This window comes from Dromiciops gliroides, chromosome 1 (genome assembly GCF_019393635.1).
Source record: "Dromiciops gliroides isolate mDroGli1 chromosome 1, mDroGli1.pri, whole genome shotgun sequence".
NCBI lineage: Eukaryota > Metazoa > Chordata > Mammalia > Microbiotheria > Microbiotheriidae > Dromiciops > Dromiciops gliroides.
In genome coordinates, this window is record NC_057861.1 from 556,338,793 (window position 1) to 556,410,881 (window position 72,089).

General features: G+C 36.2%; 1 pseudogene; it reads right to left on the reverse strand.

The window, feature by feature from the left end:
- Nucleotides 1-29,589: 29,589 nt before the first annotated feature.
- Nucleotides 29,590-30,536, reverse strand: LOC122735785 (annotated as a pseudogene).
- Between the last annotated feature and the right edge of the window lie 41,553 nt (nucleotides 30,537-72,089).

Below are 72,089 nucleotides of genomic sequence, written 5' to 3' on the forward strand. Positions count from 1 at the left end.
ACTTACAATTGAATTTCCCCATTATTTTTGTAGTAATTCAACCTAAATTATTTCGATGCTTGTTCTCTTAAATCTTCTTTAATACCTAGTAACCTTATTAAATTATATCATCTTATTTTTTGAGTTTTAATATGTTCAATCTCTATAATGATCATGAAATAATTTAAATTTAAAAAATCTTTATCTATATCTCCTCTTATGCATAAAAATACCTCTCTTACACTATTGGCTGATTTCTCTCTGCCCAGAAAATTGTTTAAGTCTCATCAGCATAAAACAAAAAAAAACAACAAAACAAAGAACAAAAACAACCTTTCATCAATTCATTTTCTCCGCCCTTTTACTGCCAAACTTTTAGAAAGAACAATATAAATTTTCTGTGCTTTCATTCTATCCACTCTTCATTCCTCTTATCCTCCTAGACTGCTAGGTACCACTTGACACTTGAAAGGTATTTATTGTCTTTAGTATTAATCTTATTAGTTAATATTATACAGCTTATTTTGGATTTTATTGTTTCCTGAAACTATTCCCATAGCCTTTAGTAAAGACATTTAATAACATGGAGATCCAAAATACTCCCTCTATAAACCTGAAGTATAATCTCCCACTAATACTCATTGGTTTTTTTTCTTTTTGTGTTTTTTTTTTGAGCTGAATGGGGACAGAATACACAGCCATAAGGAACACCAATGGCTAATGCAACTCACAGCTCCAGAAATATAGGTCCTCAAAGTCCTTTCTCTCCTATGGAGACCTCAAAAAACTCCCACCTGGTTATCATATTTCTCCTAAGTAAGTTGCTCCCCTAGGTTTCCAAGGGTCTGCTCCTCTCTGGAGCTCAGTTCTTCATTGCCAAAGCTAATTCTTTCTTGAATCCATATTTAGCCTCTTCTTTCATGCCGTAGACTATGCTTCCTGAAGCTAATTCTGGTCTTATGTGACTGACTCACTATCTACACATCTGGGGTATTTGTCTCTCTTCTTTGTACTATACCATGAATTCTCTTAAACTGACTCCTTAGCACTGTTGCTAGAAGTCATAGCCAGTGGAGGAGGTATTTTACCTCACAACTTCATGGTGTCTGGAATATCTCCAAGGATTAGACTATGTTCAAGCTGGATTCATTCCAGGATTAGCAATTTAAATGTCTCAAGGGAATATTGTCAATTTTTAGGGCCAGGAATAACTGTTTCCTTTCTAATTCACTCAAAGGACGTGTTTCTGCCTATAAAGAGATAACTTTGCTCATCGCTGCTTCTTTACAGTTAGTTTAACACCTTTTTGTTGAACTGCTTTCTTTAATTAGGTCCTGAGTTTTCACGTACTAATTCTCTGAGGCACAGAACACATGCAACCTGGGGCTCAAGTCTTGGCAATTAGGTAATATTCTCCTCATGGATGGAGAGAATGATTACTTGGTTCTTTGTATCTGTGTAAGAGTCACAGTTGGTGACTGTGGTGAGAGCTTGGGGAAGGAGAACTTTTTTTCTCCTAGTTTCTGGCTTTGAAAAAGGATACTTGTGATTCTGGAACTCTTCAAGGAAAGGCCCTCAAAGGGAGAGAAATACCTAGGAAAGAAGCTGATATATACAGGATCTGGAGTCTTGAGTATGTTCCTCTTTCTTGCACTAGAGTCTTTGGGATTTCTTCCTTGGGTAACAGATATGGAATATTCTCTCTCCCTCTCTCTCTCTCTCTCTCTCTCTCTCTCTCTCTCTCTCTCTCTCTCTCTCTCTCTCTCTCTCTCTCTCTCTCATCTTACTCCCTATGGGAAAGCTCATTTGCTCTAGGAATTGTCTGGTATATTATATACCATGTTACTTCTAAAATGTCTTTTTGATACAAGATTGGATAAATGGATTAATTTGTTATTCAGTATTGGTGATGGTATTTGTTTAACTAGCATTTTATGGGAAGGGAATTAAACCTGAAGATTTGCTTTGAGAACTCTTTCTGTTGAGGAATAGCAAGTATGGAAAGTGGCTTAAATGTAAAAATTATTTTGGTGATACTAACAATACTTAAGGGGACATATAGATAGAATTCTTGTTTGAACCCTCTCTAAAGAGAACAGAATAGCCAATTTCAGGTCCTAAATTTTCTGACCCCCTTTAGGGAGAGATGAAAGTCTCTCTTGCAGAGGGAAGGAGGAAACTTAAGAAATATCTATTCATGTCTCCCTAAGAGTTATATTTAGATAAATTCACATGGACATACATAACCTTCTTGGATAATACAACACACACATAATACATACTTGAATAACACTACACACACACACACACACACACACACACATTATATATACTCAACACAGTAGTTTAGAGGGTATGTTTTTATTTTCTTTTTGAAACATTTTAATTTATTATGTATTTATTCTTTTCTTTTTAAATGTTGAGTTCCATATTATTTTCCTCCCTTCTAAATGTTTTCCTACCCACTGAGAAGGCAAGCAATATGATATCAATTGTACAGGTGAAATCATGCAAAATACATTTCCATATTAGCAATATTCCCAAAATAAAACAAGAAAAATAAAGTGAGAAAATTATACTTTGATATAAACTCAGAGTTTGTCAGTTCTCTTTTTGGAGATGGATAGAATTATTTTTCAATATAAGTTCTTTACAATTGTCTCAGATCATTGAATTGATCACCACAGTAGCATTCCATCAAAATCATAAGCCACAACTTGTTTAGTTATTCTCTAATTGATGACGATTCCCTCAATCTCCAATTCTTTTCTACCACAAAAAGTTGCTATAAATAGTTATGTACATATAGGACTTTTCCTTTTTCATTGATCTTTTGGGTGTATAGGTCTAGTAGTAGTAGTATTGCTGCGTCAAAGGACATGTACCAATTTGTAGTCATTTGTGCCTAGTTCCAAATTCTTCTCCAGAATGGTTGTACCAATTCATAACTACATCAGCAGTTTATTAGTATACTTATTTTCCCACATTCCCTTCAGTATTTATCATTTCTGATACATGTTAGGACATACCTCAGAGTGGTTTTAATTTGTCTTTCTCTAATTGATAATGATTTAGAGCATTTTTTTTGCAGAGAAATGAGGGTTAAGTGACTTACCCAGTGTCACACAGCTAGTTAAGTGTCAAGTGTCTGAGTCTGGATTTGAACTCAGGTCCTCCTGAATCCATGGCCAGTGCCACTGCACCACTTAGCTGCCCCAGTATTTTTTCATATTACTATAGATAATTTTAATTTCTTTTGAAAACTACCTGTTTTCATCCTTTGACCATTTATCAGTTAGAAAATGGCTCTTATTTCAATGTTTGACTTGGGCTTTAAATTCTCTATATTTAAGAAATGAATGCTTTATCAGAGAAACTTGCTGTAATTTTTTTATATTACTTCATCCTTTATGGTACCTTTTAGCAAAATGGAGTTTCCCTAATTATCTCTTTTAAATAGGTCTATTTTGTTTTTGCTTTATCTGAAATCACAATTCCTATCCCTCTCTTTTTAATTTCAGATGAAGCATATTATATCCCTCCAGTCCTTTATTTTTATTTTGAAATTTTTAAAATTTATTTTCAATTTTTTTAAGTGAGGCAATTGGGGTTAAGTAACTTGCCCAGGGTCACACAGCTCGTAAGTGTTAAGTGTCTAAGGCTGGATTTGAACTCATGTACTCCTGACTCCAGGGCTGGTGCTCTATCCACTGTGCCACCTAGCTGCCCCTTTGAATTTTTATTTTACCAAATTTCATGTAAAAACAAATTTTGACATGATTAAAAAAAAAACCCAAACAACTTTGTGTTCTAAATTCTCTTTTTTCCTCCCTCCCCCCAAGAACTGAAGCAATTCAATATAAGGTATACATGAGTAGTCATCCAAAACATTTCCACATTAGCCAAGTTGTGAAAGAAAACAAAAACAAAACTTTAGATAAATGAACTGACACAAAATTATGCTTCAATCTGTATTCAGATACCATCAGTTCTCTTTCTGTATATGGATTGCATTTTTCATAAGTTGTTCAGAGTTGTCTTGGATCATTGCATTGCTGAAAATAGCCAAGTCATTCACAACAGATCATCTTATGATATAGCTGTTATTTTGTATACAGTACCCTTCACTTTGCATCAGTTCATGCAGGTCTTTCCAGGTTTTAGTGAAAGCATCATCTTCATCATTTTTATAGTAAACTACATTTATATGGTACTTTAAAGAGAAATGTCCTTACAATAAACCCATGAGGTTAATTATTGCAACAACAGTAATAGATAACATTTATATTGTAACTTATATCTGACAATTTTCTACACAATAGCCCAGCAAAGTAAGTACCATACATTTTATCTTCATCAATCAACCATCATCAATCAACCCTCCTCCTCAATCAATCCTCATCTTCATCCAATCATCATCAGTCAATCCATCAATCCATCCATCAATCAATTCATCAACCAATCAATCATCATCTTATATTGCTCTTGACTCAGTTTCAAAATTTTTCGCAATTACTATTGCTGTGTATCCCTCCAACCTATTCCCTAACCATGATATTCACTCTATTTTCTATCTTCTTTTGCCATATCCCTCCTCAAAAGTTTTTTGCTTCTGACTGCCCCTCCCCCAATCTGCCTTCTCTTCTTTCACTGCTCCCCCCTTATTCCCTTCCCTTCCTACTTTCCTGCAGGGTTAGATAGATTATTCTATTAAGTGCATATGTTATTACCTCTTTGAGCCAATTCTGATGAGCACAAGGCTCACTCAATCCCCCCCACTTCACCCATCTTCCCCTCCACTCCTTAGCTGTTTCTTGCTTCTTTTATGTGAGATACTTTACCCCATTCCACCCCTCCCTTTTCCTTTCTCCCAGTGCATTCCATTCTCACTCCTTAATTTTATTCTTTGTAAAGATATCATTCCTTCATATCCAACTCTCACCTGTGCCCTCTATCTAAATATACTCTATCCACCTGCCCTAATAATGAGAAAATTCTTATGAGTTACAAGTATACTCTTTCCATGTAGAAATGTAAACAGTCCAACTTTTTAATATCCCTTATGATTTCTTTTTCCTGTTTACCTTTTTATGCTTTTCTAGGGTCTTGTATTTGAAAGTTGTTATTTATTTATTTATTCGTTTATTAAGCTCAGGTCTTCTCTACATCTCTTACCTTTGAATTCCCATTTTTCCCCTGAAAGATTATACTGAGTTTTGCTGGGTAGGTGATTCTTGGTTATAATTCCAATTCTTTTGCCCTCTAGAATATTATATTCAAAGCCCTCCAATCCTTTCATGTAGAAACTGCTAGATTTTCTGTTATCCTGACTGTGGTTGCACCATACTTGAATTAGTTCTTTCTGGCTACTTGCAATATTTTATCTTTAACCTGGGAGTCCTGGAATTTGGCTATAGTACTCCTGGAGGTTTGCTTTCTGAGATCTTTTTCAGGAGGTGATTGGTGGTGTGTTAAGATAATGGAGTTTGGTAGACACCCAGGGGTCTGACTTGATTGACTTAGTGGTGTTTTAATTGGGTGTGAATGAGGAACCACTAAGTACCCACTTAAAGGAGTGTTCTCAAGAGGTTATGGACTGCTGTATCAGCAGAAGACTGCTCTCAGCCAATCAACTTGAAGAGCCTCCCATTTCTGGGAGGAAGACATGAAGTAGGAAGGGGACACTGGTTGAGGGTTTACTTCCTCTTCGGTTCCGGACATTGGTTTGGTGGCAGGACTTCAAGTGGTTGATTAGGGAGGCTAGGATTTCCATGCTATAAGGAATCTGATCTCAATCTTTCTCTCTCTTTACTATCTTATCCTTTAATGAACACTTAAAGCCTGGTGAATTTATCAGTGATTTTAGCCAGTTTCCCCCCAAAACTGGGGGGACAGATTAAAACTCACATTTAGAATTTTAAAATACACAGAGGATTCTTTCAATTTCTATTTTACCCTCCACTTCTAGAAGATCAGGGTAATTTTCCATGATGATTTCTTGGAAGATGATGTATAAACGCTTTTTAGATCATGCTTTTCAGGTAGTCTAATAATTTTCAAATTATCTATCCTGGATCTATTTTCCAGGTCAGCTGTTTACCAATAAAATATTTCACATTACCCTCTATTTTTTCATTCTTTTGGTTTTGCTTTATCGTGTCCTGATTTCTCATAGTCATTATCTTCCATTTGCTCAGTCCTAATTCTTAAGCAATTATTTTCTTCAGAGAGCTTTTGTATCTCCTTTTCCATTTGGCTTTTCAAGCTGCTGACTCTTTTTTTCATGACCATCCTGCATCAGTCTCATTTCTATTTCCATTTCTTTTTCTACCTCCCTTACCTTATCTTCAAAGTCCTTTTTGAGCACTTCTTTGGTTTGAGGCCAATTCATATTTTTCTTGGAAGCTTTAGATGTAGGATATTTGACTTTGTTAACTTCTTCAGAGGGTATATTTTGATCTTTGTCAGCAAAGAAACTTTCTAGTGTCCACATATTTTTTTTCTGACTGCTCATTTTGCCAGTCTATTTCTTGAATTTTAACTTCTTCTTAAAGTGGGGAACTGCTTCCAGGGCACATTGTCCTAAACTTCATGGGGTCCCAGGTGGTAGATTTAAGGAGAAGCATGTTCTACACTCCCCTAACCTGTGCTCTGTTCTGTAAGTAGTCACAGGCCTGCTTACTCTTTAACCTGGGAATAGAATTTTTTTCACTGTAAATGCAAGCTTGGGTGTGCCTGTGACTCTCCCCAAATTGGTCCCCCCACTCAAGACTGTTTCCTGCTACTGAGCACAGGCAACACAACAGAGTTCCACCTCAGCCCCAGCAGAGACCCCTGCAGTCTCTGCCTGACCCACCTCTCAACCTGCTCAATGATCAATAAGAGGAGTTTCAGAAGTAGCTGCTGCTTCAGCTAATTCCAAGACTCAGAAGCCTGAATCTCTGTGGCTGGGGCTAGATCTATGCAGGCAGGGTCTGGATCTGCACTGCACTCTTACCCCAATGCAACAGATCCTTCCTGATGACCTTCTAAGTTGTTTTTGTCTGGAAAATTATCTCACCCCATCCTTTTGTGGGTTGTGCTGCTCCAAGAATTATCTTATGGAATTATTTGAAGAAATTTGGAGAGATTTGGGGGAGAGCTCTGAGGAGTCACTGCCTGTCCTCCACCATCTTAGCTCTACCCAGGTTGTTCCTAGCCCTTTATTTTAATTCTGTCTCCATCTTTCTGTTTCCAGTGTATCCCTTATTGACAACATATTGTTGGATTCTGTTTTCCAATCCATTCTGCTATCTGCTTCCATTTTATGGGTGAGCTCATTGCCTTCACATTCACAATTATGATTACTGTATTTTTTCCTCCAAACCATTTTCTACTCTTTCTACTTCTCTTTCTTTTTATCTTGTCACTTCTCAAAAGTGTTTTTGTTTCTAACTACTGATTTACTTAATCTGCCCACTTGTTTGTAATCCTCGCCCCTTCTCTTTATTATTTTCTCCTTCTATTTACTCATTGGGTAATTTATATAACTGAATGTGTTTGTGCATATATATTCTTTTCTTTTTTGAAACATGATGAGAGTGAGGTACAAGAATTACCATCTAATTTTCCCATTCACTATAAAAGCTCTTTCTTGTGAACCTCACTTATGTGAGAAAAATTCCCCTCTTCTATCTCTACCCCTTCCTTTCAGTACATCCCACTTTGTCATCTCATCATTTTTTTGGGGGGGGGAGATCATTCTAACATCATTGACTCATACCTATGCCTTCTGTTTATGTGCACTCCTTCTAACTGATGTAATAACGATAAAATTCATAGGAATTACATGTATCTTCTTCCCATATAAGAATACAAACTAGTTCTTTATTGAGTCCTATGTTGATATTTTTATGCTTCTCTTGAGTATTAGCCTTGGGTCTTTTCATTATAAATGCACGAGTGTCCTATATTTAATTAAATATCCATTTCATCCTGTAGGTTTTTTTTCTTGTTTGTTTACTTTATTTTGTTTTGTTTTTTGAGGCAATTAGAGTTAAATTACTTCCCCAGTGTCACACAGCTAGCAAGTGTCAAGTGTCTGAGGCCAGATTTGAATTCCAGGGCTGATGCTCTGTCTACTGCACCACCTAGCTGCTCCTTGTGCAAACTAGCTGCCCCCTGTAGTTTTACACTAAGTTTTGCTGGGTAGGTAATTTTAGGTTGTAATCCTAGCTTCTTTGCCTTCTGGAATATTATATTCCAAGCCCTTTGCTCCTTTAAGTGGAAGCTACCAAATCTTGGATGAACCAGACTGTGGGTCCAGGATATTTGAATTATTTTTTTCTGTGCAATTTGGCTATTATATAACTGAGAATTTTCATTTGGGGATCTCTTTCAGAAGGTGATGGACGAGTCCTTTAATTTCTATTTTATCCACTGCATCTAAGATATTAGGACAGTTTTTCTTGATAAGTTCTTGAATTATTATATCTATTCCCTTTCTTTCATCATGGCTTTTAGGTATTCCAATAATTCTTAATTTCTCTTTCCTCAAATTATTTTCATGGCAGTTCTTTCATTGAAATATTTTACATTTTCCTCTTTTTTTCATTATTTTGACTTTGATTGTTCCTTGATGTCTCACAGAGTAATTAGTTTCAATTTTTTAAATTCTAATTTTCAAGAAATTATTTTATTTAATGAGATTTTGTATTTCTTTCCCCATTTTTCCAATGTTGCTTTTTAAGGAGTTCTATTTTTCAGCAAATTTTTGTACTTCCTTTTTCCTTTGGCCTATTCTGCTTGTTAAGGAGTACACATCTTCAACGATTTTTTTTTTTACCTTTTTTACCAGTAAGCCAATTTTTTTTTTTGCTTTCAATTTTTTACGTTCATTTTTATTAATCTCTCTTTTGAGTTTCAGAATATCCATTTTTGCTAATTGGGATTTTTTTTTAGAATTTTATTTTTCCCCAATTACATGTAAAAACAATTTTAACATCAATTTTTAAACTTTGTGTTCCAAATTTTCTTCTCCCCATGCCCCCATTTAAGAAGCAAGCAAATCCACATAAGTTATGCATTTATACCCTTTAACCTAGTAATGCCACTACTAAGTCTATATCCCAAAGAGATCATAGAAAAAAGAAAAGGAACCATATGTACAAAAATATTTATAGCAGCTCCTTTGTGGTGGCAAAATATTAGAAATTGAGGGGATGCTCATTAATTGGGGAATGGCTGAACATGCTGTGGTATATGAATATAATGGAATACTATTTTGCAGTAAGAAATGATGAGCAGGTAGATTGCAGAAAAAAAACAAACCCTGGAAAGACTTAAGGGGTCTAATGCTGAGTGAAGTGAGCAAAACCAGGAGAACATTGTACATTGTAACAACTACTGTGAAAGACTTGGCTCTCTTCAGCAGTGAAATGACCCAAGACAATTCCAAACAACTCATGATGGAAAATGTTCTATACATCCAGAAAACAGAACGGTGGATTTTGAATGCAGTTTGAACCATACTTTTTCTACCTTTTGGTTGTTTTATTTTCTTTTTTGAGGTCTTTCCTTGTGTTCTGATTGTTCTTGAACAACATGACTAATGCAGAAATATGTATAATATGATTGTACATATATAACCTTTATCAGATTGCTTTATGTCTTGGGGAGGGGGGAAGGAAGGGAGAGAGGGAGAAAAGTTTGGAACTCAAAAAGTTATGAAAACAAATGGTGAAGGCTATTTTTACATGTAACTGGAAAATAATAAAATACATTTATGATTAAAAAAATAAGGGACAGCTAGATGGTGCAGTGGATAAAGCACCGGCCCTGGAGTCAGGAGTACCTGAGTTCAAATCCGGCCTCAGACACTAAACACTTACTGGCTGTGTGACCCTGGGCAAGTCACTTAACCTCAATTGCCTCACAACCCCCCCCCCAAAATAAGTTATGCATATGTAGTCGTGCCAAACATTTCCATATTATTCAGGTTGTGAAAGAAAACAGATTAAAACCCTCAAGAAAAAAAAATAAAAAAAATGCTTCAATTTTCATTGAGACAACATCAATTCTTCTTCTGGAGGTGGATCACACTTTTCATCATAAGTCCTTCAGTGTTGGTCTTGGAACATTGTATTCCTGAGAATAGCCATGTCCTTCACAACTGAATATCTTATAATACTGCTATTACTTTGTAAACAGTACATTTCACTTTGCATCAGCTTATGTAAGTCTTTTCAGGTTTTTCTGAAAGCATCCTGCTCATCATTTCTTATAGCACAATTGTATTCCATCATAATCACTTAGCATAATTAGTCCAGCCATTCCCCAATTGATGGGCATTCCCTCAATTTCAAATTCTTTGCCACCAGAAAAGAATAAATGCCATAAATGCCTTTGTACATATATATCCTTTAACTTTTTGTTTTTTTATCTCTTTTTGGATACTGACCTAGTATTGTTATTACTAGATGAAAAAATGTGCAAGATTTTATAGCCCATTGGTCACAGTTCAAGATTGCTCTACAGAATATTTGAATCAGTTCACAACTCCATCAACAGTACATTAATGTCTCATTTTTTTCCCATGTGCTACAACACTTGTCATTTCCCTCTTTTGTCCTATTATAAATATAAAACAGGTATAAGGTAGTACCCCAAAAGTGTTTTGACTTGCATTTTTCTAACCAAATTTGATTTGAGGGATTTTTTTTTATTATGGTTTTAGATAGCTTAGATTATTTCTTAAAACTGTTCATATATTTTGATCATTTATCAACTGGGGAATGGCTGTTATTTTAGTAAATTTGATTCAGTTTGACAAATGAAGCCTTTATCAGTAAAACAAAAAAATTCACATTTAATATTGCTAACTGTATTTCCCTCCAACATATTCCCTAACCACACTGTTTGCTTTATTCATTATCTCCTTTCACCCTGTCCCTTCTCAAAAGTGTTTTGCTTCTGACTGACCCCTCCCCCAATTTATCCTCCCTTCTATCATCCCCCTTTATCCCTTTCCTGTCCTACTTTTCTGCAGGGTAAGATAGATTACTATACTCAATTGAGTGTGTATGTTATTCCCTTTTTTAGCCAATTCTGATGAGAGTAAGGTTCATTCACTCCCCAGAATGCTCCCCATCATACCCTCTGCTGTATAAGCTTTTTATTACTTCTTTTATGTGAGATACTTTACCCCATTCTACCTCTCCCTTTTCTTTACTCCAAGTGCATTCCTCTCTCACTCCTTAATTTTATTCTTCTAAAAGATATCATACCTTCATATTCAACTCTCACTTGTGTCTAAATATACTCTATACAGCTACCTTAAAAATGAGTAATTTCTTAGGAATTATAAAATACCATCTTCCCATATAGGAATGTAAACAGTTTAACTTTTTAATATTCCTTATGATGTCTTTTTCCTTTTTTCCTTTTTATGCTTTTTCTTGAGTCTTGTATTTGAAAGTTAAATTTTATATTCAGCTCAGGGATTTTCATTAAGACTGCCTGAAAATACTGACTTTCATTGAATTCCCATTTTCTTTTCCTTGAAGGATTATACTCAGTTTTGCTGGGTTTGTGATTGTTGATTATAATCCCAGTTCCTTTGCCCTACAGAATATCATATTCCAAGCCCCTTATGATACTTAAATGTAGAAACTGCTAAATCTTGTGTTATCCTGATTGTAGCTCCACAATACTTGAATTGTTTCTCTCTGGCTGCTTGCAGCATTTTCTTCTTGACCTGGGAGCTCTGGAATTTGTATGTAATATTGCTGGAAGATTTCATTTGGTGATCTTATTCATGTGGTGATTATTGGATTCTTTCAATTTATATTTTACCTTCTGGTTCTAGAATATCATGGCAATTTTCCCTGAAAACTTCTTGGAAAATGATTTCTAGGTTACTTTTTTTCTGATCAGGTAGTCCAATAATTTTCAAATTCTTTCTCTTTGATCTGTTTTCCAAATCAGGTGTTTTTCGAATGAAATTTTTCACATTGTTTTCTATTTTTTTCATTCTTTTGATTTTGCTTTATTGTTTCTTGATTTCTCATAAGGACATTGGTTTCTATTTGCTCAATCCTAATTTAAAAAAACAAAAAACAAACCAAGTTTCTTCAGATAGCTTTTGTACCTCTTTTTCCATCTAGTCAATTTGGCTTTTTAAGGTATTGTTTTCCTCACTAGCTTTTTGTACCCCTTTTGACATTTGGCCTAGTCTGTTTTTAAGGGGTTATTTTCTTCTGTATTTCTCCTTTACCAAGCTATTGACTTTTTTCATGATTTTCTTGCATCACTCTCATTTCTCTTTCTAATATTTCCTCTATGTGTCTTACTTTATTTTCAAAATCCTTTTTGAGATCTTCTATGGTCTGAGACCAATTCATATCTTTGTTTGAAACTTTGGATGTAGGAACTTTGGCTTTGTTATCTTCTTCTGAGGGTATATTTTGATCTTCCTTTTCACCAAAGAAATGATCTATGGTCAGCATTTTTTTCTGTTGCTCATTTTCCCAGCCTATTTCTTGACTTTTAAGTCTTTGTTAAAGTGAGGCACTTCTTCCAGAGTGGAGGGTGCACTGTTCCAAGCTTCAGGGGGGTTGTGTAACTGTTTTCAGAGATACTTCTAGAGATTTGCAAGTTTTTATTTCTTCCAAGGTGGTATGATGTAAGGAGAGTTAAGTTTACTACTCTCCTGGCCTATGCTCTGGTCTGCAAGCAAGCACACACCTGTTTTGTCTGCCCTGGAACTATGAATAGAGTCCTATTCCCCTGTGGCTGCAAGCTCTGGTGAGCCCAAGCTTCTTTGTTGGAGCCCCTAGACATGAGTAAAAATTTAAGTTTCATTTACCTCTTCCTGAAGTGCTGACATGAGAGCATAATGAGAGCATAATGAACAAAAGAGTAGAACAAAAAAATTTGATCCTCTTCGAAGTCAAAAGGATCATCCAGGAATGAACAGAAAGTGGTTGTAGTGCTATAGAACCCTCTTCTCTTTACAAAATCCCTATTTTTGGGGGGTGAGGCAATTGGGGTTAAGTGACTTGCCCAGGGTCACACAGCTAGTAAGTGTTAAGTGTTTGAGACCGGACTTGAACTCAGGTCCTCCTGACTCCAGGGCCGGTGCTCTATCCACTGTGCCACCTAGCTGCCCCAATGTCCCTATTTTTGGAAAACACACAGAGAGATATATGCATATACACATGTGATCTTCCTTTCTTTAGAAATAGAATGATCAAAACTATGTATTCAGTTTCCTAAAACTAAAAATCTGAAAATGTTATCATCATATTTTAGTTCATTTTAAATTGCCAGGCTTTTTTTACAGCTAAAGTTTTCAGAGAGATAAAATGTAGTATTAAATTGCTCTTTGCCTAGGATGGAGTTGTGGTTAGGGAGGTTCTAGGGCACAGGTTGAAAAAAGCAAGCGCTATTCAATTATGAATACAAGACTCAAAAAGCAAAGTCAGTGAGAAAAGTTCCCTAACCAGGAGACAGAATAGGAGTAGGATTTGAACTTTTGATGTAGGGTAAAAAATACTTATTTAATAGAGCAGTGTAGAAGCTTGATTGAAAGTGAAATGTTACATTTAGCCAAAGTGTGTTAGAAAAACCAAGGAAGAGCAAATCAAAACAACAGCAAGAGTATCATTGATCAACAACTTCTTGCATTTCTCTACAGCAGATATATTGGTAGTCATATCCCTTTCATGAATACATTATAGGACATTTATTTAGTATTATAAAGTTTGGAAAATAATCTGCATATGTTTTCATATTTGCTTTTTAATAATAATCTGGTTAGGTAGATAGGAAAATTTTGGCTTAGGGAGATTGAATGACTTGCCCACTAGCACCCAGGCAATATTGTGTGTCAGAGGTAGAGATACAAATGTATATCTTCCTGTATCCAAGTCCAGCACTCTGTCCATAATATCATGCTGGCTCCAATGGATAAATGCTGTCAGATGCCAAGATGTTTAGAGTTAAAATTTTTCTACAAAGACAAAAATAAACCAATATATCAAATTGTATATGTTTATGTGTGTTTTTTGGGTTCTTGTGAGATTAATCTTAGTTCACTGATCTTAGATAATCTTAAAGTGAGTAAAATCTTTATTGTTGCACCAGTTGGTTATCAAAAGTTTTATGAATTTGTAGTTGCAGTTTTACATAATATGTTAGTCTTATGGATGGAAATCTATACATTTAATGCTTGACTAATGGTGCATTGCCATGGAAACATGTCTTCAGAGCAAAAGGGAAAGTGAAAAACTCATAGTACCTGCCCCTTTCATTGAAGCCTTCATTATTAATTGAAAACATTCTACTCTCTATTTCAGAATCCCATCTATTCTATGCTGTTCCATCATAGGCCCAGGTGCCCAGTAGTGGTAAACAATCTTAGGTTGAATATCCTAAATAATATGGAGCTTAGATAGCAATGCTTCATAACAGCTACCAACATGGAAAAGAGCCATGGAACATAGGGAGATATTTGAATTTCTATTTTAATTTCAGGGCACAATTAAAATATCTGGCAAATATCTCAATATCAAGATTGTTTGGAGAAACAACATGCAGACCTTTATGTTCAATGTTTCTCTCTTGCCAACTTCTATTGTCTTCCCACGTGACCTATTTTAACATTTTGGCTAGATAAAACATTGCCAAGACATTTTGCTGTAGGTGTCTTTGGCCAATATACCCAGTAATGTTCAAAATTTGATAAGAATCTATTGTGATTTTCTAGTTTCACATTGCTAACAGCACTCATTTCTCATTTGGCTTTGACAGGTTAGCAAGTGTGAATCTGGACGTGGGAGAATAAAACAAAATCAACTTGCAGAGGCTAGCATCAGCTGTTATGATTCCACAGAAAAGTACACCCTTTTCCAGTGGGGAAGAAGGGCAAGACAATATTTTTAAAAGGCTAAGGAAAGGTAAAATGCAATAATACTAAGGTACAGTAATACTTATTAAGGTGCACTTTACTTACTTGCGGGTCATTTTTTTTCAGGTAAATAGCAGCCTTTATTTTACTTCACACACACAAAATGCAGAAGATATAAAGAACTTGTGAGAGCCTATAAACAAATATAGACAATATAAAAATGTATTCATAGTTGCTTATAAACAGTTTTCATAGCTTTTCTCCCTTTGTGAGTCCTACTTTCCCCAGGATCCCCAAGTCTAGAACTTGGGATTGACAGAGGGACCAATACCTTGACATTCTAAGTGAGTCATGGAAATCAATTCTGAAGCAACATCTTCTATCTAGAATAAAGGAAAGGGATAAAGAAAGAGTGAGAGGGGGAATAGGGAAAGAAAAGGAGAAAGACAGAAAGAAAGTGTGTGAAAGGGGAAGGAAAGAAGGAAGGAAGAAAGGAAGGAAGGAAGGAAGGAAGGAAGGAAGGAAGGAAGGAAGGAAGGAAGGAAGGAAGGAAGGAAGGAAGGGAGGAAGGGAGGAAGGGAGGGAGGGAGGAAGGAGAAGATAAAGGAGAGTAAAGGGAAAGAAGGAGGAGGAAAAATAATGAAAGAAATAATTTGATCTTTTTTTTCTCTTTTAAGGAACATAAAAGGAAGTTTCAGTTATCTGAAAATTTTATTTACGTGGTATAAACACCTAGTTTCCAGACAATGCCACATATATGAGGTATTACTATATATGATTAGAAGAGAATGCTAAAGGAGCTCTTTCCCCTGTTCATTCTTCTCTTAGGCAAACATAATCAAATTGAAACATGACCATTTAACAAGTTTTTTTTCCCTGAAATAAAACTTGTACTTTAATTTAGAAGTCAGAAAAATGTAGGTATTGTTCTGAGGTAAAGCTAAATTTTAATGATAGACTTTATTATTTGTATGACTCAAGTAAACATTCCTGAGATATATTTCATGCATATTGTCAAGGCTTCTTACCTTTTCCTTGCCTATTCCCTGCCAGACCCTTTTTCTTTTCCTTTCTTTCTGAGATTAAAAAAAAAGTCTCCTGCTTCACAGTTTTTCCTTGGGCTTACTTTGGGTTTAATAACTTTTATGCTCCTACCTTTATATCCTTAAGTATGTGCTAATACTCCTATACGCACTTAAAACAATTTTGAGGATAGAAAGATGGATTGCACTGCAAACTCTTCATGTCACCAATGCAGCCCTATTTCCTTCCTTCATTATTGCCAAATACTCTCCCACTCTACCCTTTGTTGCAGATGGTGACTAGGATCAGAGATATTTGTAAAACATTTTGCAAACTTTAAAATGCTTTGTAAATGATAGCTATTATTTTAGAACATGTGTATTATTTATAAATATGTAAAGGCAGATGTATTAGGGGTTTAAATGTGTTAAAATATTACAATAAATATTTTGAATGATTAAAAAAGTTGGAAGTCATGACCTTATAATACATACATACATTTGATTACCTTCACCCGATAAATACATTTGATTACCATCAACCCCAGACCTTGCCTATAGCCAGCCCCCTCGAACCTGACTGCACTTCTGATTTTGGCCATTTCTATCTCTTGAGATATTTTTACTAATGCTAGCTCTTTTAGCTAGGTGACTAGTAGCCACAGCTATAAGCCTTGCCTTCTGACATTGCTATGCTTACTAAACCTCCTCATCCAAGATCAATATCCCACATACCTTTGCTTACAGTAGTAGGTTCTAATCCCATCCTTTGTCTCATGTCCTCTGCTATAATAGTCTAGATGAAATCTTCAGAGTACAAAAGAGTCACCAGAAGCTGCAGGCTTGTTCTGAAGCTGAGCTGTGAACCATGGTGGGTAACTTAGTCAAGAGGAATTCACTGAACTATATCATCATGTAGTGTCTTTGATTCATAATCTCATTGAATACCCCTCTCCTGCTCTAAGTAAATATTTTATTAATTTTTAATGACCTACCCATGTCTCATTTTGTTCCAACATAAAAAATAAAATAACAGAAAATTGGCCCGAGTAAGACATAGCCTCAGAACATAAAATAACCTGAAAGAGGATGTCACAAGAGGCTGGGGAGAACTGGAAAAAGCATCCTGCAAAAAGTAGAATGTGAACTGAGTCCTGAAGGAAATTATGAGATGTGGTAAAGAAAGAGTATGATTTAGGCATGAAGAAAAGCCAGTGAAATGACAAGAGACGAAGTTCCCTGTGTGAGGAACAGCAAATAAGGCCAGTATGGCTGTACTGTAAGTGTGTGAAGGAAAGTAATATATAATAAGGTTGGAAAATGAGTCTTGGACCAAGGAGGATGAGATCAGGTTGTGGAGAAATTTAAATGATAAAGAGTTTATAATTAATCATAGACAAGATAGGGAGTCACTAAAATTTATTGAGTAGGGGATTGACATGATCATACTTGTAAGTGAGGAGAATTGCTTTGGCAGAATTACTTTAGTAGTTGCTGAATTGTAGCAGGCAGAGACTTGAGACAAGGAGACAAGTTAGGGGCTATTATAAAAGCCTAACTGATAGATAAAGAAAGTGGTGGCTAGGTGAATAGAGGGGAGAGGGAAGATTCAAGAGATGTTGTAGACATAGAACCATTTTTTGGCAAACAATTATGATGGGTGAATGAAAATCATTCGAGGATAACATTGAGGTGGGGGACTTGGGTGATTGAAAAGATGATTGGTTCCTAGAGTGAAAAACACAGCTTCAATTGGAGGAGGCAAGTATGGGGAAAATAAAATTAGCTACATTTTGGTTGTTTTGAGTTTTAAATGCCTAATGGATATCCAGTGGGAAAAGAAAAAAAGGCAGATGTTAATGTGGGACTAGAACTCAGGAGAAAGACTAGAGCTGTAGATATAGATCTGAGAATCATAAACATGGAGACGACAGTGAAACCTAAGGGAGTTGATATAAGAGAGTATAGGGGGCAGCTAGGTGGCACAGTGGATAGAGCACCGGCCCTGGAGTCAGGAGTACCTGGGTTCAAATCCGGCCTCAGACACTTAGCACTTACTAGCTGTGTGACCCTGGGCAAGTCACTTAACCCCAATTGCCTCACTAAAAAAAAAAAAGAGAGTATAGAGAAAAAAGGACCCTAGACAGAGCTTTGATAAGTATGTTCATTTGGTAAGGATGAAATGGATGTTGTTCTATCAAAGAAAAGGAATTGAAAAGGAATAGGCAGACAGGTAGGCAGAGAAACAAGAGGAGTAAATCTTAAGAAAAACTAAAGAAGAGAGTGAAGGGTGGTCAACATTGTCAAATGCTGCAGAGAGATTAAAAAATAAGACAGTTTCTTTCTGTCTTGGTAAGGGCAGAGGGAAGGAAGGGAGAGAGAAACATTTGGAACTCATCTTATAAAAACAAATATTGAAAACTATCTTTACATGTAACTGGAAAAAATAAAATACTATTAAGAGAAAAAAGATAAGAATTGAATTTTCAAAAGGTAATTAAATTTGTCAATTAAGAGATATTGGGGGAAGCTAGGTGGTACAGTGGATAGAGCACCAGCCCTGGAGTCAGGAGTATCTGAGTTCAAATCCTGCCTCAGACACTTAACACTTACTAGCTGTGTGACCCTGGGCAAGTCACTTAACCCCAATTGCCTCACTAAAAAAATATAATAAAATAAAAAAGAGATATCGGTAACCTTGGAGAAAGTAGTTTTTATTTGAGTAATGTGATAAGAATTCCAATTGTCAAAGGTTTAGAAGACTGAAATGAAACGAAATTGTGGCAATGAATGTAGAGAGACTTTTTTAAAAGAATTTTGCAAAGAAAGGGAGGAGATATCTATGACAATAGCTAGCAGGATTAGAAGGCCAAGTGAGAATTTTTTAAAGAGGGAAACTAGGACATGCTTATAGGTGACACAGAAGGAACCAATGCATAGGTTGCTATTTTAGATTTTCTGGGGGATTTAAAAATAAGGGTGAAAAATTAACCTAAGGCCAGAAAGTTGGAGGATTTCCCTCAGAGGGGATGCTACACCAAGATATGTTTCTAATCAATATTTAAGAAAAGTCAAAAAAGAGAATAACTAAACAGAATTTCCCACAAAACTTGATTCAATAATATCCTTGCCACCAAGCTGAATTTATAATTGTTAACTTGGTTTGCGAAAACTCTCAATCTTCCTCTTCACTTATGAAATTGTTCTCAGGATTTAGGCAACTAGTTCACAAATTTTTGATGTGCCAGCCTCTTTAATGAGCATGAGAGAATGTACTTAACCAAATCACTGAAACCTAAAACGAACAACATGCCATGCATGGCAATCTATCTCATTTTCTTTTTTTCTTTGTTCCATTTGTTTAGAATTTTATTTTTCCCCAATTACATGTAAAAACCATGTAAAAACTTTGCACTACAAATTCTCTTTCTCCCTCCCTCCCCACCCCTACTTAAGAATGCAAGCAAGTCAATATAAATTATATATATGTAGTCATGCAAAACATTTCCACATTAGGTTGTGAAAAAAACAGAAAAAAAACTTAAGAAAATGAAACTTAAAAAAAAATTCTTCAATCTGTATTCAGACACCATCAGTTCTTTCTCTGGGGATGGATCACATTTTTCATAAGTCCTTCAGAGTTGGATCAGTGCATGACTGAAAATAGTCAAGTCATACACAGCTGATCATCTTAAAATATTGCTTTTACTTTGTATGCAGTACATCTCTCTTTGCATCAGCTTATGTAAATCTTTCCAGGCTTTTTGGAGAGCATCCTGTTCATCATTTCATAGTTACTATTGGTAATGTAATTTCCCTCCATCCTACTCCCTCCCCATGTCATTTATTCTATTCTCTTTCTCCTCTCAACCTTTCCCTGCACAAAGGTATTTTGCTTCTGACTGACCCCTTCCCCATTCTGCCCTCCCCTATCCCCTTCCCCTTCTACTTTCGTGCAGGGTAAGATAGATTGCTATACCAAATTGAGTGTGTTATTCCCTCTTTGAGCCCATTCTGATGAGAGTTAAGTTCACTCATTCCCAAGCATCTTCCCCATCTGCCCCTCCACTGTATAAGTGTTTTCTTGCTTATATGAAATACTTTACCTCATCCCACCTCTCCCTTTCCTTTCTCCCAATGCATTCCTCTATCACCCCTTAATTTTATTTTTTTAAGGATATCATCCTCTAGCTAGAGAGTACAGTAAATAGAGTACCTGGTTAGGAGACAGGGAAATCTAAGTTCAAATCTCCTCCAGTTAAGTATCTTGCAACATAACTTCTTGGATTCTGACATAAACTTGGAATTTTAAAAATCTAAGAAAAAATGTTGAATTTTTTCCCCTCCCTGTAATGTAACTTAAGACATCACATGTTAATAATGAACTGGAGGCAAAGTTGTAACAAGGTGACATACAAATTTTAAAAAATGGAATAAGTGTAACACACTGATTGGTAGTTGGTAGAGTTAATAAAACAATCAAGAGTGTGGTATATACTTCTAAAAGCAATAATAAATGGCATATAAAAATTACCACGCACCCAGTTAATCTGCTTATATTTAATATTTTAGAGGGGTAGAGCACTCTTGGAAAATAAGTTCTTTCCAGATGTATCAATAGGAAGAAATATAGGATTATATGACATATACCTAAACTAATTTTGATAGGAGCTAGCCTGAAGTTTATTAAATATTTACAAAGACAATTAACTATCAAAAAATTTCTGGGAAAATGTTCAAAACTACAATAGGGAAAATACTTGTCATTCATATTCAATTTCTTCAGTAGCTAGAATATGAAGCTGAAATGTTAGAAATCCTTATTGTTGTCTTTCCATTAAAGCAGGTACTATTAGGAATCCCTGCTAATTAATACTCTGCTTTACCAAATTAACATTACTTTTTTCATTTTAAATAATTTTATTGATATCCTTTAAAAAAAACTTCCTTAATTTCAAAATCCACAATGTTAACAAAATGTGATATATTTTATGGGCACATGTATAAATTATGCTTCCACTAATTTAGAACTAAGTAATGACTATATAAAAATTAAATATTTAAATAGCCTTAATTATTTCTGAACTTTGTTGCTTTGATCATTTCTAAAGTTGAATGAGTTTGAGGAAAAATAAAGGCCTTCATTTGTAATTTTGTACCACACTGTAATTTTCCACAATATTTCTTTTCTTCCCCTGCCAGAGAGACATTCCAAATATCACATAATACTTAATGAAAAGGAAAAGAATAATTATAAGAGAAAAAATATCAGTATAACTAATCATGTATTTAATTTGTATATTGACCTTTCTGAAAAACAATGTGTAGATCTCAGCCTTTGCAGTGGCATAGGCATGTCATCTCATACCTTTTTTTTTTAACTATGCTTATTGTCTATAATTTTGCAGAATTGACTTGATTTTTTGGAAGGTTTTCTTTCTATTGATATTTTTGCAGGAATTAGATTTTTTTGGCTGTACTTATTTCATTCTGCATCAGTTCACATAGACCTTTTATGTTTCTCTCATCACATTCATCATGTCTTGTAGCACAATAAAAGTCCATTAAATACAAGTCCCACAGTTTGTTTAGTCATTCTCTAATTACTGGACATCTACTTTATTTCCAATTATTGGCTATTACAAAACATGCTACTTTAGATTTATATATATATATATATATATTTATATATATATATATATATATGGAATTTCTTCAATCATCGGGCTCCTTTGGATATAAGCTTAGTACTAGAATATCTGGATCAAAGTATTTGGCATTTTAGATATATTCTTTTCATAATTCTGAATCACTTTCTTTTTTGCCATAGAGTTAGTTTGCAACATTGGTTATTATAAGATTTCTAGTTTCAATTTTTTCTCCTTCCCTTCCCTCCCCCCCAAGCAATTCAATGAAGGTTATAAATGTACAATCACATTAAACATATTTCTACATTAGTCATGCTGTGCAAGAAGAATCAGAGCAAAAAGGTAAAGCAAAAAAAAAAGAAAAACAAAATAAAATAGAGATAGTATGGTTCAATCAGCTTCTAGATTCCATAGTTCTTTTTTTCTGTATTTGGAGAACATTTTCCATCATGAGTCCTGTGGACCTATCTTGGACCATTGCATGGCTGACTCTATAACAGCTGATCAATACACAATGTTGTTGATAGTGTGTACAATGTTCTCCTGGTTCTGCTCATCTGACTCAGCATGAGTTCATGTAAGTCCTTCCAGGTTTCTCTGAAATCTGCCTACTCATCGATTCTTACAGCACAATAGTATTTCATTACATTCATATACCACAACTTGTTTAGCCATTCCCCAGTTGATGGGCATCTCCTCAGTTTCTAATTCCGTGCAACCACAGAAAGAACACCTATAAATATTTTTGTACATGTGGGTCCTTTCCCCTTTTTTATGATCTCTTTTGGAAAAAGACCTAATAGTGGTATTTCTGGGTCAAAGGGTATGCACAGCTTTATAGCCCTTTAGGCATAGTTCCAAACTGCTCTACAGAATGGTGGGATCAGTTCACAACTCCACCAACAATACATTAGTTTACCAATTTTTCCACAGCTTCTCCAACATTTATTATTTTCCTTTTTTGTCATATTAGACAATCTGATAGATGTCAGGTGGTACCTCAGAGTTGTTTTAATTTGTATTTCTCTAATCAATAGTGATTTAGAGAATTTTTTCATATGACAATAGATAGCTTTGATTTTTTTATCAGAAAACTGCCTATTCATATCCTTTGCCCATTTCTCAATTGGGTAATGACTTGGATTCTTATAAATTTGATTTAGTTCCCAATACATTTTAGAAATGATGTCTTTGTAAGAAATAATGGCTATAAAAATTATTTTGAGCTTTCTGCCTCCCTTCTAATTTTGGATGCATTGATTCTGTTTGTACAAAACCTTTTTAATTTAAGGTAATCAAAATCATCCATTTTTGCATTTCATAATATTCTCTATCTCTTGTTTAGTCATAAACTGTTCTCCTTTCCAAAGATCTGAGAGGTAAACCATTCCTTCCTCTCCTAATTTACCGATGATATCACCTGTTATGTCTAAATCATGTACCCATTTTGACCTTATTTTAGTATAAGGTGTAAAATGTTGGTCTATGCTGAGTTTCTGTCATACCATCCTCAAGTTTTCCCAGCAGTTTCTGTCCAATATTGAAGTCCTATCCCAGAAGCTGGAGTCTTTGGATTTATCAAACAGTAGATTACTAAAGTCATTTACTACTGTGTGTCCTTTGGCTAACTTATTCCATGGATCCACCACTCTATTTCTTAGCCAGTACCAAATAGTTTTGATGACTCTTGCTTTATATTATAGCTTCAGATTTGGTACAGCTAGCCCACCTTCCTGTGCATTTTTTTCATTAGTTCCCTTGATATTCTTGACTTTTTGAATTTTGTTATTATTTTTTCTAACTCCATAAAATAATTTTAGGTAGTCTGGTATGGCACTGAATAAGTAAATTAATTTAGGTAGAATTGTCATTTTTACTATATTAGCTAAGCCTATCCATAAGCAATTGATATTTTTTCCAATTATTTAGATCTTATTTGATTTGTCTGCAAAGTGTTTTGTAATTCTGTTCATAGAGTTCCTGGGTTTGTTTTGGCAAGTCTACCTTTACTTTAAGTGGAATTTCTCTTTCTATCTCTTGCTGCTGAACTTTGTTGGTCATATACAGAAATGCTGATGATTTATGTGGACTTCTTTTATATTCTGAGACATTGCTAAAGTTGTTCATTTTTTTCAAGTAATTTTGAAGTTGATTCTCTAGGATTCTCTAAGTATACCATCATATCATCTGCAAAGAATGATAGTTTTGTTTCTTCCTTGCTTATTCTAATTCCTTTAATTCCTTTTTCTTCTCTTAATGCTTTAGCTAACATTTCTAGTACAATATTAAATAATAGAAGTCATAATGGACATCCCTGTTTCAGCCATGATGTATTGGAAGGCCTCTAACTTTTCTCCATTACATATAATGCTTACGGATGGGTTTAGGTAGATACTGCTTATTATTTTAAGGAAAGCTCCACCTATTCCTAAGCTCTCTAGTGTTTTTATTAGGAATGGGTGCAGTATTTTGTCAAAAGCTTTCTCTGCATCTATTGAGATAATCATATGATTTTAGTTAGTTTTCTTATTGATGTGGTTGATTTTGTTAATAGTTTTCTTAATGTTGAACCAGCCTTGCATTCCTGGTATAAATCTCACCTGGTCATAGTGTATTATCCTGGTGATCACTTGCTGTAATCTCCTTGCTAATATCTTATTTAAAATTTTAGCATCAATATTCATTAGGGAAATTGGTCTATAATTTTCTTTCTCTGTTTTTGCTTTGCCTGGTTTTGGTATCACCACCATATTTTTGTCACAAAACGAATTTGGTAGAACTCCTTCTTCACCTATTTTTCCAAATAATTTGTATAATATTGGAATTAATTGTTCTTTAAATGTTTGGTAAAATTCACCTGTAAACCCATCTGGCCCTGGGGATTTTTTCTTAGGGAGTTCATTAATGGCTTGTTCAATTTCTTTTTCTAATATGGGTTTATTTAAGGATTTTATTTCCTCTTCAGTTAACCTGGGCAGTTTGTATTTTTGTAAATATTCATCCATTTCATTTAGACTGTCAAATTTATTGGCATACAGTTGGGCAAAATAATTCCTAATTATTGATTTCATTTCCACTTCATTGTTAGTAACATCAGCCTTTTCATTTTTGATACTAGTAATTTGGTTTTCTTCTTTCTTTTGTTTAATCAAATTAACCAATATTTTATTGGTTTTTTCATAAAACCAGCTCTTAGTTTTATTGATTAATTCTATAGTTTCCTTGCTTTCAATCTTATTAATTTCTCCTTTAATTTTCAGGACCTCTAGTTTAGTATCTAATTGGGGATTTCTAATTTGTTCTTTTTCTAGCTTTTTAAGTTGCATGCCCAATTCGTTAATCTCCTCTTTCTCTTTTTTATTCATGTAAGCATTTAGAGCTTTTAATTAGATCTATTTTTGCCTTTGCTTTGTCTGAGATAAGGATTGCTACCCCTGCTTTTTTTACTTCAGCTGAAGCACAATATATTCTGCTCCAACGTTTTACCTTTACTCTGTGTGTATCTCTCTGCTTCAAATGTGTTTCTTATAAACAACACATTGTAGGATTCTGGTTTTTAATCCACTGTGCTATTCAATTCCATTTTATGGCAGAGTTCATTCCATTCACATTCAGTTATTATTACTAACTGTTTATTTCCCTCCATCCTATGTACCCCCTTTGTACTTTTCCCCCCTTTTCACCCTATTCTTCCTCACCAATGTTTTGCTTCTTACCCCTGCCTCTTCCAATTTGCTCTCCCTTTTATTAACCCCTCTCCCTTTTCTTTACCCTTTTCTCCCCTGCTTCTGCCCTCCATTTTATCAGTCCCCCCTTTTCTCCTTACAGTTTTACTCCCCCTAAAGAATAAGTTAAATTTCTTCATCCAAATGAATGTATATGTTATTCCTTCTTTGAATGAAATCTTGTGAGAGTAAGGTTGAAACAATGTTGACCCCTCCTTTATTTCCCTCTATTGTAATAGTTTTTTTGCACCCCATTCCATCTCTCCTTTCCTCTTCTACCCATAAGCTACTTTTTACCCCCTCAATTTCATTTATATTATCACATCAAAGACAATTTATATTTATACCCTCTGTCTATAATCCTTCTGTCTGCATATATATATATATATATACATATGTGTGTATGTATATATATATGTATATATATGTATATATGTGTGTGTGTGTGTGTGTGTATATATATATATATATATATATATATATATATATATATATATATATATATATATATATATTTCAAGCCTTGAATTCCTTTAATGTTGAAGCTGCCGGGTCTAAGAAATCCTGACTGTGGCTCCATGATATCTAAATTGCTTCTTTCTGGCTGCTTGGAGTATTTTCTCCTTCACTTGGTAATTCTGGAATTTGGCTACAATATTCCTTAGGGTTTCCCTTTTGGGGTCTCTTTCATGAGGTGATTGGTGGATTCTTTCAATGATGATTTTATCCTCTGATTCTATAATATCAGGAAAGTTCTCCTTAATGATTTCCTGGAGGGGACAGCTAGGTGGCACAGTGGATAGAGCACCGGCCCTGGAGTCAGGAGTACCTGAGTTCAAATCCAGCCTCAGACACTTAACACTTACTAGCTGTGTGACCCTGGGCAAGTCACTTAACCCCAATTGCCTCACTACAATTAAATAAATAAATAAATAGATTTCCTGGAATATGGTGTCTAGACTCTTTTTTCTGATCATGGCTTCCAGACAGTTGAATAATTCTCATATTGTCTCTCCTGGATCTATTTTCCAAGTCAGTTGCCTTTCCAATGAGGTATTTCACATTTTCTTCTATTTTTTTCTTCTTTTGATTCTGTTTGACTGATTCCTGGTGTCTCATGGAATCATTAGCTTCCAACTATCCAATTTAAATTTTTAGGCATTCTTTTCTTCAGTGAGATTATGTACATTCTTTTCCATTTGGCCAAATGAATTTTTTAAGGAATTGTTTTCTTCAGTCAATCTTTGTGCTTCCTTTTCCAAGCTGCTGATTCTGTTTTCATAATTTCCTTGTGTTGCTTTCATTTCTCTCCCCATTTTTCTTCTACCTTTCTCAATTGATTTTAAAAATCCTTTGTGAGCTCTTCCAAAAAGGCTTTTTGTTCTTGAGACCAATTCATCTTTCCTCTTGAGGCTTCACATGTAGGCAGTTTGAAAGGATTGTTTTTATCTGAGTTTTTTCTTTAGTCCTTCCCTGTCACCACAGAAGATCTCAGTGGTAAGAGCTCTTTTTTTGTTTCTTATGCATATTGCAGCTTTTTTTTTTTAAAGTTGAGGTCTGCTCCTGGGGCACCAGGGTTACTGTTTCAAGGTTGTTATGCTGGGGTATAAGGGCTGTATCACTGGCTTTCTCCTCTGAGGCCTCTATGGCTTGTGGATTTGTCACCATCCTGAGCTTGCTCCCTGTAATTGCCCCTAGTGTGCTGGGATGGCCAGGCCTGGTCACACTTGTCCGGTGGGTGGCCTTCTATCTGGCAGACTCCCCTCTCAACTGGTCCTGGTGGATCTCCCTACTGTCCTGTTGCACCACCAGCTTGCTGAGCCAGGGTCAAGAGGCTTCAGTTGCTCAGGTGTGGCCTAGAGCTTCCTGCTAACTTACCCAGATCTTCTCCATGTTGCACTGCACTGAGGTGCACTGAGCTCCTCTTTTGCCTGAGTAAGACTGACCTTTCCTGAACTTTCCTAAATTATCTCAGGTTGGAAGATTGTGTCTCTGTCTTTTTGTTGGTTCTGTAGTTTCAGAATCCATTTAGAGGCTTGATTTTTGAGGGAACTAAAGGAGAGTTCAGGCAACTTGCTGGCTTCTCTCCATCAACTTGGCTCTGCCTACCCCGAATCACTTTCCAAAAATACTTAATCTGATTCATAGGCCCCTAAACAATGAAATAATGTGCCTATCTTGGCACAATCCTGCCAATATTGACCTCCCATTTTTGTCATATTTGCATATTTGCAATGCATGAGGGGAAACCTCAGGGTTATTTTAATTTGCATTTTTTATTATTAGTGATTTAGAGCATTCTTTCATTTAATGATTAACAGGTTTTCAATTCTTATTTTGAGAATTGCTCATATCCTTTAAAGCATTAGTCCATTGGGAAACAGCTTTTGGCAACCTCTATATAACTATATATGTTAATTGTGTATTTATCTCGGACAACAAATAGCTTTTGGTTATATATGTATTAACACATACATAATACATCTCTGTATAATGTATATATGTATGTATATGTGTATGGGTGTGTATATATACAAACATACACCCATGTATATATTAATTATTTATCTTAGATGCCAAATCCTTATGAGAGAAATTTGATATGAAGTTTTTCCCCCTTATTTGACCTTTTCCCTTCTTATGCTAGGTTCATCTTTTATTTTGTGTGTGTGCATGTGCACAGAGAAGCTTTTCAGTTTCATTTAGTCAGTTTATTTATTTTTTATAATTAATTGCTTTACTCCTTTAAGAAAACATCTCCTACAGTTTATGACCAAACAAGAGATAAAGAGTATTATAAAATGCAAAATGGATGGTTTTGATTACATTAAATTAAAAAGGTTTTGTACAAACAGCAATGCATCCAAAATTAGAAGGGAGGCAGAAAGGTAGGAAACATTTTTATAGCCAGTGTTTCTGACAAAGTTTTCATTTCTAAGATATATCAAGAACTAAATCAAATTTATAAGAATCCAAGTCATTCCCCAAATGAGAAATGGGCAAAGGATATGAACAGGCAGTTTTCTGATGAAGAAATCAAAGCTATCTATTGTCACATGAAAAAATGCTCTAAATCACTGTTGAATAGAGAAATGCAAATTAAAACAACTCTGAGGTACCACCTGACACCTATCAGATTGTCTAATATGACAAAAGAGGAAAATAATAAATGTTGGAGAAGCTATGGAAAAATTGGTAAACTAATGCATTGTTTGTGGAGCTGTGGACTGATCCAACAATTCTGGAGAGCAGTTTGGAACTATGCCCAAAGGGCTATAAAGCTGTGCATACCCCTTGACCCAGAAGTACCACTATTGGGACTTTTCCCCAAAGAGATCATAAAAAGGGAAAAGGACCCACATGTACAAAAATATTTATAGCTCTTTTTGTGGTGGCAAGAAATTGGAAGTTGAGGCGCTGACCATCAACTGGGGAATGGCTGAACAATTTTGGTATATGAATGTAATGGAATTCTATTGTTCTGTAAGAAATGATGAGCAGGCAGATTTCAGGGAAACCAGGAAGGACTTGCATGAATTGATGATAAGTGAGATGAGCAGAACCAGGAGAACATTGTACACAGTATCAACAACATTTTGTGTTGATCAACTGTGATAGACTTGATTATTCTCAGCAATACAATGATACAAGATAGTTCCAAAGGGCTCATGATGGAAAAGACTCTCCAAATCTAGAAGAAAAAAAAAAGAACTGTGGAATATGGATGCAGATTGAACCATACTAATTCTTTTGTTTTTGGTGCTGTTGTGTTTCTTTTATGAAGTTTTTCCTTATTGCTCTGATTCTTCTCTTATAATATGACTAATCCAGAAATATGTTTAAAATGTTATTGTAGGAGCAGCTAGGTGGCACAGTGGATAGAGCACCGGTCCTGGAGTCAGGAGTACCTGAGTTTAAATCTGGCTTCAGACACTTAACACTTACTAGTTGTGTGACCCTAGGCAAGTCACTTAACCCCAGTTGCCTCAATAAAAAAAAAAGAAAAGAAAATGTTATTGTACATATGTAAACTATATCAGATTACTTGTTGTTTTGGGGAGTGGGAGAGGGAGAAAAATTTGAATCTAGAAATCTTATAAAAACAAATGTTGAAAGCTATCTCTCCATGTAACTGGAAAATAATAAAATACTTTTATAATTAAAAAATTAAAATGTGTCAATAAAATTTAAAAAAGAAAACATCTCCTTCCTATAGCTGTGTGAGGCATATGACCTGCTTCTTTTATATTTTCATAACACACTATTTATTTTTTTCAAAAGGCAGAAATTAAGGTCTTTATTTCAAAATTTTATTATACTTGATCCTTTTATTGAGTGCCAATGGTCACTTGCCCCACCTGCAGCAAGTTTTCTGTGTATCCAGCAAATAGAATCTGACCATCAGCAGACCAGGCTAACGAAGTACACTGGGGAGGCTCAGCCTTGCTGCTGCTGCTGCTGATCACTTCTTGCTTAAGCTCATCCACAATGATTTTACCCTCTAGGTCCCAGATCTTGATGCAGGGCCCAGTGGCAGCACAGAGCCAGTAGTGATTGGGGCTGAAGCAAAGGGCATTGATTATATTACCACCATCCAAAGTATAGAGGTGTTTACCCTCATTGAGGTCCCACAGCATGGCCTGACCATCCTTGCTTCTAGAGGTACAGAGAGAGCCATCAGGAGAAACTGTAACTGTGTTTAGGTAGCCTGTGTGGCCAATGTGGTTTGTCTTCAGTTTGCAGTTGGCCAAGTTCCAGACCTTGATCAGTTTGCCCCAGCCACAGGAGAAAATGATAGGGTTGCTGCTATTGGGTGAAAAATGAACACAGGACACCCACTCTGAGTGGCTCTCATCCTGCACAGTGTATTTACAGACACCCAGGGTGTTCCAAAACTTGATAGTCTTATCCTGGTAACCAGAGACAATCTGGCAGGTTGTCTGAAGAGAAGGCTACACTCAGCACATCCTTGGTGTGACCAACAAAGCGCCTGGTGGTAGTGCCAGTTGTAAGATCCCACAGTCTTAGTGTGCCATCCCAGGAGCCCAAGAGTGCAAACTGGCCATCAGAGGAAATAACACATCACTAACAAAATGTGAGTGACCCCTGAGGGCATGCTAGGGGATCCCATAGTTTGTTTCATCTCTGGTAAGCTTCCACATAATAATGGTCTTATCTTGGAGGCTGACAGGATCATGTCTGGGAACTGGGGAGTTGTAGCGATCTGGGTCACCCAGCCATTGTGGCCTTTAAGGGTATCCCAAAGGGTCATAGGTTCAGTCTTGATGATGAGACTTTGGAGGAACACTCCAGGAGGAAGGATGGATCCAGATTGCATAGAGAGAGCCCAGATAGTGCTCCGACATGTTAGGAGCCTAGCAAGAAAAGCACACACTCTTTAATACTAATGCAATTTAGGTCTTTAGAATGAATTGTGGAATATGATATATAGTGTTAGTGTGAGCTTAATATTTGCAAAAATACTTTCATTTCTCCAATAACTTATTTTAACCAAATAGGGAATTATTTCCTAAGTAATTTGTTAATAACAATGAATTATTGAATTACATTGTTTCTAATTCTTCCTTGTCTAATCTGTTCCATTGATCAGCATTTCTATTTTTATTGAGTACCATATGAGTTTGATTGCTGCTGCTTTACAATACTGTTAAAAGGCTATAAAAACTGTCCCCTTTTACCTCTACAACTTTTCATTATTTCCCTTATTATATATCCTATGTTAAATGAATTCTATTATTTTATTAAGTTATTTAAAGTATTTCTTTTATGGTATAATTGATATAACATTAAAACTATAAATTTACTTTGTCAATATTGTAAATTTTATGATATTGGAATAATCCAGCCATGAGCACTGGAATATTCTTCTATTTATTTAAGTTGTTCTTTATTTCTTTAAGGAACACTTATTAATTGAATCTATCTAAATATTTTGTGTACTTGGTCAATTAATTTCTGAATAGTTTATGGATTTTATAGCTATATTCATTAGAAAACTAGTGCATCTACATGGTATATGATATTTGCTTTCACTTTTAGACATTTTTTCTGGTATTAAAAATGTCCCTTTAACTCTACCTTTATAGAGCTTTTAGCACAAGTTTAGCAGAGATGGTTGTAGTTTTTTCAAAGACTTATAGTATTTCTTAAAATAATCACAATGTTTGGGATGTTTTTGCTTTTAACATGACTATATTTGTTTCCCTACTGAAAACTATCCATGCGTACCTGTTATCAGCCAGGATGAAGTATTCCTCCCAGGAATTAATATAACATTTTAAAATCAATATTTATTAATTATATTGGTTTATAGTTTTCCTTCTATGTTTTGTTATTCCCTGATTTAGATTTTAGACTTATGTTTGACTCATAAAAGGAATTTAGTATCGTACTTTCTCAATTTTTAAGAAAAAATGTGTAATATTGATATTAATTGTTTTTTTGAAAGTTTATTTTTTGGTATTTTCTTTATAAATAGTTCTAGTTCTTTTTCTGACACTGGAGTCTTTTTTAAATTATGAAAGTATTTTATTATTTTCCAGGTACATGTAGAGATAGTTTTCAACATTTGGTTTTATAAGATTGCTAGTTTCAATTTTTTTTTCACTCTCTTCCCTAGAGTATTTTTTAAATCTCTATTTTGGTTTCTAGTAGTTATTTATTTTATGTTTTTGAAAGTATTACTCATAAGGACAGTCACATTGTGGTGGAGTAGAAACAGGAACTTACCTGAACTCTCCAAAATATCTCTCCAAACAACTTTAAAATGATAATCTACATTAAATGCCCTTTCAGGTACTACCTCACACCTATGAAATTGACTAATAGAGGGGCAGCTAGGTGGCACAGTGGATAGAGCACCAACCCTGGATTCAGGAGGACCTGAGTTCAAATCTGGCCTTAGACACTTAATACTAGCTGTGTGTCCCTGGCTAGTGACTTAACCCCAATTGCCTCACCAAAAAAAAGAAAGAAAGAAAAAAAGAAAGAAAGAAAGAAAGAAAGAAAGAAAGAAAGAGAGAGAGAGAGAGAGAGAGAGAAAGAAAGAAAGAAAGGAAGAAAGAAAGAAAGAAAGAAAGAAAGAAAGAAAGAAAGAAAGAAAGAAAGAAAGAAAGAAAGAAATTGAATAATAGAACAGAAAAGGAAAATGAAAAATTTTGGAGGGGATGTGAAAAAATTCGGACACTAGTGTTCTGTTAATGGAATTGTGAACTGATCCTACCTTTCTGGAGAGGAATAATTTGGAACTATGCCTAAAAGGCATTCTTTCTCTCTCTCTCTCCTCTCTCTCTCTCCATCCATCCATCCATCCATAATACACACATATGTGTATATATATATATGCATTCACTGTATGCTAATAATACCACTATTAACTCTGTATCCCAATAATAAAAAAGGAAAGGAATATAAAAACCAACAACCTATATATACATTTTTTTTTTTTGCAGGGCAATGGGGGTTAAGTGACTTGTCCAGGGTCACACAGCTAGTAAGTGTCAAGTGTCTGAGGCCGGATTTGAACTCAAGTCCTCCTGAATCCAGGGCCGGTGCTTTATGCACTGTGCCACTTAGCCGCCCCCTACATTTTGACAAAAAAAAAAAAATGAAGTTGAAGGGATGTCCATAAATCGAGGAATGTCTAAACAGGTTTTGGTATATTATTTGATGGAATAATATTGTTTTATAAGAAATAGTGATTAGATTGTTTAAAAAACAAAAACCTGGAAAGACTTAGATGAACTGATGCAGCAAAGGAAGCAGAACCAGGTTAGTAATAGTAATATTGTAGGATGATCAACTGTGAATGACTTAGCTATTTTCAGCAATTCAATCCTGAAGGACTTATGATGAAAAATACTATCAACTGCCAGAGAAAGAACTGATAAAGTCTGCAGATTGAAACATACCTTATAAAACTTTACTTTTCTTTATTTTTGTTCTGTTTTGTTCTTTTGCAATAAAGCTAATATAGAAATATATTTTGCATGACTACACATGCAAAATCCGTATTAATTAGATTTTCTTCTCAAGGAGGAAGGATGTAAGAGATGAAAGGAGAGTATTTGGAACTCAAATTTCTAAAAATGAATATTAATAATTTTATATGTATTTGAGAAAAATAAAAATACAAAAGAAATAAAACATTTCTATTCTCATGTTTTCATGCATAGGAGGATTTAATAATTTTTCCCTTCTAATTTCATTTACTTTTCATCTTATTAATGTTATCCTTTATTTAGCTACCCTCTTTTTTATATCCTATCATCTATAGTTTGTTTATATTAGCTTTTAAAGAACCAGCGTTAAGTGTTATTTACTATCATTCTTCATTGATCCCTTATGATTTCTCTTTCCTGTTTACCTTTTTATGCTTCTCTTGAGTATTGTATTTGAAAGTCAAATTTTGTATTCAGCTCTGGTATTTTAATCAGGAATGCTTTAAAGTCCTCTATTCCATTGAATATCCATTTTTTACCCTGAAGGATTATACTCAGATTTTCTGGGTAGTTAATTCTTTGTTGTAACCTTAGCTCCTTCACTGCCCTGAATATCGTATTCCAAGTTATCATATCCTTTGAAATAGACACTCCTAAAATTTGTGTTATCCTCCTGGCTCCATGATATTTGAATTGTTTCTCTCTAGCCACATTGCAATATTTTGTCTTTGCCCTCAGAATTTTGGAATGTGGCTATAATATTTCTTAGAGTTTTCATTTTGGAATGTCAGAGGTTTGTATTGTATTTTTTTCTTTCTATTTTTACCCTATGGTTCTAAAATTTTAGGGCAGTGACTTTTGCTCTGTGTGTGTGTGTGTGTGTGTGTGTGTATGTGAGAAAATTATTTCTAGATACTATTTTTATCATGGCTTTCAGGTAGTCCAATAATTCATAAAATATCTCTCCTCAATCTATTTTCCAGTTCAGTTCTTTTTCCAATGAGATATTTCACTTTTTCTTTTGTTTTTAATTTTAAAAAATCATAGCTTATTGTTGTCTCATGGAGTCATTAGCTTTCACTTTCCTAATTTTAATTTTTAAGGAATTGTTTTCTTTATTTAGCTTTTGTACATCATTTTCCATTTTGCCAATTATTTTTTTTAGGGATTTCTCCAGTGAATTTTTGTACCACTTCAAAAAACATTTCGCCTGTTATGTTTTTAAGGTGTTGTTTTCTTTAGTATTTTTTGTGTCTACTTTACCTTTATTGACTCCTTTCATGATTTTCTTGCATCACTCTCATTTCTTTCCCCTTTTTTTCCCTTTACTTATATTATTTGTTTTTAAAATCCTTTTTGAGCTCTTTCAGCAATTCTTTTTGGTTCTAAGATAGCAATTTTCACTTTGTTGTCTTCTGAGTTTGTGTTTCGATCTCTGTCATGTAGCAATTTTCTCTGGTCATCATTCTTTTTGTTTTTTGTTTTTTGTTATTGGCTCATTTCCTAATCTATTTCCCAACTTTTAACTTTATATTAAAGTCAGTTATTTCAGTTCCTGGGCTACAGGTGACACAGTCTCAACATTAAGGGATTTTTTTTGTTTGTTTTTTGTTCAGCTGTTTTACAGCAAGTTCTGGTGGTCTATACATTTTCTGCTAGTCTAAGGTGAAATGATTTAAGGAAAGGAGTGATTACTATTCTGCTTACTGTGCTGTGTTCTGATCTGTGAGCAACCACAAGCCCTCTTTTCTGCCTTGCAACTATGACAAGATCCCTGTTTTCTTAAGGCTGCAAACTCTGGCATCATGGGACTACTACCCAGGACTGCAACCCAGATCTACATATGGACAATGCAACAGAGTCCTGAACACATTGCTAGCAATGGGAGCCCTCTAATCTTTTTCTTACCAGTTACCTCACCCTCTTACTCTCTGTGGTTTGAGAGCTCCAGAAGCACCCAGTGCTACCACTGATTCAATTACTCCCAAAGCCTGCTGCTCATCTGTTTGGGGGTGGGCTGCACTAGCACAACCTGTGTTGGATAGTGGTCAACACCTACCCTGGTGTGATAGACTTTCCTGACAGCCTTCTAAGTTGTCTTGAGCTGGAAAAATAATTCTACTCTATCTGTGGGTTCTACCACTACAGAATTGTTTTAAAGCATTATTTAAATTTTTTGAAGGGGAATTTGGAAGAACTCAGCCATGTTCTGACCTTTCTCAACCATCTTAACTCTAGCCTAGAATTTGTCACTTTGTCTCATTTTTGTGTTGTACTTCACTTTTATAAATACAAGTTTCTGCAAGTGAGAGAGAAGAGTATTAGCCCATGGTATGCATTATCATATGTCCTTGATTGAGCAGTTTATTACTACCACGTGTCCTTCCCTTTCATCATTATTTCCTATTTGTGATAAAATGGCATCTCTGTGTCCATGCCATTCTGGCTCTTCTACATGTCATTTACATGCAAGAAACCTGATTCCCCTTCTACTGAAATAAAATGAGTGGTCTGATAACTAGCTAGATGTCAGACTCCTTCCTTCAGACTTAATGCTTTACATGCTGGCACTTTTATGCAATTCCCTTTGTTTTTCATTTCTTTGACCGAGTTGCTGAAAATAGGGCTGCCATGTTACATTCCAAAGTGGAGCAAGCCTCTGACCTTTTCTTTTCCTGAAATTCAGGGAGGCAGGTGAAGGGCACACATAGTTTTATTCTGTTGCATAACCTTGATGCCTGGTGGAGGTGTAGTGCTGAGTAATAGATAATATTATGAATTATGAAATTATTTCTCCTGTTGTTAATTTATTGGGCTGTTACCTAGTTAGTGTTCTTGGTGTCTGACTTTGGAGATAGCTGAAATTTACCATTTCTTACCCGCAATACCTATTTTGAAAAAGTTTGAGAAGTTGTAATGATCAAAGAAAGTATCTAGTCATCTAGCTTGTTGGTCATGTGACTTTTAATTAACATTCTTATCCATACCCAAATGTAATAAAATTGTGTTAAAACATTCTAAGGGTTTTTAGAAATAATTCAAACTTATTTTCCAATTAATTCAAATATTGTGGTTTTGCTATAGTTTCTATGAAATGAAGACAGATCAGTGAAAGATGAACAAAGAAATTATAGATATGGCAGTCTCAAGGAAGCATGGTCAGAAGATATTGTTTGCAATATGAAGGTTTAATATAATTTAGTCATTTTTTTCCACATCTACTAAAAATGAATGAATTTAAAATAAGTATTGGAGGGATTCCAGGTCAAAATCAACAAATTCAACTGAATGTAATTAATGTATTTTATCTGTGAATATTTAAATTATTATGAAGCTCCTAAAGCTAAGTTATGCTAATTCAAGGTCTTCTACAGTGATTCAAGTTTCAGGTGATGAAATTTTACATTTCACTACTGTCCAGTTTTATTGCACAATGAGAAATCACATTAAATCTGTTTTTTTTTTTTGTTTATTTGTTTGTTTGGTTTTTTTTTAGTGAGGCAATTGGGGTTAAGTGACTTGCCCAGGGTCACACAGCTAGTAAGTGTTAAGTGTCTAAGGCCGGATTTGAACTCAGGTACTCCTGACTCCAGGGCTGGTGCTCTATCCACGGCGCCACCTAGCTGCCCCTAAATCTGTTTTTAAAGTAATATTGTTCTGGGGTGGTCACCAAGGTGATCTGTTCCCCAGCCATATATCACTCTCTCCTAATAAATCTCTTTTTATTTAGGTGAGCTAGCCCTCCCCCCCATCCAGGTCACAAGTCCCCACATACATTTTTGCTGCTAAAACCCAGGAAAAGTCATCAGACAGGTAAAAAAGGGGCTGCTCATTTGGCTCTTGGATTCCCCAGGTGAGGTATGCACTGTGTTTCTCTATTTATGATAGTTTATAGAAATAGAATCCTAGTCAAACGTTCTCTTTACTTAGATGTGTCAGTGCTGCTTTCCATTTGCAAATAGTTTTTATAATAGCGCTCTGAATTCAGTGCCCAAATTAATAGATATTTGTTAAATTTGCAATTTGTTGCTTATTTGAACTAAATACCTTCCAATGTAATAATTCTGGACCTTTTAATGTTCTTTTTAATATGCAAATGTTCTTGGGTCTTGGAAAAAAATCCAGTCTCTCATAGTGGCAAACTGTCCTGTGCTAACACATTCCAAAATGCTGAATAAGTACTTTTGATTGCTAATTAGGACAGATTAATGTGATCTGATTACTCTACCCTTGGGCACTTAACAATTCTGCTTAAAGGAGGAAAAGTTCATAGAAAAGGGATATAGAATCACTAAAAATTGAGCTTCCTTATTTTTCAGTTTTGCCTAAGGTTGGCCTTGCTATAAAGTCTGTCTTATCCCACTAAGACAAGCTTAGAGAGAGTCTTATGAATACTAATTATTTTCCTGGGAAGGAGCTGACTAAATTTAGAGTTCAGAATGGCTGTTATTCAATTATAATATGACTATAGATCACAAAGCAAGGGATTCAAAATTATCTGGAATTCATAGAATCCTAGATGTAGAGCTAAATGGGACTTTAAAAGCCATCTAGTTTGACTTCTTTACTACGTTTAAGGTGTACAATTATAGTCCCTGCTACTGATTATATTAGGGCTGGTAGCTTATGTGAATTCAAGAGTACTGAGTTGCAGCAAGATCAGATGTCTTCTGTGCTAAGTCAGTCACCCTGGGAACAGGGGGCCATCAGGTTGCCATGCACCAGTCTGAGTTGGATTGGATCAGGTCAAGGCTTTTGTGTGGATCAATAATGAGATTAACCCATGAGAATTTTTATAATAGTCCCTTTCAAACTTCATCAATATAATGCTAATTGGGCTTCTTGCTGGAGCTATATGTCCCACTTCTCCCACCCATGAGAAAGCACACATGCTTCCTGCCTGAGACTTGCTCAGACTATTGCCACCAACATGAGTCCCAGCTCACCTTGTTTAGTGTCTCTGACAAGACAGAAGTGTTGGACTTTGCCAAAAATCTGAATTTGCTTGGTTTGACCCTGATTGTTTCTGGATGGACAGTAAAAGCTCTGAGAGATCCTAGGCTCAGTGTCAGAGATGGTTCTGGGGACAGCTATTTGGTGCAGTGGATAGAGCACTGGCCCTGGAGTCAGGAAGGCCTGGGTTCAAATCCGACCTCAGGCACTTAACACTTACTAGCTGTGTGACCCTGGGCAAGTCACTTAACTCCAATTGCCTCATCAAAACAAAAACAAACAAAAACAAAACAAAAACAGAGATGTTTCTGAACTGACAGGATTCCCTGAAATGTTAGGAGGACATGTGAAAATGCTGCATTCTGTAGTACATTCTGCAATCTTGGCTTGTAACTAGCTCTCTAGAAGATCAAGCTGACACGGCCAGACTTGTTTCAATGGTGCCAGTCATATATTCATCAATAGCATTAGAGATTTCTGCTCACTTTACTCCAGCTTTAAATTTCATTGAAAGCACTTGGAGGTGATGTCTAAGTCACCAATTGTTTGCACCATTAGTAAGGGGGATGATTTTGTCAAATGGGAAGCATTGTTTGAAGAAGTTCCTAAACTTTTAACTGAGGCAGAAAAGAAGGAATGGATTGATTCATTGAAACAAATGTATGTCAGTTCTGATGCCTTTTTCTCTTTTAGGGATAATGTAGAAAGAGATGAGAGGAGTGTTGTAGAGTTCATTGTGGCCCCTTCAGGTTCAGCTGCTGACCAGATTGTAATTGAGGCTTGTGATGAGCTTGGAATAACACTCCTTCACACATATCTACAACTGTTTTATCATTGATTCTGATGCATACCTTTGTGGATTATTTGCAAAAATATATCATAAATAATTCTGAACAATGATGATTAAAATATATGAAAAATTTTAATGGATACCTTTTAAAAAACTTTAATGTTTAAAAATATTATGCTAATTGATGTTCATAACAATGGCTGTGAGATTTTGTAAGACAGTTAATAAGCATTTGTTAAATATTCACTATTTTCTAGGCATGGCATTAAGTACCAGGGGACAAAGGAAAGGCAGCCCTGAAGGCACATAGGTTCTCATGGAGGAGAAAATATGTAAACAAGTATGTATTATAAAATATAGAGGGGGTAGAAGGAATCTCAGAGGGGAAGGCACTAGCAAAAGAGAGAACTGGGGCAGCTCTCTTATGAAAGGTATAATTTATATCAAGTTTTAATGAAAGTCAGGAAAATCTTAGGATCTTCAAGACATATAGGACAGCCAGTTCAAAGGCACAGAAATGGGAGATGAAGGATTGTGTTCAAGGAACTGCAAGTTATAGCTGGCTTGTTGAGTACATTGATGGGAACAGAATGTAAAAAGACTGTGGCACAACAGGAAGGATCTAGGTTGTGAAAAACTTTAAATCTTAAACAAACAACTTAATATTTGATTTCAGATTTAATAGAGAGCAACTAGATCTCATTGACCTGGAGCATATGACATTGCCAGATCTCTACTTCGGAAAAATCTTCTTGGAAACTGATATATGGAGTGAGTTCAAGTAAGGAATCCAGAATGCCACTGAGGTTTAGGGTTTAGTTAACAGAGAGTATAGTAGCAACTTTAGTAGTAATAGAGAAGGTAGGGAAAGTAAGATGAAGATAGTGAATTTTGCTTGGAAAATATAGAGTTGGAGATGTCAAGAGGATATACAATTTAAGATGTTCAAAGGTAGGTGGTGGTGCATTACTGTAGCTTAGAGAAATACCTAGTGCTGGATTTAGTGCTGGGGATATCTGCATAGAGATGAAAATGGATCCCTTCCTAGGAAGAAGAGACCCAGGACAATGCCTTCTGAATCATTTTTTAAAATCATCTTCAGTAAGTTTGAGTGTGAAGAATTTGTTAAATTCAAAATCATAATTGGCAAAAACAAGTGTTTTAAAAAATATTTTTCATTTAAAACATTGCATGCAACTACATCCAACTATTGTCTATTACTTGGCAGATAAATCCTAGGGAGTTGCATGAGGCACCCAAAGATTAGTCACTTACCTAAGACTAAAGAATTATTTGAGTGCCAGAGGCTGAGTTTTAAGAGATGCCTTCCTTATTTCTCCTCCCTTTGTATTCCACAAACCTGGCCCTGATTCTTTCATTATTTATCAGAAAATCTTACTCCTCAACCATATAGAATAGCAGTTTACAATTCTTAAATTTTGGAAAAATAACATTTGATTGACAAGAAGCAAAAGTTTTTATCAATATACTGCCTTAATATGGATATGTTTATTTTATTTTAATTTTTATAAATTTAAATTTATTTATTTTGAATTTTCCCCATTATATGTATAAAGAAATTTTCACATTGATTTTTAAAACCTTGTTTTCCAAACTCTCTTACTCCCTCCCAACACCCCTTAAGAACTCATGCAATTCAATATAAGTTATACCTGTGCCATCATGCAAAACATTTCCACATTAGTTGAGTTGTGAAAGAAAACAGACAATAAAACTTAGAAAGAGCAACTAACAGAAAAAATTTCTTCAATCTGTATTCAGCTACCATCAGTTTGTTCTCTGTACATGGATTGCATTTTTCATAAATCCTTCTGATAGCATCCTGCTTCTCATTTCTTACAACACAATCATGTTCCATCCTAATATAATCCCACAATTTGTTCAGGCTTTCATCAAGTAATGGGCATCATCCCAATTTTGAATACAACTTAAAAAAAAAATCTCTTTTAGGATACCAACCGAGTAGTGTTATTGATAGGTCAAAGAGTTTGAATGGTTTTATAGCCCCTAGGCCATAGTTCCAAATTGCTCAAGAATATTGGAATCAGTTTTCAACTTTACCAAGAGTGTATTAATATATCATTTTCCCCATATCCCCTACAATATTTGTTATTTTACTCTGCTGTCCTATTATCCAATCCAATAGGTATGAGGTAGTACCCAGAATTGTTTTGACCTGACTCTCTCCAATCAATAGTGAGTTAGAGCATTTTTTATATGGTTATAGGTGGCTTTGATTATTTCATCTGAAGACTTCATGTCTTTTGACCATCTATCAATTGGAGAATGGCTCTCAGTTTAACAAATTTGACTATATGTTTAAGAGCTGAGGTTTTTCAGACAAACTTGCTTCAAGTTTTATTTTCCACAATTACTATTGCTTACCTTCCATCCTGTTCCCTCCCTTTGATTTTTACTATATTTTCTATCTTTTTTCACCATATCCCTCCTCAAAAATGTTTTGTTTCTGACTGCTCCCTCCTCTGATCTGACCTCCCTTCCTTCACCCCTCCCCCTTTATCTCCTCCTTACCTTATGTTTCTGGAATATCAGAGCAATTTTTACTGACAATTTCTTGGAAAATGATGTGTAAGCTCTTTTTTTGATCATGGCTTTCAGGTAGTCTAATATTTTTCAAATTATCTCTCCTGGATCTATTTTCCAGGACAACTGTTTTTCAAAGGAGATATTTCACCTTGCCCTCTATTTTTTCATTCATTTGGATTTGCTTTATTATGTTTTGATTTCTCATAAAGTCATTGTCTTCCAATTGCTTAATCCTAATTCTTAAGCAATTATTTTCTTCAGAGAACTTTTGTATCTCCATTTCCATTTGGCTTTTCAAGCTGTTGACTTTTTTTTCAAGATTTTCCTGCATCACTCTCATTTCTCTTTCCAATTTTCTTCTACCTCTCTTATCTTATCTTCTATGTCCTTTTTGAGCTCTTCTATGGCCTGAGACCAATTCATATTTTTCTTGGAAACTTAGGATGTAGGAGCTTTGACTTTGTTATCTTCTTCTGAGGGTATATTTTGGTCTTTCTTGTCACCATAGAAACTTTCTAGGGTCAGCATCTTTTTCTGTCTGCTCATTTTGCCAGCCTATTTCTTGACTTTTAACTCCCTATTAAATTGAGGCACTGCTTTTAGGGCACACTGTCCCATGTTTCAGGGGTTCCCATGTCGTACGATTTAAGGAGAGGCTTGTTCTACACTCCCTTGGCCTGTGCTCTGGTCTGTAAGTCACCACAGGTCTGCTTGCTCTTTATTGTTTTTTTTTTTTGGTGATTTTTTTTAAGTGAGGCAATTGGGGTTAAGTGACTTGCCCAGGGTCACACAGCTAGTAAGTGTTAAGTGTCTGAGACCGTATTTGAACTCAGGTCCTCCTGACTCCAGGGCCGGTGCTCTATCCACTGCACCACCTAGCTGCCCCCTCTGCTTGCTCTTTAACTGGGGAACAGAATTCTGTTTTACAGTGGTTGCAAGCTCCATTGTTCCTGTGCCCCTACCCAACCTGGGCCACCACTCAACACTGCTTCTTGGTTCTGAGCATGGGCAACACAACAGAGTTCTGCCTCAGTACTAGCACACAGACCTGCAATCACCCCTTGGCCAACCACTCAAACCCCTCACCAGACCATGAGCTGAGTTCTAGAAGTAACCACTACTGCAGCCAATTCAGAGACTCCCTCTGGCATGGCCTGTCTGGGCCAAATCTCCACAGTGTGGGCTAGGGCTGGATGTTTGTGGGTGTGTCTCAGGTCTGGGCTCAACTCTCACCCTGGTACAACAGACCTTCCCTGGTGACCTTCTAAGCTATCTTTGGCTGGGAAATGATCTAACCCCATCCTTTTGTGTGTTCTGCTGCTCCAGGAATTGTCTTATGGAATTATTTGGAAATATTTGGAGGTATGATGAAGGGAGATATGTAAAATTACTGCATTTCCTCCTCTATCTTGGCTCCTGGATATGTTTATTTTAAATGTGTGCATTGCTACTATCTGAACTTATTAGTTTATTTACAAAATGTTTGTTTTCTGTATTCTGTAGTCACAGTCAATCTAACTTTTTATGGGCATAATCCTAATAATTGACTTTCTCATCTGTATTCTCATTAGTACAATGTTTTTAAAATAATGATTTATTTCCAAATAATTTTTTAAAATCTTATCATAAAGTATTTGCTTAAAAATGGAATTGGGGGGCAGCTAGGTGGCATAGTGGATAAAGCACCGGCCCTGGAGTCAGGAGTACCTGAATTCAAATCTGGCCTCAGACACTTAACACTTACTAGCTGTGTGACTCTGGGCAAGTCACTTAACCCCAATTGCCTCACTAAAAAAAAAAAAATGGAAATGGGAGTTCTCAAGGTGAAACCAAGATGGGTGTAGTAAAGGAAGTACTCAACTGAAGTCTTCCAACATTTCCATCCAGACAACTCTAAAATAACCCTGCCAAATCAAAATCTGGAAAGGCAGTTAACAAAAGTTCAGGTTGACATTTTTCTAGAACAAAACAAATTAGGAGGTTAGAAGGAGAGATGTGTGAACTTGGGGTTGGGGCTGGCCTGGAACCCACAGGGATACAACACTAGCAGTGGAATTTGATGGTAGTGATAGCAGCAGCAGCAGTTTTTGAAGTTTTCAAGCCCCAAATGGCAAGGGGATATGGAAGCTTGTTGGAAAGAGATGCAAAGCACCTATGTGTTAGCACTGATCACAGGAATGGATGCTGTTTGGCAACTATATTGCCCATAACCAGTTCTGGGAAGAGTGTAAGGGGGGAGGGCTTTTTTGGACATAAGGAAGGAGGGATTGTTGTTGTGATCCCAAGTGAGCAGAGCCATGAGGAACACAATCTCTTGTGGTCCCATAACATCAGGGTCCCTATAAAGCAATATCCTACTCCCAAGGGAACAAGAGCTATGGAGTATCAATTGCATTCTCAAGGCAACAGGGGCCTGAGGAGCAATATAAATTATAGTCCCAAGGGATCAGTGACCCTTCTTGGATAAGGGCCAAAGCAAAGACTAGGAGAGGAATGATACCTTACCTTTCTTTAGATAACATCACCATGTGTACCAGAAACTACATTAGCCCTGACAACAATAGTGGGGATAACACCACCATCACCACTAACAACAACAACACCTGAATTATGGTACAAGACCTCCCTCCATTCTCAACCAAAGCATAGGCCTCAACTTTAATATAATGTTAAAAGTGAAGAAATCAGCTGGAAAAAGGAGCAAACAATAATATCAACAAAAGAGCTTCACCATCAAAAGTTACCATGACAAAAGGGAAGAACAAGAAACAAACTAAAAAAAAAGACAATGTCAAAATAGTTAAATCTCAAAGAAAAGAAATTTAAACAAAAGACCACTTAGAATTCATGGAAGGGCAAAATAAGAGTACTAGAGGAAAAACTGAGATAAGAAATGAAAGTGAAATAAGAAAATTATGAAAAGATATTTAACAATTTTGTAAAAGAAGAACAAAAAAATAAAGAAAATAATACCTTAAAAACCAAAATTAGATCAAAAGGTAAAAAAGCTCACTAAAGAAAATAATTCCTTAAAAATTAGAATTGGGAAAGTAAAAGCTAATGAATACATGAGATATCAAAAGCAACAAAACAAAATCAAAACAATGAAAAATTAGAAGAAAATGTGAAATATTTCATTGGAACAAAACCAAACTAACCTGAAAAATAGATTCAGGAGAGATAATTTAAGAATTATTGGACTTCCTAAAATCCATAATAGAAAAGGACATAGATGTCATATTTTAAGAAATTATTAAAAGAAGGAAGCTGTCTGAGGTCTCACAAATTTCCCTCAGAAACATTATCAAATTAAGCCTCTCAGCAGATTCTGGAGCTGCAAAATCCACAAAAAAACTGAAGTGAAGCTATCTTCCACTTAATATAACCTAGAACATCTTCAGGAAAGTTCTCTTTCACCTGTGTAAAAGGGGAGCATAGCTCACAGCAGAGGATGTCTGGGCAAGCCAGCAAAAAACTCTTAGTCACAGCACAGATCACCAGCTGAGGACCCAAGATTCTAACTCAGGAAGCTAGTGGAATAGTAGGTCAGTTGTGAGGCCTACAGCCCTGATACAGAAGGCAACCTGCCAGCTGGGATAGTGGCTACACAACAGACCAAACTAGGCTAGGAAACTTCAGCTGCAAACTGCTGAGGCCTCAAAGCAGAAAGCTGGTGACTTGGCTCCTGGCTCCTGGCTCCTGGCTCCTGGCTCCTGGCTCCTGGCTCCCAGCAAAAGGAGTTTGGGACAGTGCACACTGTACCTCAGGAGGAGAACTCAACCTTAAAAGACAAAAAAGAGGCTAAAATATGAACAAGAAACCAAAAAATCCTCAGCATTGATAATTACTATGGTGACAGGGAACATCAAAACATAAATTCAGAGGAGAAAAACAATGATTAAAAATTCACATGTGAAGCCTTGGTCTTGAGACCAAAAAGCCTGCTTGGAAAAGCTCAAAAAGGACAAATTGGGACAAGAAAGGAGAGTTATGCAAGAGAGAGTCAAAAGCGTGGAAAAAGGACAGAAGTTGACTGAGGAAAACAACTTATTAAAAATGCAATTGGAAAAATGGAAAAGGAGGTACAAAAGCTGACTGGGAAAAATAATTCATTAAGAATCAGAATGGGGGGGGCAGCTAGTTGGTGCAGTGGATAAAGCACTGGCCCTGGATTCAGGAGGACCTGAGTTCAAATTTGTCCTCCAACACTTGACACTTACTAGCTGTGTGACCATGGGCAAGTCACTTAACCCTCATTGCCCCGCAAAAAAACCAACCAAACAAACAAAGAATCAGAATTGGGCAGATGGAAGCTAATGACTCAATGGGACTACAGAAAGAAGTAAAACAGAATAAAAAGAGTATAAAAGTAGAAGAAAACATAAAAGATCTCTTCAGAAAAGCAACAGATCAAGAAAAGAAATCCAGGAGGGACATCATACATATTATTGGACTACCTGAGAACCATGATCAAAAAAATTAAACAGCTTACTTCATGATATTATCAAGGAGAACAGCCCCAATGTCTTACAACCCCAAAGGAAAACCCCAAGGAATATCGTAGCTAAATTCCAGAATTATCAAGTAAAGGAGAAAATACTGCAAGCAGGCAGAAAGAAACAATTTAAATATCAAGGAACAACAATCAGAATTACACAGGACCAGACAGCTTCAACATTAAAGGATTGGAGGCCTTGGGATATGATATTCTGGAGGGCAAAGGAACTAGGTATTACAAACAAGAATGTACTACCCATGAAAATTAGTTATATCCTTTCAGGGGAAAAGATGGGCATTCAATGAAATAGGGGACTTTAAAACTTTCCTAATGAAAAGCCTAGAACTGAACAGAAAATTCAATCTGCAAATACAATACTTAAGAGATTCAGGAAAAAGTAAAAAGTTTAAAAAGTTTGCATCCCAACATAGGAAGTAGATAGTTGTAACCCTTGAGAATTCTCTCTTTATTAAGACAGATAGGGAGAGTACACACTGAGAGAAGGTGTGGATTTAAGTTGATTCTGATATTAAAAAAAATCTTAAGGAGTAACAAAAAGGATTATGTTGGGAGAAGAGGAAAGGGCAGGGAGAATGAAGTAAATCACATCATATGAAGAGGCACAAAAGGGTAATAAGGGAGGGGTGAGAATTGTTTTGACCTTACTCTAATCTGATTTGTCTCAAAGAGGAAATCACATACACACTCAGTTGTTTATAAAATTTTATCTTGCCTTATAGGGAAGTAAAAGGTGAAAGGGGAAAGAAAAGTGTGTGGTGGTAGTAGAAGGGAGAGTAAAACTAGGAGGGGAGAAGGGAAAAGACAAAATAAAGTTTGAGCTGACAGAAGTGAAGGTAGACTGTGGTAGCCAGAAACCAACAGGGAGAAAGGAAAAAGAAAAGTATAAACAAGTGAAAAATAGGATGTAGGGAAATATGCAGTTAATAATCATAACTGTGAATATGAATGGGATGAACTCTACTACATAATGGAAGCAGATAGCAGATAGCAGAGTGGATTAAAAATAAGGATCCTTGGGGCGGAGCCAAGATGGTGGAGGAGATGCTGTGACACATACAAGCTCCAGATAAACCCATCCACTCACTCTCAAATAATGCTGTAAAAAAATTACAAATCCCAGAGCAGGCCAATGCACATAAGAACAGAGTGAGATGATTTTTGGTCAAAAGAACACAATTGTGATCACCTGCTGATCAGGCTAAACAGCTCAGCACAGGGTCCAGACCCAGCCAGGAACAGACAGTGTTTTTAGTACACCTCAGAGTCTTCAGAACCTGAGGTTAAGGTCACGGACTGGTGAGGGGGTTCGGTGGTAGGCCAGGGTGAAGTGGAGGGGGTCTCTGCTGGAGTTGGGATGAAGCACCCTGGTTCTGAACCAGTAGGCTGAATTGAATGGTGGTGGCCCAGTGGGGGAGGGGCACAGGCACACCAAGCTTCTGACCATAGAGAATCAGTTCAATCAGAATTCTGTTTCTGGATCAAAGAGACAGCAGCTGTGGTTACTCACAGGCAAGACAGACTGAGAAGAAGCCTAATCACCCCCTAGGCTATGCTGTAGCTTGGAACAGCAGTCAAAAGGGAATTTGAAGAGAAAATAGGAGAGATAAAAGGAAGATTTAGAGAGATGGAGGAAAGAATGAAAGAGAAAAAAGAGCAATGTAGGAAAGTCATGAGAAAAAAAATCAACAGTTTGAAAAGCCAAATGAGAAAGGAAATAGAAAAGCTTTCTCAAGAAAATAATTGCCTAAGAACAAATGGAAGCTAGTGACCTAATGAGAAACCAAGACACAGTAAAGCAATTCCAGCTGAATATAAAAATAGAGGGTGATATGAAATATCTCCTTGGAAAAACAGCTGACCTGGAAAACAGATACGGGAGCGATAATTTGAAAATCACTGGACTACCTGAAAACCCAGGCGATACAAAATAAGAGCTTAGACACCATTCTCCAAGAGATTGTCAGGGAAAATTGCACTGATAATCTAGAAGCAGAAGGTAAAATAGAAATTGGAAGAATCCACTAATCACCTCCTGAAAGAAATCCTAAAAGGAAAACTTCCAGGAATATTATAGCCAAATTCCAGAGCTCCCAGGTAAAGGAGAAAATATTGCAAGCATCCAGAAAAAAGGAATTCAAATACTGTGGAGCTACAATAAAGATAAAACAAGATCTAGAAGCATCTACATTAAAAGACTAGAGGGCATGGAATATGATATTCAAGAGGGCAAAGAAACTGGGACTACAGCCAAGAATCACATACCCAGCAAAACTGCATATCTTTCAGGGGGAAAAATGGGACTTCAATGAAAAAGAGGACTTTCAGGCCTTCGTGTTGAAAAGACCTGAACTGAATAGAAAATTTGACTTTCAAATACAAGACCCTAGAGGAGCATAAAAAGGTAAACAGGAAAAAGAAATTATATGGGATATTAAAAGATTAAATTGGGGTGGCTAGGTGGCACAGTGGATAAAGCACTGGCCCTGGATTCAGGAGTACCTGAGTTCAAATCTGGCCTCAGACACTTGACACTTACCAGCTGTGTGACCCTGGGCAAGTCACTTAACCCCCATTGCCCCGCAAAAAAAAAAAAAAAAAAAAAAAAAAAAAAAAAAAAAAAAGATTAAACTGTTTATATTACTACATGGGAAGATAATACTGCTAACTCATAAGATTTTTTTCAGTATTAAGGCAGCTGAAAGGAATATACTTAGATGGCACAGATGGGAATTGAATATGAAGGGATGCTATCTGTAAAGTATTTATTTTTTGTTTATCCTTATTTTTGTGGGGCAGGCAGGGTGGGATGGTTTATGTCTCAGGATGGATGTGGGCTCAGGGCCTCCTGGGTCCAGGGCTGGTGCTTTATCTACTGTGTCACCCAGCTGACCCATGATAACATATTCAGAATAAAGTTAAGGGGTAAGAAGAATGCACTGGAAGGAAGGGAAAAGGAGAGGCAAATTGGGGAAAAGTAATTCACATAAAAGATATAAGAAAAAAGTTTATGAAGTAGAGGGAAAGATAGGGCAGGAGCAGGGGAGTGAGTGAACCTAACTCTCATCAGAATTGGCTCAAAGAAGGAATAATTTACACACTCAAGAGGGGATAGTATTATATCTTACCCTGTGGGAAAGTGAGAGGGGAAGGGGATAAGGGGGTGGGGGAGAGGCAATAGAAGGAAGAGTAGATTGAGGGAGCGGGCTGTAAGAAGCAAAACACTTTCAAGGAAGGATAGGGTGAGGGAAAATAGATAATAGAGTAAATATCAAGGGGAAGGATTAAGATGGACAGTAATACATTTAACAATAGTAACCATGAAAGAAATGATGAGCAAGGATGCTAATCCAAAGGACATATGAAAAATGCAAACCCTAATGGTGATAGAACTGATGGTATCTGAATATAGATTGAATTATAATTTTCTTTGTTAGCTCCTTTCTAAAGGTGAGAAGATGTTTTGCATAACTGAACATGTATGACTTATATTGAATTGCTGGATTTCATAGGGAGGGATGAGGAGGGAGGGAAGAAGAAAATTTAGAACACAAAGTTTTAAAAAAATCAATGTGAAAAGTAATGTTGAGTAGGGGGAGTTTGGAAAGACTTGGAAGGATGAGCTGACTGAGAGGAGCAGAACCAGGAAAACATTAAAAAAACAAAACAAAAACAAAGAACAAAAACAAATCTAGGATCCTACAATAAGTTGTTTACAAGAAACCTATTTGAAAAACAAACAAACAAAAAAAGGCAAAATTAAAAAAAAAAATTGAGGCACCTAGGTGATGGAGTGGATAAAGCACCAGCCTTAGATTCAGAAGGAACTGAGTTCAAATCCAGCCTCAGACACTTGACACTTACTAGCTGTGTGACCCTGGGCTAGTCACTTAACCGTCATTTCCCTGCCCCCCCCCAAACAAAACAAAACAAATCAAAACAAAACAAACAACAACAACATAATACATTTGAAGCAGAGAGATACACACAGTAAAGGTAAAAGGTAGGAGCAGAATATATTATGCTTCAGCTGAAGTAAAAAAAAAAAAGCAGGGGTAGCAAACCATATCTCAGAGAAAAAAAAAAATATGACCCAATTAAAAGAGATAAGGAAGGAAGCTTCATCTTGCTAACAGGTGCCATAGACAATGAAGTAATATCAATAATAAACATGTATGCACCAAGTGGTACAGCATTTAAGTTCTTAGAGAAGTTAAGTGAGTTTCAAGAATAAATAGATAAGGGGAGCTAAGTGGCGCAGTGGATAAAGCACTGGCCCTGGATTCAGGAGGACCTGAGTTCAGGAGGCCCTGGATTCAGGAGGACCTGAGCCTCAGACACTTGACACTTACTAGCTGTGTGACCCTGGGCAAGTCACTTAACCCCCATTGCCCCGCCCAAAACAAACAAACAAACAAAAAAGAATAAATAGATATGAAAACTATGTTATTGGGGTGCCTCCACCTCCCCTTCTCAGAACTGGATAAATCTAACCACAAAATTAATAAGAAAGAAGTTAAGGAGGTGAATACAATTTGAGAAAAATTAAATATGATGGACTTCTGGAGAAAACTGAATGGGGACAGAAAAAAATACAACTTTTTTCTCAGCAGTTCATGGCACATACACAAAAACTAACCTTGCATTTGAGCCAAATCAGAAAGGTAGTCAAATGCAGGAAGGCAGAAATAGTAAATGCATCCTTTTCATATCATGATGCAATAAAAATTATGTGTAATAAAGGGCCATGGAAAGAGAGACCAAAAATTAATTGGAAACTAGTTCATCTCATAATAAAGAATGACTGGGTCGGGGGCAGCTAGGTGGCACAGTGGATAAATTACTGTCCTTGAATTCAGGAGAACCTGAGTTCAAATCCGGCCTCAGACACTTGACACTTACTAGCTGTGTGACCCTGGGCAAGTCACTTAACCCTCATTGCCCCCCCTAAAAAAAAAAAAAAGAATGAGTGGGTCTAACAACAAACCATAGAAACAATCACTAACTTCATCCAAGAGAATGAAAATAATGAGACAACATATCAAAACGTATGGGATGCAGCTAAAGTAGTATTTATGGATAATTTTATTTCCCTAAATGCCTACCTGAATAAAATAAAGAGGAGATAAATGAATTGGGCATGTAATTAAAAGGCTAGAAAAAGAAAAAAAAATAAAATCTCCAGTTAAACACCAAATGAGAAATTCTTAAACTTAAAGGAGAGATTAATAAAATTGAGCATAAGAAAACTATAGATTTAATAAATAAAACTAAGATTTGGTTCTCTGAAAAAACAAATAAGATATATAAACTTTTGTTTTATTTGATTTACACAACGAAAGAGGAAAACTAAATTGCCAGCATCAAAAATGAAAAGGTTGACTTCACTACCAATTAAGAGAAAATTACAGCAATAATTTGGAGGTATTTTGCTCAACTATATGCCAATAAATTTGGCAATCTAAATGAAATGTTTTAATATCTAAAAAAATATAAACTACCCTAATTAACAGAAGAGAAAATAAAACAAGCCCAATTTAGAAAAAGAAATTGAACAAGCCATTAATGAACTCCCTAAGAAAAAATCTCCAGGACCAGATGGGTTTACAAGTGAATTCTACCAAACATTTAGAGAACAATTAAATTCAATAGTATAAAAACTATTTGAAAAATAGGTGAAGAAGGAATCCTGCCAAATTCTCTTTATGAGACAAATATGGTGCTGAAACCTAAACCAGGAAGAGCAAAAACAGAGAAAGAAAATTACAAGCCAATATCCCTAACAAATATTGATGCACAAATTCTAAATATAATATTAGCAAAGAGATTACAGCAAATTATTACCAGGATAATATGCTGTGACCAGGTGGGATTCATATCAGGAAAACTAACCAAAATAATATGATTATTTCAATAGATGCTAAGAAAGCTTTTGACAAAATGCATATCCCATTCCTCTTTTTTTTTTTTTTGAAGTGAGGCAATTGGGGTTAAGTGACTTGCCCAGGGTCACACAGCTAGTAAGTGTTAAGTGTCTGAGGCTGGATTTGAACTCAGCTATTCCTGACTCCAGGGCTGGTGCTCTATCCACTGCATCACCTAGCTGCCCCCCATTCCTCTTTAAAACACTAGAGAGCACAGGAATAAATGGAGCTTTCCTTAAGATGATAAACAGTATCTGTCTTAAACCATCAGCAAGCTATGATATGCAATGGGGATAAGTTAGAGATATTTCCAATAACTTCAGGGGTGAAACAGGGCTGTCCATTATCACCACTATTATTCAATATTGTAATAGAAATGTAAGCCTTAGCAATAAGAGAAGAACAGAAATTAAAGGAATAAGAATAGGCAAGGAAGAAACAAAACTATTATTCTTTGCAGATGTAATGATGGTATACTTAGAGAATCCTAAAGAATCAACTAAAAAAACTACTTGAAACAATTTACAACTGTAGCAAAATTGCAGGATATAAAATAAATGAACAAATTATCAGTACTTCTTTACATGACCAACAAAATCCAGCAGCAACAGATAGAAGGAGAAATTCTATTTAAAATAACTGTAGAGGCACAGCTAGGTGGTGCAGTGGATAGAGCACCGGCCCTGAAGTCAGGAGTACCTGAGTTCAAATCCGGCCTCAGACACTTAACACTTACTAGCTGAGTGGCCTTGGGTAAGTCACTTAACCCCAGTAGCCTCACTAAAAAAATAAAATTAAATAAATTAAATAAATAAAATGTAGACAATATAAAATATTTGGGAATCTACCAACCGAGACAAACCCAGGAACTCTATGAACACAATTACAAAACACTTTTCACTGAAATAAAATAAGTTCTAGACAAATGGAATAATATCACTTGCACAAGGGTAGACCATGCTAATATAATACAAATGACAATTCTACCTAAATTAATTCACTTATTGAGTGCTGTACCAGTCAAACTACTAAAATTATTTCAAAGAGCTAGAAAAAATAATAACAAAATTCATATGTGTGTTGTTTAAAAATCTAAATGTGGGTTCTAATCTGCCCCCCCCAATCTTGGGGGGACGTTGGCTAAAATAACTGAGAAATTCAACAAGAGTTTAGGCTTTTAGAGATTTATTAAAGCTTCGATCTATTGGGTATAGCCAGAGAGACAGAAACCTTTCCTTTCCTTTCCTAGCAGCCCATGTTAAATTCTGCCACCAAGCTGATGTCCAGAATGACAAGGGGGACTCCTGTCCTTCCTCTCCTGCCATGTGCGCCTTCCTACCCCCAAAAAGAGAGAGTTCTCTCAGTGAGTGTCAGCTTTCTTGTTCCTCTCTCCCTCCCCCAAAGGGGAGGTCCATCAAGCTGGTTGGTTGAGTGTGGTCTCTACCTGACATCAGTAGTACAAAAACAGGTCACTCAGGGCCAGCCAGGTGTGGCCTCCGTCCAATCATCCTTAAGTAGGTACTTAATTAGTTTCTCATTCTCACCCAATTCAAACAATACTTAATCAATCAGGTGAGGCCCTGGGCTTCTGCCAAATTCCATTGTTTTATCACATATGGAAGAAAAAATGTTGAAGAATATCAAGGTAATTAATGAAAAAAAAAATGCACGGGAAGGTGGCCTACTTGTACCAGATCTAAAACTGTATTATAAAGCAGCAATCATCAAAACTACTTGTTACTGGCTGAAAAGTAGAGAGGTAGATCAGTGGAATAGGTTAGGGCCACAAAACACAGCAGTATATGAATACAGCAATCTTCTGTTTGATAAACCCCAAATTTCTAAAGGAGAAGTTGAATGAGTTAAAGAAGGAAATAGTAAAAATATTCGAAAAATATTGAAAAAATTAACAACTTTAGCAAAGTTGTAGGATATAAGATAAACCCACCTAAATCATCAGCATTTCTATATATTACCAGCAAAGTTCTGCAGCAAGAGATAGAAAGAGAGATTCCATTTGAAATAATGGTAGACAATATAAAACACTTGGGAGTCTACCTGCCAAGACAAACCTAGGAATTATATGAACACAATTAGAAAATACTTTTCACACAAATAAGTTCCAATTTAAACGATTGGAAAAATATTAACTGCTCAAGGGTTAGGCTGAGCCAATGTAATAAAGATGGCATTTCTACCTAAATTAATTTATTTATTTAGTGCCATATGAATTAGCTTAGTAAAAAAAAAATTACAGAGCTAGAAAAAAATAACAAAATTCTTCTTGAAGAATATCAAGATTAATGGGAAAAATGTTAAGGAAAGTGTCCTAGTTTTAACAGACCTTAAACTATAACAAAATGGTAATCATCAAAACAAGCTGTTACTGCTTAAGAAATAAAGTAGTGGATCAGTGGGGTATAATAGATACACAATATATAGTATTAAGCTACTACAGCAATCTAGCATTTGATAAACCCAAAGATCCAAGATTTGAGGATAAGAACTCACTATTTGACAAAAAAATGCTTGGAAATCTGGAGAACAGAATTTCAGAAACTAGGTATAGGCCCATATTCACATCGTTAAAACCATATACTAAGGTAAGATCAAAATGGGTACATGATTTATAAATAATAGGTGATACAACAGGCAAATTAAAGGAACATAGAATATTGTACAAACAGAAGCAGTGCATCCAGAATTAGAAGGGAGACAGAAAATTGGCAAAAAATTTTTATAGCCAGTACTTCTGATAAAGGCCTCATTTCTAAAATATGTTGGGAACTAAATCAAATTTATAAGAATCCAAGTCATTCCCCAATTGAGAAATGGTCAAAGGATATGAACAGGAAGTTTTCTGATGAAGAAATCAAAGCTATCTATTGTCATATAAAAAATTGTCTAAATCACTATTGATTAGAGAAATTCAAATTAAAATAACTCTGAGGTACCACCTGACACCTATCAGATTGTCTAATATGACAAAAAAGGAAAATAATAAATGTTGGAGAAAGTGTGGAAAAATTGTTAAACTAATGCATCATTGGTGGAGCTGTTAACTGATCCAACCATTCTGGAGAGCAGTTTGGAACTATGCCCAAAGGACTATAAAGCTTTGTGTACCCTTTGACCCAGCAATACCACTATTAGGACTTTTTCCCAAAGAGATCATAAAATAGGGAAAAGGACCCACATGTACAAAAATATTTATAGCTGCTCTTTTTGTGGTGGCAAGGAATTAGAAATTGGGGGTTTGCCCATAAATTGGGAATGACTGAACAAGTTGTGGTATATGAATGTAATGGAATACTACTGTGCTGTAAGAAATGATGAGCAGACAGATTTCAGAGAAACCTGGAAGGACTTGCATGGGCTGATGATGAGTGATATGAGCAGAACCAGGAGAACATTGTACACAGTATCAAGAACATTTTGTGTTGATCAACTGTGATGGACTTGATTCTTCTCAGCAATACAATGGTCCAAGATAGTTCCAAAGGACTCATGATTGAAAATGTTCTCCAAATCCAGAAAAAAGGAACATATAATAGTTTACTTGTAAGATTTATGGGTAAGAGGGGCAGCTAGTTAGTGCAGTGGATAAAGCACTGGCCCTGGATTCAGGAGGACCTGAGTTCAAGTCCAGCCTCTGACATTTGACACTTACTAGTTGTGTGACCCTGGGCAAGTCACTTAACCCTCATTGCCCAGCCCCTCCCAAAATATTTATGGGTAAGAGAATAATTTAGGGGCAATTGAGATAGTGAGCACTACAAGATAAAAAATGGATAATTTTGATTATAACAAATTAAAAAGCTTTTGCACAAACAGAACCAATGCAAACAAGATTATAAGGAAAGCTGAAGGCTGGGGGAAATAATTTTATTAAAAATGTCTTTGATAAAGGTCTTATTTCTCAAATGGAGAGGATTGCATCAAAGTTATAAGAATACAAGTAATTCACCAATTGATAAATGGTCAAAGGATATGAACAAGCAGTTTTCACATCTAGAAACCAAAGCTAGCTATAGTCATATAAAAATGTTCTAAATCACTGATTGATTAGATTACTGTAAATTAAAACAACTCTAAAGAACAACCTCATGCCCACAAGATTGGGTAACTTGACAGAAAAGGAAAGTAAGAAATGCTGGGGTAGGGGAGATGGGGAAAATTGGCAGAGTTGTGAACTGTTCCAACTGTTCCAACTGTTCTGGAGAACAATTTGTAACTGTGCCCCATGGTTTATAAAGCTGTGCATTCTATATAACCGAACAATATCAGCATCGGTCTGCATTCCATGAAATCAGAGAAAAGAGAAAAGACCCATTTGTCTAAAATATTTAAAATACCTCTTTCTGTGGGGGCAAAGAATTAGAAATTTAGGGTATACCCATCAACTGGTGAATGGATGACCAAGTTGTGGTATATAATTGTGATGGAATGCTATTATGTTATACGAAGTGACATGTATGACAATTTCAGAGAAAAAAGTTTTTATAAATTGATGCAAACTGAAGTGAGAAGAAACAAGAGACCATTGTACACAGTAATAGCAATATTATAATGATGATTAATTGTGAAAGATTTAGGTAAACTTATCACAACAATGATCCTAGAAAATTCCAAAAGACCTATGATAAGGAATGCCATCCAACTTCTGAGAGAGAGAGCTGTTAAACTTTGACTACACATTGAAGCATACTTTTTTTCAAGTTTTAAACTTTTCTTGTTTTTATTTTTTGCAACATGGCTAACATGAAAGTGTATTTTGAAAGACTTTATATGCATAATCAATATCATACATCTTGCCTTTTCAAGAGGTAGAGGAGATTTTAAAAAGTGAGTATTAAATTTTAGCAATGTAATCAGTAAGTATCTAATTAAATAGAATATATTTTAAAATAAAATAAATGGGAAATAAATGGCTATCATTGAAATTATTCCTTCTATAGGAGATTGTGCCTAGATGCATTGGTATAAAGAACACAAGGGAGAGAAAACTCCCTCTACAAATTCAGGTTGGCACATCCTATGCAATTTTTTTGTCTTAGAGAGGGGTCTAAAACACTGACAAGTTAACTGTCTTAGCCAGGGTGACACAGCTAGTACATGTCATAGGTGGAACTTAAATTCAGTTTTTTTCTAGCTTTGAGGACAGTTCTCAACCTACCATGTCATACAACCTCTGTCTACCATGTCTATTATTAAATGGTAGGTAATTTGTAATTTGTTTTACATGGCAGATTCCTTTGAAAATTAAAGAAGTTGGTGAAAAATATGACATAAAACAACATGCTCATTTTCACTGATTGCTTTGATGTTATTTTTTCCCCTTTGCTAGTCTAGACTGAAAAATAGCATTTCTTTTGCAGTATTTCCACAATTGCTGCAAAAGCCTCTTCTGATTTATGATAAATGCTAATTTCACTCATATAGTTTCCAGACTGCTCTGGTAAATGCTTTAGGACAGTAAATGCCATGTTCACCCAAGCACAGTGTTTCTGAATATTATCTATTACGCTATTGTGAAATAAATGAAGCAGTTAATATGTGATGAAATGTTTATTCGCTCGTTTGGCTTATAAGACAAATATACATTACTCAATTTCTCTCATCTTTGCCCTAAAGGATTTTCAATTCTCCAAAAATCTAACCTTTTCATTCTAATGGTTTGGGGCAATGCGTTGCATTTATACATTTATTTTTTTAAAATGATGAACAGCTGTCTTATAGTAAAATTGGCTTATTCTAAGAAGATAATGCTAAAAAAGGTGAGAGAAGAATAAAACAAAATCAAAGTGTTGAAATATCCACATGTAAATTGAAATGTACAATTTTGAATTTTAAGTTCTCCTTTAAAAAGTCTTTAAAAGAATGCATAATTGAATAATGTCATAAATGTATTATCTTTTTAAATTAAATTATTTGAACATGGTATAATGAGCAAATGTGCAAGATAGTTGAATATTATACGTTAGTTTCTTAACAGAGTCAGACTGCCTCAAGGGACTAGCACCAAGTAAACCTATCACAGGAAAGCATTTGCACTGATGTAGAAGCTTTTCTAATCTTTTATGAATGATTACTAACACTGCTCATGGTATCTTCCTTAAAGTGTCATTATTGACCTCTCTCATATCTTAGCACACTTTGACCCACTATTTAATCATTTATTGAAAAAAAAATTCAGAGGGACTCTATGTTGGAATTAAGCAATGTCTAGCCTTTAAATGGAACATTTCAAAGTAATTTCAGTCTTTACAACATAATCAAATGGTTAGAGAGTTTATATAGAAGGAACCTTTAAAAATACCTAGTCCATTCCCCATATTTCGCACATAAGGAAACTGAGGCCAAAAAGTTTAAATATTTTAGTCAAATTTGTGGACTTTAATTCTTAGTATAGTATTCTTTATTTTTTTTTCTTTGTGTGCCCAGAGCCCATGCTACCTGGTTGCCATAATAGCCCAGAGCCCATGCTACCTGGTTGCCATAATAGATAGGTAAGATGAGAACCAAGTGAAATCACTGACATAAAAATCTAGACAAAAGAGAGCTTCCAGCAAGAAAAAGTCATTGATAGAGCCAAGTATTACTTCACAGGTCAATAAGAATGAGAATTGAGAAAAAGTACATTAGATTTGGCAATTAAGAGATCATTTGTGAGAGAGCAATTTCAGAGATCATTTTGAGAGAGCAATTTTTGAGAGCTTTTTCTGTTCAATGATGAAACCAGAATCTACACTACAAAGTATTTAGAATGGAGTAGGTAATGGATACAGACAGCTTTTTTTAAAAGATTTTGGGTGATAAAAAATATAGAGATAAAGATGATAGCTAGGAGAAATAGTGATATGAAGTGAAAGATTTTAAAAATTATAATGGATACTTGGGTTGTTTTGTAAGAACTGGGGAAAGAATTAGTAAAGAGGAAATATTTAAAATGGAGGACATGATGGGAAAGTTGATGGAGACAGGAAGATTTCCAAGATTCAGGATTAGGGATGGGAAGGTATCAGCAATGACAGGATAAGGGAGTTGGGATTTGGGAATAGAAGACAGTGTAGATTCACTAAGGATTCAGGAATGGGAAGAGAAATAATTGTAACCAGATGAGAAGTAATGGCCTGGCCAAGTACTGAGGGGTGAAAGGAGAGATTGGAGGTCATAGTCTAGGAGGGAATGAAGAATAGGATTGAAATGAGTAAGGAACAGGGAAAGAGGACATCTTGGGAAATTATGATCAGATAAAGGGCTTTCAGAATGTAAATGGAACATATAACACATTCTGAAGAGTTTTCAGCTCCATGTCAAATGGAAAGGTCCAGTAGCCTTTAGTATGCAGAAATTTTCAGTAAAGTTTTCGATTAGAGAAAAACAGTTGTCTGCAAGTTGAAAAAAGCAGGTTCACATTTAGGAGAAGTTTTTAGTTCATTTCTTTATTCATTTGTCCTTATTTTTATGAGCATTTGTTTTATTTGTAAGGGAACTCATCAGAAAGTAGTAAAATATTTACAAAGCCATAAGACAGACAGACAGACAGACACACACACACACACACACACACACACACACACACACACACACACACACGTGTGTGGGGGGGTGTTTTTACTTGAGATTGTTTCAAAGACCAGTGGAAGAAACACTCATAGGATTAAGTAGGAGTGATATGGGAAAATACAGGGGATGAAACTGGGGCTCAAGCTGAAACCCCCAAAATGAAAGTAGAACATATTGTTTGTTCCCCTGAAGTCTGTGGTTTAGTACCAGCTTCCTGACATATGCCTCTGTTTACTGAAATATGCCTTCCTGTCTGCCAAGTAAGCTTACCACAATGTACCTGTGAAAACCTGCATGCATTTCACACTTAAGAGATATAAAAACTGCAGCTTGGACACTTAGTGGCTGCCCAGAGTATCAGAGGCGACTCTGCTTTGGGCCAGCGCGTCAATAAATTGCTCTTCCTTATTCCTGAGTGCCATTTGGGTTTCTCCATCGGAATTTCCCACAACAGGAACAGCTAAGTGGTCCAGTGGATAGAGACATTAGATAGATTCAGGAGTACCTGAGTTCAAATTTCAACTCAGACTCTGTGTAACCCTGGGCAAGTCACAGTCCCGATTGCCTTAAAAAGCAACTGCAGGGGGTGGGGGGAGGGGAGCTAGATAGCACAGTTAATAAAGCACCGGCCTTGGATTCAGGAGTACCTGAGTTCAAATCCGGTCTCAGACACTTGGCTCTTACAAGCTGTGTGACCCTGGGCAAGTCACTTAACCCCCATTGCCTTACAAAAAAAACCCAAAGAAACAAAAAGCAACTGGGGCCATCTCCAGCGGTCCTGATACATATGTTGTCACTGGACCCAGGTGACTGAGGAGAATAGAGGGAAGTTAATGAAGTTACACAGCCCTCACTTACTTAAATCAAATTCAGTCCAAGTCATGACAACACCCCAATGTCATGGTCCTCTTCAAGAATGAAGGGGAAAAGGCAGTTAGGTGACACAGTAGATAAAGCACTGGCCCTGGATTCAGGAGGACCTGAGTTCAAATCTGGCCTCAGACACTTGACACTTACTAGCTGTGTCACCCTGGGCAAATAACTTAACCCCAATTGCCTCACCAAAAAAAAATGAAGCGCAAACAACAACAATATAGGATTAAGTTGAGTTGGAAGGTATCTGTTATTTATTTGTAGTTTTAATTGTTCTGGGACTAAATGTTTTCTCTGATAGTCAAAACTCCCTTTGTTTTTGTTTTTTTTTTTTTCCTAATGAGACAGGTATATTAATCATGTTACATCTCCTCTAATACCTATCTTTTTCTTTTAGCTTGAAATACCATGACAGTAATTCAAACCCACATAATCTTTCACCTGAACTATTTTAACTGCATCTTAAATAGCCTTTTTACCATCAGACTGTTCCTATTCAAATCCATTATTCACATATTTGCAATGTACTTTTTTCTAAAACATAGGTCTGACAATGTCATTCCTATATCCAGAAATGATTAATATCTTCCTATTGTCTACAGAATAAAGTATGTTTCAAATCTTGTCCTTTTTCACCTTCCAAAAATCTATCTCCAAACCACATTTCCAGCCTTACTTCACAGTGCTCAAACTGTAGTCTTCAACAGACCACTTAAACCCCATACTCACTTTGATTTGACATTATTCTTTGTCTAGCCTCCAGACACTTGCATATGCTATCCCCCATTGCAGAATCCTTTCCTCCACTTCTTTGCCCTGCCCCAAACTCCATAACAACTTATTTGACTATGGTGATTCACACCATCTCTTCTGATTTCAATCTCACCTGTATTATGTAAGATTTTGGTCACATTAAGAATCAACTTCTCTCAACAAACAAGTTAAAATTCAAAGATAAAATGAAACATGTGTTTCTCAAAATAAGGTAACAGGTCCCAAACTTTTTGTTCAAATTTTTTGTTTCCCTTAGGACTATAATGGTACTTTTAAAATTACCTTAGCATTTGTCTTTCCTTTATATCAGTTAATACTACATTTCAGTCATCCCAGAAATGAAAAAAAGGTACTTAATCTCAATTCTTCTAAGAAACCCCCATGTTTATCCACAAATGTTCTTTTTTTTTTCAGGGCAATGAGGGTTAAGTGACTTACCCAGGGTCACACAGCTAGTAAGTGTCAAGTGTCTGAGACCAGATTTGAACTCAGGTCCTCCTGAATCCAGGGTCAGTGCTGTATCCACTGCACCACCTGGCTACCCCCACAAATGATCTTTTACCTTTATTTTAACTTCTCCCTGAAAGGATGCAAGGAGATAATTCCCTTTTAGCAAGACGAGGAAAGGAATCTATTTTAAAAGTTGTTCTTATTCAAAAAAATAATTACCATTTGTTTACAGTCCCTAATGTGGACTGCAGTAAGAATAACTAGGTTTAATCTTTACCAAGAGGAATGTAAGGAAGAATTTTTCTGATAGAGGAAGTGCAATAAAAATAAAAACTATTGATGCACCTTCATTAATAATTTTTAAAAACAATGATAACTCTATTTCAGTTATAAGCTAATTATAATTTATTTATCTTTTCTTTTCTTATCTTTTTTCTGTGTGTGTCTGTGTTACCTTGAGTGGAGAGTGCCTCAAGTGGCTCACCATATTTATTTATTTTTTATTTTTATTAATTTTTAATTTTTGTTTAATAATAAAATTATTTTATTATTTTCCATTTACATGTAGAAATAGTTTTCAACGTTTGTTTTCATAAGATTTTTAGTTCCAAATTTTTCTCCCTCCTTTTCTTCCTTCCCACTTCCCCAAGAAAAATAACAATCTAATATAGGCTATATAGGTACAACCAAATTAAACATATTTCTGCATTAGTCATGTTGTGAAAGAAGAATCAGAACAAAAAGAAAAACATCAAAAACCAAAAAGAAAACCCCACAAAAAAGTAGAAACAGTATGGTTCAATTTGCATTTAGAATCTACAGTTCTTTTTCTGGATTTGGAGAACATTTTTCCTCATGAGTTCTTTGGAATTGTCTTTGATCATTGTACTGCGGAGAAGAACCAAGTCTTTCACAGTTGATCATCACACAATGTCATTGTCATACTGCTGTTACTGTGTACAATGTTCTCCTGGTTCTGCTCATTTCACTCAGCATCAATTCATGTAAGCTTTTCCAGGTTTCTCTGAATTCATCCTGCTTATCATTTCTTACGGCACAATAATTTTCCGTTATATTCAGATGCCACAACTTGTTTAGCCATTCCCCAATTGCTGGACATCCCCTCAATTTCCAATTTTTGCCACTACAAAAAGAGCAGCTATAAATATTTTTGTACATGTAAATCCCTTCTCCTCTTTTATGATCTCCTTGGGATATAGACCTAGTAGTGGTATTGCTGGGTCAAAGGTTATGCACAGCTTTATAACCCTTTGGGCATAGTTCCAAATTGTTCTCCAGAATGGTTTGTTCAGTTCATAACTCTACCAACAATCCATTAGTGTTTCAATTTTTCCACAGTTTCTCCAACATTTATTATTTTCCTTTCTTGTCATATTAGCCAATCTGGCGGCTGTGAGGTAGTACCTCAGAGTTGTTTTAATATATTATATAATTATATATATATATATATATATATATATACATAATATTAAACATATTTCTGCACTAGTCATGTTATTAGGGAAAAATCAGAGCAATGAGGAAAAACCTCAAAATAGAAAAACAACAACACCCACAACAAAAGAAATAGTATGGTTCAATCAGCATCTATACTCCACAGTTCTTTCTTTTTTCCTGGATTTGGAGAGCCTTTTCCATCATGAGTCCCCTGGAACTCTTCTGTACCATTGCATTGGTGAGAAGAATCTAGTCCATCATAGTGGGTCAACACACAATGTTGATGATACTGAGTACAATGTTCTTCTGGTTCTGCTCATCTCACTCATCATTCAGCCCATGCAAGACACTCCATGTTTCTCTGAACTCCTCCTACTCATCGGTTCTTACAGCACAATAAAATTCCATTACATTCATATACCACAACTTGAACAGCCATTCTCCAATTGATGGGCATCACCTCAACTTCCAATTCCTTGCCACCACATAAAGAGCAGCTATAAATATTTTTGTACATGTGGGTCCTTTTCCTTTTCCATGATCTCTTTGGGAAAAATACCCCAAAGTGTTATTGCTGGGTCAATGCACAGTTTTATAGCCCTTTGGGCATAATTCCAAATTACTCTCCAGAATGGTTGGGTCAGAGCACAGCTCCACCAAAAATGCATTAGTGTTTCAATTTTTCCACAGCTTCTCCAACATTTATTATTTTCCTTTTCTGTCATTTTAGCCAATCTGATAGTTGTCAGGTGGTACCTGAGAGTTGTTTGAATTTGCATCTCTCTAATCAATAGTGATTTAGAGCATTTTTTCATATTGGAATAGATAGCTTTGATTTCTTCATCAGAAAACTGTCTGTTCATATCCTTTGACCATTTCTCAATTGGGGAAAGACTTGGATTCTTTTTTTTTTTTAAATTAATAAAGTTTTTTTTTTCCCATTACACGTAAAGATAGTTCTCAACTTTTGTTTATACAAGCTTTCCAATTTCAGATTTTTCTCCCTCCCTCCCCTCCCTCTCTCCTCCCCTACACAGCAGGTAATCTGATATAGGTGTTTATATATATATATACACACACATAATAACATTAATCCTATTTCTGCATTAGTCATGTTATAAGAGAAAAATCAGAGGAATGACGAACAACCTCAAAATAGAAAAACATCAGCACCAAAAACAAAAGAAATAGTATGGTTCATTCAGCATCTACTCCACAATTCTTTCTTTTATCCCTGGATTTGGAGATCCTCTTCTATCATGAGTTCCCTGGAACTCTTCTGTACCATTTCATTGGTGAGAAGAATATAGTCCATCACAGTAGATCAACACTCAATGTTGATGATACTGTGTACAATATTCTTCTGGTTCTGCTCATCTCACTCATCATCAGCCCACGCAAGACCCTCCAGGTTTCTATGAACTCCTCCTGCTCATTATCTCCTACAGCACAATAGCACTCCATTGTATTCATATACCACAACTTGTCCAGCCATTCCCCAATTGATGGGCATCCCCTCAACTTCCCAATTCCTTGCCACCACTTAAAGAACAGCTATAAATATTTTTGTACATGTGGGTCCCCTTCCCCCTTACATGATTTCCCTGGGCAAAAGACCCAAAAGTGGTATTGCTGGGTCAAAGGGTATGCACAGCTTTATCGCCCTTTGGGCATAATTCCAAATTGCTCTCCAGAATGGTTGAATCTGTTCACAGCTCCACCAACAATGCATTAGTGTTCCAATTTTTCCACAGCTTCTCCAACGTTAATTTTATCCTTTTTTGTCATTTTAGTCAATCTGATAGGTGTCAGGTAGTACCTCAGAGTTGTTTTTATTTGCATCTCTCTAATCATTAGAGATTTAGAGCATTTTTTCATAAGGGAATAGATAGCTTTGGTTTCTTCATCAGAAAACTGCCTGTTTATATCCTTTGACCATTTCTCAATTGAGGAATGACTTGGATTCTTATAAATTTGATTTAGTTCCCTATATATTTTAGAGATGAGGCCTTTATCAGAAGTACTGGCCATAAAAATTGTATCCCAGCTTTCTGCCTCCCTTCTAATTTTGGATGCATTGCTTCTGTTTGTACAAATTTTTTTTTAATTTAATGTAATCAAAATCATCCATTTTGCATTTTATAATATACTCTATCTCTTGTTTGGTCATAAACTGTTTTCCTTTCCAAAGATCTGATAGGTAGACTATTCCTTTCTCTCCTAATTTACCTATGGTATCACCTCTTATGTCTAAATCATGTATCCATTTTGACCTTATTTTAGTATAAGGTGTAAGATGTTGGTCTATGCCTAATTTCTGCCATACTATCTTCCAGTTTTCCCAGCAGTTTTTGTCAAATACTGAATTCCTATCCCAGAAGCTAGAGTCTTTGGGTTTATCAAACACTACATTACTAGTGTCATTTACTACTGTGTTTCCCGTGCCTAGCCTATTCCATTGATCCTCAACTCTATTTCTTAGCCAGTACCAGATAGTTTTGATGACTGCCACTTTATACTATAGCTCCACATTTGGTACTGCTAACCCATGTTCCTGTGAATTTTCGTTTCATTATTTCCCTGGATATTCTTGACTTTTTGTTTTTCCAGATGAATTTTGTCATTTTTTCTAGCTCTATAAAACAATTTGTAGGTAGTCTGATTGGTATGGCACTGAATAAGTAAATTAATTTGGGTAATATTGTCATTTTTACTATATTAGCTCTGCCTATCCATGAGTAATTGATATCTTTCCAATTATTTAGATCTGATTTGATTTGTGTGGGGAGAGTTTGGTAGTTGCATTCATAGAGTTCCTGGGTTTGTCTTGGCAAGTAGACTCCCAAGTATTTTATATTATCTACTGTTACTTTAAATGGAATTTCTCTTTCTATCTCTTGCTGCTAGACTTTGTTGGTCATGTATAGAAATGCTGATGATTTATGTGGACTTACTTTATATCCTGCTACTTTGCTAAAGTTGTTAATTGTTTCAAGTAATTTTTGAGTCGATTCTCTAGGATTGTCTAAGTATACCATCATATCATTTGCAAAGAATGATAGTTTTGTTTCCTCCTTTCCTATTCTTTTTTTTAATAGATTTTTATTTTTCAAAATATATGTGAAAACAAATTTTAACATCAATTTTTAAAAGAAAATTGTTCCAACTTCTCTTCCTCCTCCATTTCCACCCCCCACCCACTAGAACTCAAGCATTTCAAAATAAGTTATACATGAGTAGTCATGGAAAACATTCCCACATTAGCTAGGTTGTGAGAGAAGACAGTCAAAAAACTCCCCAAACTTCAGACTGAGGAATTGTCAAAGAGAAATTTTTTTAAAAAAAAAATGTGTTTCCAGGGGCAACTAGGTGGTACAGTGGACAAAGCACCGTCCCTGGAACCAGGAGCACCCGAGCCCAAATCCGGCCCTAGACACCCAACACCCACCAGCCGCTTGACCCTGGGCAAGCCACCCAACCCCAATTGCCTCACCAAAAAAAAAAAAAAAGAAAAAAAATGTGTTTCCATCTATTTTCAGATACTATCACTTCTTTCTCTGTAGATGGGTTGCCATTTTCATAAGTCCTTCAGGGTTATATTTGACCATTGCCTTGCTGAAAATAACCACATGCTTCCCAGCAGATCATCCTTACACTATTGCTGTTATTTTGTATACAGTGCATTTCACTCTTGTGTAATTTAAGATTCTAAATGTGGATTCTAATGTGTTCCCCCAGTTTGGGGGAAACTGACTAAAAATCACTGATAAAACGAGTTTAGGTTTTTAAGGGTTTATTGGAAAGTAGAAAGAAAAAGATTGAGAACAGAATTCTAACAGCCTGGCATTCCTATCTTTCCTCAAATTTCCTGTGAAGTCCTCTGCCGCCACCACCATCAAGTCTGGAAGCCAAAAAGCCCGCGCTCTCTCCCCAGGCTCCCTTTCCTCCTTCCTGTCTCCTCCCAGACCATAGGAGGCTCCTCCAGTTGATTGGCTGGTAGACTTGATAGACAGCACCCATGAGCAAACGTCATTTCCTGACACCAAGGAAAAGCCACAATGCCTCTGAGGCATTTTCCTCATGGTGGAGCTCTCCACAGCAAGTCTCCAGTAGGTGGCATCATTCCAATCATTACAGTCCTCCCTTTTGTTCCTCAAGAAACAAAATGATTCCTTGACGGAACAGTAAAAAGAATATAATAACTAATGCTAACTAATAATATGTGAACAACAATATAGAAAAGGAAGAGGGGAAAGTTTTGTCCAGAGGGGCGATTTTTTTTTTTTCTCATGAACCGACGCTTTGACATTAGTCTTGCAAAGGGAGGGCCTCTGCATAGGGTACATGTTACAGATGATGTGTTTTATAACAGAAAGGAGATAGTAAAAACTAACAAAGCAAAACAGTTCATATAAAATCTCTGAGTTCTCTTGTCTTCTTGAAGTGGTAAGATGTCATCAGGAGGAAACTGGTTTCTGGTCTGGAAAACTGGATTCTGGACTCTGGTCTGGATTCTGGATTCTGGACACTGGTCTGGAAAGCTGGATTCTCTTCTTTAACTGTTTGAATTGCTGTATTTTTACTAAACCTTAGCATAGCATTGTCAATGATCAAATTAGTAAATTACATTACATTCTCCTCTTTATATCCTTAGACTTCCAATAGAGGGTTGAGGTAGTTTTGCAATCAGTAACACTTTTTACCACCATGTGTCTGGATCAAAGCCAAATTTAGTATGTGTCCATGACACCTGAAAATGTTATGGAAAGGTTATCATACCATATCTCATGGTTCCGAGACAGCCAGTGATTGTGCTAGGCCACAGGTGAGTTCAACAGAGTGAGATAAAAAGATAAATAAGTTCAGTTAAATTAGGTTAAATTAGGAGGGAGAGAGGATGAATACTGGACTGTGCCTAGTAATTGTGCTCTACATAGTCACCATCATAAGCAAACCATGGACTTACGTATACCTGTCTCTCCTTTTGTTGCACATATATTCTCTCCAGGGCCTGCATCAGAGTTCACAGCAAGTTAGTCTCTGAAATGATAAGTTTCCATATTTCTGAGATCTCATTAATTTCACCAAAGACAGTATGATGGTAAAAATGCGTGCTATGCTGCATAACTGAGAAACCAAACGTTCATCTTCTGATCTTCTGATTGGGTAAGATTTCCCCTCCCTTGTCCCCTTAAATTGGAAAGAACTACCAAGTATAGGCTATTTTAAATTTCAAATGGATCTTTTAAACATCCTAAGTACCCCTTTTCTAGCTTTACCTTCACTAATCAGAGATGTTGGCCAGTTTGAATTTGAATATATTTTTATTACTCTTTGTGGTTTTGTGGGGCTTTGTGGTGTGGTATGGAGAATTTGGCATGCCGTGGATAATGTTAGAATAAAGATGATTCCCTGGGATTCCCCATTAGGAAAGCTACTTATGGATTGGAATGAGGGAAAACTTAGACTAAATACAACCATGACCAGAGGAGAGCTTATCAGACTGTGTTTTATGTGGCATGAGGAATTACAGGAAGAATGGCCCAAATATGGGTCATTTGATCCCCAAACATTGAGGCATTTGCAAAGAACCCTACGTAGATGTCCACCTGAACATTTATGTTATTGGAAAATCTGGGCCAGAGCAAGTGAAAATTATCATACTAAAAATATAAAACGAGGAAAATCCAGGCCCCAGTTTACATCTGAGTCTGCCACCCAAACTGAAACAATAGACTGGCAGAAAGACATGGCCTGCCAAACCGAAACGCCCAATAGTACAACTAAATCCAAGGCCATTCAGACTGAAATTCCAAATGACCCAACTCTTATTCCCTCGCCCTCTACTTCCTCCATGCCAAACAAACAAATAAAGAAAGAAAGAAATGATTCCCCTGTAGAGGAGACAGAGAAAGTAAAAATTTTTCTCCTTCAAGAGATCCTCGCCCATGGTCAAAAAGGTACTATACATAAGCTCAGACAATACACAACTTTTACACCCAAGGATTTGGCTTTATGGGGACAAAGCACTCCTAAATTTGATGAAGATCCCTTTGTGGTCGCCAAACTGTGTAATTTAAGATTCTAAATGTGGATTCTAATGTGTTCCCCCAGTTTGGGGGAAACTGACTAAAAATCACTGATAAAACGAGTTTAGGTTTTTAAGGGTTTATTGGAAAATAGAAAGAAAAAGATTGAGAACAGAATTCTAACAGCCTGGCATTCCTATCTTTCCTCAAATTTCCTGTGAAGTCCTCTGCCGCCACCACCATCAAGTCTGGAAGCCAAAAAGCCCGCGCTCTCTCCCCAGGCTCCCTTTCCTCCTTCCTGTCTCCTCCCAGACCATAGGAGGCTCCTCCAGTTGATTGGCTGGTAGACTTGATAGACAGCACCCATGAGCAAACGTCATTTCCTGACGCCAAGGAAAAGCCACAATGTCTCTGAGGCATTTTCCTCATGGTGGAGCTCTCCACAGCAAGTCTCCAGTAGGTGGCGTCATTCCAATCATTACACTCTGCTTCAGTTCATGTAGGTCTTTCCAGATTTTTCTAATAGTATCCTGTTCATCATAACCTAAATAAAGTACGTTAAACTTGACAAAGAATTTTCTTCATATTAGCCCAGCAAAGTCATCATAACTATTTCCCTCCATCCTATTCCCTTCCCATGATATTTATTCTATTTTCTATCTTCTTTTAAACTATTCCTCCTCAAAAGTGTTTTACTTTTGACTGTCCCCTCCCCTACTCTGCACTCCCTTTTTTTTTTCACTCTTCCTTCCTTATCCTCTTCCCCTCATACTTTCCTGTAGGGTTAAATAGATTACTCCTCCCAACTGGGTGTGAATGTAATTCCCTCCATGAGTGAACTCTGATGAGTTTAAGGTCTTTGAGGTAGTTCTATGTTCCAAATTTTCTTCCTCCCTCTCTCTTCTACCCTCCCTATGAAATCAAGCAATTCAAAATGTCATACTTGTGCTGTTATGCAGAACATCTTTACCTTCCTCAAAAGTATTTTGCTTTTTACTCCTCTCTCCACCAATCTGCTCTTCCCTCCCCCCGCCTTATCTCCCTCCCCTCCCTCAGGGCAAAAATATATTACTATACCCACTTGGGTATGTATGTTAGTCCTTCTTTGAGTCAATTCTGATGATATTAAGGTTCACTCACTCCCCAATTCCTTCCCCCTCTTCCCTTCCCCTCCATACGCTTTTTTCTTGTTTCCTTCATGTGAACAACCTCTCCCCAGACCATCTCTCCCCTTCCCCGCCCCCAGTCTATTTCTCCTACAACTCAACCCTATTTTAAGGATGTCATTATGGGTTAGTTAGGTGGCACAGTGGACAATGCACCAGCCCTGGATCCAGGAGGCCCCAAGCCCAAATCCGGCCCCAGACATAAGACACCCCACAAAGAACAAAACATAACATCCCTTCGTATTCAGTTCAGACCTCTGTCCTCTATTAAATCCTTACTGAGATAGTTCTTATGAGTTTGAAGTATTATCTTCCCATGTAGGAATATAAATAGTTTGATCTTTTAATATCCCTCATGAAGTCTTTTTCTTGTTTATCTTTTTATGCTTCTTAAGGGTCTTCTATTTGAAAGTCAAATTTTCTATTCAGTTCATATCTTTTCATAACAAATGCCTAAAAGTTTTCTTTCTCCTTGAAATTCCATGTTTGCCTCTGAAGGATGATGCTTAATTTTGCTGGGTACGTGATTTTTGGCTGTAGTCCCAGTTCCTTTGTCCTCTGGAATATCATATCCCATGCCCTCCGGTCCTTTAATGTAGAAGCTGCTAGATCTTGCTTTATCCTTATTGGAGCTCCACAGTATTTAAATTCCTTTTTTCTAGCTGCTTGCAATATTTTCTCCTTGACCTGGGAGTTCTGGAATTTGGCTATAATATTCCTGGAGGTTTTCCTTTTGGGATCTCTTTCAGGAGGTGATGGGTGGATTCTTTCAATTTCTATTTTAGCTTCTGCTTCTAGAATATCAGGGCAATTTTCCCTCACCAACTCTTGGAGGATGGTGTCTAAGCTCTTGTTTTGGTCATGGTTTTCAGGTAGTCCAATGATTTTCAAATTATCTCTCCTAGATTTATTTTCTAGGTCAGCTGTTTTTCCAAGGAAATATTTCACATTGCCCTCTATATTTTCATTCAATTGGATTTGCTTTATTGTGTCTTGGTTTCTTATAAGGTTCCATTTGTTCAATCCTAATTCTTAGGCAATTATTTTCAGCAGACAGTTTTTTAATCTCTTTTTCCATTTGGCTTTTCAAACTGTTGACTTTTTTCTCATGACTCTCCTGCATTGCTCTCATTTCTCTTTCCATTCCTTCCTCTCTTTCTCTACATCTTCATTCTCTCTCTCCTACTTTCTCTTCAAAGTCCCTTTTGAGAGCTTCCATGGCCTGAGACCAGTTCATATTTTTCTTGGGAGCTTTGATTATTGGAGTTTTGACCCTGTTATTATCTTCTTCTTCTGAGGTTGTATTGTGGTCTACCTTTCCCCCAAAGAAGTTTTCGATGGTCTTCTGCTTTCTCTGCCTACTCATTCTGGCTTACTGTTTCTTGGCTTTTTACTCCTTAAAGTGTAGTGCTGCTTCCAGGACACACTGTTCGTGCTCCAGTGTGGCCCAGGGGGTGATTGGATTTCTTCTCAGCCTGCCTGCCTTGTGAGTAATCACAGTCGCTTTCTCTTTGACCCAGAAACAGAAGTCTGATTGAACTCTGATTCTCTATGGTCCGAAGCTTGGCATGCTTTTACCCCTCCCCCACTGGGCCACCACCACCCAATTCAGCCCACTGGTTCAGACCCAGGGCGCCTCGCTCCAACTCCAGTAGACACTGCCTCCACTTCACCCCGGCCTACTGCCGAACCCCCTCACCAGTCTGCGATCGGAGCTTCAGAAGCTGCTGGCTCCGAAGACCCTGACATACGCTGGAAGCAGTGTCCCCGGCTGGGTCCGGACCGCGCGCTGAGCTG